At 33.7% G+C, this 72,089-nt stretch overlaps 1 protein-coding gene across 1 annotated transcript; it reads left to right on the top strand.

Moving 5' to 3' along the window:
* The first annotated feature begins 40,565 nt into the window (after window positions 1-40,565).
* LOC139854227 (uncharacterized) lies at window positions 40,566-41,072 on the top strand. The gene has a single exon (XM_071843543.1). It carries the CDS (start codon window positions 40,566-40,568, stop codon window positions 41,070-41,072), a length of 507 nt encoding a protein of 168 aa, XP_071699644.1.
* The last annotated feature ends 31,017 nt before the right edge of the window (window positions 41,073-72,089 follow it).

Genomic DNA, 72,089 nt, shown 5'->3' with positions numbered 1-72,089 from the left:
GCGCAATGCCAAGTTCAGGAGCATCAGCTTACATTCCTGTTCGCAGGAGGAGGACTTCTGTAGTTTACTCATCCGGAAGCAGTGCTGATCAGAAAAGGCCATCAACAGGGCAATTAGGACCAAGGAGATTAATATTAGAGAGCGTAGAGGAAGATATCGGCACAGCACCGCCAACTCCTCCCGTCCGATGATCTAGACGTCTAGCCAGGAGACCGGCCGAGCATATACAGTTGCCAGATACGCATGAGCCACAGATGGTGATCCATTAGGGAGCTACGTTGAGTGACCCTGATGTTGCATGGGTACTACTCAAAGATTAGCAGAGACTTTACAAGGCTCTGAGAGTATACCTCCAGCGTGAGGGGATGCCACGCAGCACTTTGGGCCCATCTTCATTTAGGCTAGCACGCCGTGTTCAGCTGACACGACGGTCTACGCCCGGGCATTCCACATCAGCTTCAGTTCACTCCGTTGCCTCCGCTGCTATGCCTACACACGCTATCCCTATCCCTATCACGCCACCTGCCCCAGTCACCGAGCCAGTTCCAGTTACTGAGTTGCCAGAGGGTTGTCACCTAGTCACTATTCCTATTTCAGTGGAGCCGCCAACGGCCCGGGCATTTGAGATTACTGGAGCATACCTGATGAGGAGCTCTTCCCAGACTTATCATCCCACCTGGAGATACCGACAGACTTATGTCTAGAATCTCTACTAGGCCCTGAGATGGATGTAGGGCAGCCTTTCGAGCACTTGCCGATCCTGGAGGATGATGATGTCTTCAGATACTTTGCAGAGCCGACACACATTGACCAGGATAGTATCCCATAGACTACTTTATCTTTATTTTATCTTTTAGTTTTTATTTTTGAAGCATTGTACTGAAAAATTATATATAGTGGAAATGCTGCCTCTCTCTTTTTGTTCTTCATGCAGAAATATTATTAAAAGAGACTGGTATGTAGGAGATTGAACGTAGGAGGGCCCAGCACTAGGAAAGTAACACGACCATAGGGAAGTAATCCTTCCTCAAACCTATTTTCAATTATAACGCACTAAAATCTCTAAGTGTGGGGTAACCCCCTCAACCAACTTATAATTTTAGAAGTCATGTCCTTAATTTATAAAGTATCAAAATATTCTTTCTAGAGAACATTAGGGACAATGTTCTTCTAAGTGTGGGGTAATGGGTAAGGTTTTTAAGGTCGGAGTTTTATAGTCAAGTAACAAAAAATGCCAAGTTTTGAAAAAATCTTTTGTTCAAAAGTGATTAAGCAATGGATATTGGGTAATTTTGAAAAATTCTTACTTTGTTTTTGCCCAAAAGATCTAATAAAATTGCTAGAAATCGGTTTTCGGAACATTTATTAGAACGGAACGATTAAGCTGAAACTAATGTTTTGTGTCAAAAGATTTCTTTTAAGAAAATATGTTAAAGGCTACGCATGATCAAGCACGACCTCTACTCTAAAAAGTGAGGAATCTTGGACCCAAAGTATCTGTACGACCCATCAAATCTACAGTACTTTGTTATTTCAATTGATGAGCGTGCCGGTGTGCGTTTCAAGTTAGAACTTGGTTCAGACATACGTTTCAAGGCCAATGGTTAGTAAGCGCCATATGTGGTGCAGGTGCAATACTCCTTCCAAAATTATTCTGAATAGAGAAGACAGAAAGCCATCTGTTTCCGTTTCCACTCCACGCAAATTTAAACCGACCAACTCACATAAAGAGTTGATGAATCAGAAATATTCACCCCAAATTCACTCCCAAAATACACCATTCACATTTCATTACCCTTTCCATTTCACCAAAAAGATCCAGAGGTTAATGAAGAGATAGATCGATCTAATTCGCTTCAAAAGCACTAGTCGAAAGATTCCAAACCCCTGATTGTTTTTGATAGGTCAAAGACCTATTTTCAGTGGATTATCACTTCCTCTCTGGGCACCAGGAATGAAAGACAAAAGTTATGAAGAAAGGTTATGCTAAAAAAAAAGTGTTTATGAAAGAGCAAAGTCTCTAATAAGGCAAAAAGAAACCCAAGAAGATACCCTGAAGAAGAATGCTGGAAGAGCAAAAGAAAATTCTAGACAAAGTCTTAGCAACATCCGCCTCTTCCGAAGAAAACCTTTACGGAATTCTCAGCCATTATCTATCCAAAATGGATACTCTGAAGAATCAAAGTCTATCAATTCTCTCAAATCAAAAGATCTGGATACCTTTCACCGAAACTCATAAATTTCCAGCCAAACCCTATAACCCGTCTTCCTCTTGAAAGAATGCTTAGGGAGAAGATCAGTGCCGTCCTTACTTAACCGGTGGAGATATCGATGCTTTACCAAGCCTATGATGAGAACTGTTACACGACTGGCTTCTGAGCGATAATACAACTAGAATAGGACACCCTAAACACTTGAGTGATATGAGTGATAAGTCAGTGAGGAGCCTGATCATGTATACTCTACATCTGAGAGTTGGAAAGTACTCCTTTTCCACTATGGACGCAATTGAAATCTAGCGGCCAAATCATCGAAGTTCGAAACTTTTTCTAATACTTTCGAAAGATGTACCGACTTCTGATAAAGGCATAATAAAAAGATTTACGGGTAGGGCAAGGAAGAATCTATTAGAAAGATCCCGATATTCCCGCTTTCTTGCTTGAGGACAAGCAAAGCTAAGTGTGGGGTATTTGATATCTGGCAAAAAGTCACGTTTTTACCCCCTAAATCAGGCCCTAAAACAATAAAGATTAAAAATTTGTCGGCAAAATTATCGCTTTTTCGGTTGATTTTGTAGATTAAGTAATTACAAAGGCGATGCAAAAAGAATCAAGTAAAACGGAGCTAAAACGAAGATTCTAGAGCGAAAACGGTGAAAGACAAGAAATCAAGTTACGATCCAGCGAATCAAGGCCTGACCAACACACCATACGGCCTGCCATACGCCCTGCCATACGGCCTGCCTGTATGGATACGGCCTGCCAGATATGCCCCACCAAGTGCCTTCACCATACGGCCTGCCTTGCATACGGCCTGCCAAATACGCCCTGCCATACGCCCTACCATACGGCCTGCCAGGCGTATTTAGCCAAATTCTGGTCTATTTAAGGGCTTTTCTCCATTCATTCCAAGACACACTCAACATACAATTTAATTTATATTTTCAATATTTAAGTTAGTTTTTAGAAGTAATTAGCTTAGCTTTTATTTTCCGGAGGATATCCCGGCGAGTCCCTGCGATCCCGGGCAGATTAGTTCGGCCTTTTCAGGTTTTTATCTGAAACGCTTGTCTTTTGTATTAAACATGTATTCTTATCTTTTATGTTTAATAATACGTTCTGATATTGCCATGATAGCTTAATTTATCTGTATGTTGCCATGATAGAAGTTTGGGTTAGCGTAATTATGTTAATATAGTACGGTTACTGTTATAATATTGAACTAGGGAGTCTGATAGATTTGTATGCTAGCATCTTAAGGATTGACCAACTTAGGTTATGATAAGGACTTGTCTGTAAAGACCCGTCCTAATCCATCCGGACGAAGTCCATATCGACTATAAACGATTCATAACAGTTGATTACATTGCGAGGTACTTGACCTCTATATGATACATTTTACAAACATTGCATTCGTTTTTGAAAAGGTTATATTTCATTACATCGAAAGTTGACGGCATGCATACCATTTTATAATATCTAACTATAATTGACTTAATAATAATCTTGATGAACTCAACGACTCGAATGCAACGTCTTTTGAAATATGCCATGAATGACTCCAAGTAATGTCCTTAAAATGAGCAAATGCACAGCGGAAGATTTATTGCATACCTGAGAATAAACATGCTTTCAAGTGTCAACCAAAAGGTTGGTGAGTTCATTAGTTTAACATAAATCATTTCATAATTTTAATAGACCACAAGATTTCATATTTCCATTTCTCATAAACATACGTCCCATGCATAGAGACAAAATATCATTCGTATGGATTGAACACCTGGTAATCGACATTCACGATATACATATAAGAATATCCCCATTATTCCGGGATCCTCCATCGGACATGATATAAATTTCGAAGTACTAAAGCATCCGGTACTTTGGATGGGGCTTGTTGGGCCCAATAGATCTATCTTTAGAGTTCGCGTCAATTAGGGTGTCTGTTCCCTAATTCTTAGATTACCAAACTAAATAGGGGCATATTCGGTTTAATAATCCAACCATAGAATGTAGTTTCGATTACTTGTGTCTATTTCGTAAAACAGTTCTAAAAGCAGCGCATGTATTCTCAGTCCCAAAATATATATTGTGAAAGCATTTAAAAAGGGATTAATGAAAACTCACATAATGTATTTTGTAGTAAAAATACATATAACGACATTAAACAACCGAACAATGCAGGGTTGGCCTCGGATTCACGAACCTATATCATTTGCATATTTATCAATACATATTCATAGTCAAATAAATTTATATATATATTATTATTAATAATCATACTTGTTATATTATGTGTTATATAGATACATTTAATATATTTACTTTATATATTTTATATCACTAATATTCATTTTAACATATTGGTAATACTAAGTTATATTAGGGTTTATGTATATATTTGTTTATATATTAATTGATATATTTTATATATAGCTTAGTTAATATCATTTAAAACAAATATAGTGATATTAATATTATTGTAATGTATTATTATAAAAAATATCTATTCGTAATAATACTAATATGATAAGAATGATAATACTAATGACAGTAATGTTAATAATAATAGTAGTTTTAATTTTAATAATGATTAAGATAATAACTTTACTAATTTTTTTGATAAAAACGATAGTTTTTAATAAAAATCATAACTTTGATAATTTTTAAATATAATGATCCTTTACTTTAATAATATAATGATAATAATAATAACAGCGTTAGTAATAATAAGTTTTAGCATAAACTTCGTGTTAAATTTGTAATCTATTTTTATAGTTCTTATCACTTAAGGTTATAACCATGTTCACGTTTGTAACTATAATCATAATAAAATTAGTAAACGATAATCTTTTCTCATGGTACTTATTTAAGTAGTAATAATAATACTAATTATAGTAACTATATTACTAATAAAGGATAATGGTAATAATAATAATAATGTTAATGATACTTAATAACAATACTAATAATACTACTGATAATTATAATACTTTTAGATATAATCCTAATGATAATAATTATAATCTTTATAACAACTATTACAATAAATGATCAATAATTTTGTATTAGTAGCAACAATAATAATAATAAGTATAATAATAATAATAATAATAATAATAACAATAACAATAACAATAATGATAATGATAATAATAATAATAAGAAATAAAAAGACTACCTTATAAGCTTAATTAAAAAGATTTGCACCCAGCAGGAATTGAACTCAAGACCTCTTGAATCCCGACACCATCACTTAACCATTGGGCTGTTGCCACAATTCTAAGAGTATCCCAACCCATAACTTTATAACCCTTTTACTTCATTCTGGTTCTATGTCTTCTTCATCCTCACCAACTCAGCCGACCTTAATCCATAACCACAATCAAAATAACGAAGTGTGATACCATTTAAAACTTGTAAGTGAATTAAAACTGACTGGTATGGATACATTTATAAAAAAATTAATAAAAAAAAAAATAATAAAAATACAATTACTGTCGCTGCAGCCTTACGGTTTAAAAAAAAATGATTTTGAGCTTGGTAATGTTTTGGCCAAAGGTTATAACATAATTTATGTTTCAAATGACTTATAGAAACTTTCCAACTTGTCAATTGACCTTGAATTATAACAGAAAATGCGAATTCAAGGAAGAACAATCGTTTGACTTATTAACACCCAAACTTTGACTCCAAAATTTTCACTTGATATAAAGAATTGAGATATAATATTTTGCAGAAAGTTTTTGTATACGATTACAAACACCACTGCATTTTTATTTTTTTAAAATTCAATCGATTTCGTGGTATTGGAAATTTTACCAAGAACAGTGCCGATTTTGCTTCCTTTATCTCTTTCTGTTTTAAAATCAAACAGACTAAGTTATATTGGGTTTTAATTTAATAATGACAATGGATAAAGAAAGGACTTAATCCGTAGCATTGTTTAATTCGTGTATTTTATATCCACTCGTGGTCGATAGCATCTTCAAAACAGACAAGGAAGAAAAATAAAAATAAAAAAGAAAAGCTTAGAATTGATCTGTACTGACATTTGTAATTTACTAATAATTTGATACAGACTTCTAACAGATTGGGGACAAAAACAAAACTTACACAAAGTTGGATGGAGATAGGAGACTGGATGTGTAATTTCTATGTTTATATAATATATATCTGTATTTTATATATTTATTTATATATATATATATCTAATTCTTAATTTTTTTTGATAATTAACTAGCATAATTATATTAATACTATTAATATTAATAATACTAATAATAATATTAATAATACTAATAATAATATTAATAATAATCATATTATTGATAATGAGGCTAGTAATAATAATTGATAAGTAATAATATGGTAATATTAATATTATTACTAATGAAATTTTAATAAGTTTGATAATAGTTAATATAAAAAAAAATGATAATAATAATTTAATAATATTAGTAATAAGAACATAACAATTTATGTATATCAAATTTCATATTTCTATCTTGAAAAAAAAAATAATCTTACTAATACTAGCATTATTATTAATATCAAAAGTAATAATAATATTACTACAACCACTATACTTTTAATTTGTTTTTATTAATATAACATATCAATTATCTTATTTACTAATTATATACAAAGTAACATATATTTAATATTTAATATTTATAGATATTTCAATATATATCATATTCCTTATGTATAGAATTTATATATATATATATTTATTTATTTTAATAACAACTAAATTATTCTATATATTATTTTACATTTAATTCCAATTGATTAAAGTGTATTTTGTTCAATATATTATATATACACTTATATTTATATATTTATATATATAATTATATATTTATTTACACACAATTGTTCGTGAATCGTCGGACATGGTCAAAAGGTAATTGATTACATGAATATAGATTTCAAACTTTCGAGACACAACATTACAGATTTTGCTTATCATGTCGAAATCACTTAAAGATTAAGTTTAAAATTTGATCGGAAATTCCCGGGTCATCACAGTACCTACCCGTTAAAAATATGTTTTTCTGACGAATATGAGCTGATGAAATAGAGTTTTATCATTATTAAACAATATAGATAAAATAATTTGATTATTCGAAGAGCACGAGTGAAGCTATCTTAAAATAGTGAAATGAGATAGACAAAATTTTATCATAACTTTTGACTAGTCATGGTTGAATTTAGAAAATAAGGTGCGTCTTAACTTTTGACAGAGTCAGGGTTAAATTTCCGGAATTCAAGGGATTTTAAGAAAATTTTCGAAATCTAAAAGATTTGATTCTTCGGCGAGTAAGGAAATTAAGATCTCTATAATTAGTGCGGAAATCTGCCTTGATTTCTTTGTCTGGTATTTTCAATATAAATGTGCTTCTTCCGTTCCATTACTTTCACCATTCCTATACTTTCTTCCTCTATTCCTACTTATAAAATATTGTAGAAATGCTCCATCCAGTTCTGATTCTTGATATTTTCCTATCTACGTATCTGCCATCCTTCTTTTCAATCTTCCACCAGAAGAATCTGTTTACTTCTACTATTACCTTGGGGTGATACTATTCTTAATTATACCGTGTTTTATATTGCTATTCGTATTAATATCCACGGTTTGTAATCTCTGTGTTGTTATTTGGCTTTATATTTTCTCTTATATTTCGAAATCCCTGCTTCCGTTTTCTATAATCATTGTCAACCACAGTTAATGCTCTATCCTATTTTGCTGCGATTTATACTTCAATTTTCTATTTCTTTTGGAGCTTTGTCCCTTCGTTTCTTCTTTTTACGATTGGACATCTCTGGTAATGGTCCAGAATTCGTAGATATGGAGTTTCGAATGAATTTAATGTTCTAAACAAGAAAGAACGTTATAGCACTATTTGATTTATCAGATTACCAGAATCACTGAGAATAGAACTATCAAGAATATATTTCTTTATATGTTCAGAAGTTAATTAGAATGAAAGAGTTATGTAACATGACACATGATAATATTAAAATCTGTGAATCATCATGTTCCATTTAGAAACTCAGCATGACCTAATGTAATATAATCACGTTGATCAAGTGTCATTATATTATACTAACTCATGCATCAGTTCCCAACATTACTTCAATACATTCATATTTTAGACTCGAAAGTTTACAGAATATAGAAACTAACAGTTTTTATATGATGTAACACTGATAGCACGAAGAGATTAATGATTTCAGATACGAATAATTATAAAAATATCTTCAGAAATATGGAGGATATTTATAATGAAAGATACGATAATATCTTTGAATATCTAAGATCAGAGAATGATAGAGACTATTTTCTGCGAGGGTTTAGAGTAAAGAGCAAGATATTCGCTAAAGACTTCAGCAGACATTGAATCATTTAGATTCTTTGAAGTCAAACTTATTCTTTGTGATTTATCCACGGCTTCCTTCATAGTTTCGCATATTCTGCTTTTTGGTATTAAATTTTTCTATTGAATGTTTCCAATATAATGATACACAGGAAGCACGAGGAGGTATATAATTTCGGACGAGAATATTTATGAAAATATCCTCAGAAATATCGAAGATATTGATGATGATATTTTAGAATTTCTAAGCTCGATGGTTGATGGAGAAAGATTTTTCCGCAAGATTTTAACAGGACTTCGGAGCAAGATATTCTATAAAGATTTCAACGAATCCAGAATTATCTGGATTCTTTGAATATAGGGTATGGTCCTTGTATTTGTCCTTGGTCCCCTTCGTGGTTAGCTCAATCCGTTTTCCAGTTCCAACTTTTCTAAGCTTTTCCAACATACTATTCTTTATCATCAAACTTTCGAAGATTAAGATCGTTTACGGTTGTCTATGGTTTCTGTTGCTTCATTCAGCTTTTTCAATTGATTTGTGACTGAGTGTTTTTCAGAATTTCAGAATTAGAGATCATAATTCTAAGAGATAAATGTCATATATATAACTGTTGTTGTAGATATGCTGTGAGTTTTCAAAGTACTGATTGCTGATTCCTGGTAATTGTTATGGCAGTTCTCGTTACAAGATGCGGATGAGTATATGATAGGGTTTCAATGGATAAATATAGTGATTTATCGGAGAGGTTTAAACCAAGGTACAATGAGGTTGCTGGTAAGTTTACTGCTAATGTGGTGGAATATAAACGGTTCCCCGATAACGATGATGAAAGGTAAACTTATATATCAAAGTTATAATAAGACTTATTCGAATGAAAGGTCGATGTACTAGATGGAGCTGTGACAAAATTTGCTACTTTGAAAAGGGATCGCAAAGTTATTTTTGCTAATAAATGTCAAAGGATCTGACGCGGCTGCGTGTTAAACTTTTACTCAGTTGCCGAGAGTTTCTCAGGTGCATAACTATATGTATCAATCTTTTCTTCCGTAGATGAAGTGCGGTTGGTTCATCCTATCGATGGAGGTGTTTTCAAGAATCATGAAAGGTTTGAACGCAGAATGTAATCGTGAAGATACAAATGAGGTTTAAGACGAAATCAAGTGGCAACTTGAAGAATTGTTTAGTTTCTTATGTTATAATCAATATTTTAATTCATTTTTAATTGTCCATTGTTGATAGTTCTTTGTTGATAGTCTACAGTCAGCAGTTCAATAATTTAATACATATTTTTCGAATTAATTAATACATATCTTGACCAGTGTACAGGTCTCAGACTCGATCACAACTCAAATTATATATATTATTGTAGAATCAACCTCAACCCTGTATAGAGAACTCGATCATTACTGCATATAGAGTGTCTATGGTGATTCCAAATAATATATATAGATGCGTCGATATGATATGTCAAAACCTTGTATACGTGTCCCGATATTTAAAGTGCGTAAAATAAATAACAGAAAATAAATGACGATAAATAAAGTGCGTAAAGTAAATAACAGAAATTAAATGACGTTAAATAAAATTGCGAGAATTAAAATTGCGATAAAATAAATTGCGATAATTAAATTGCGATAAATAAAATGTAATATGGAATTAACAGTTAACTAGGAATAGTTAGCTAGGATTTTGTTAGCGTGGTTTCTTAACAAAATTTCATATAGTCAATTAGTCTGTTTCTAATCAATTTTTATTGTGTCCATTATTTCTTCATTATGCCACTTGTTGGATTCAGATAAGTCAAAATCCAAATATGAAATTGAATAAAAATGGTTATTCAGTGGTGAACGGATTCGTATATATGTGGATGTATGTAGGATAGTATATGATTGTTGAATCAGATTTGAAGAATGTACAGTGTAACTTATTAATGCGAAATCTAAATATTCCTCGGGTATTACCTACCCGTTAAAATATTTTCACCATTAACAGTTTGTACAATAAAAATTTTAATTACAATCTTTATGAAAACATATATACATATATATTTTCGTCAGATGAAATTATGGATTTAATGAGTCAATGTGATATTAAACTCATTTGGTTTACCATTAGAACTAGAATACATAATCTCTAAAACATTTAAAGATTACTTAATCGTCATGAAGAACGAAGATAATTGATGTAGAACGATATGTAGAACGATGATTATACTCGAGGTACAGAATGAGATGTCGAAGCTGGTGATGCGGATGTTGTTGTTGGTGATACTAGTGCTGTTGGTGCTAAGGTTAGTGATGTGACTGGTGTTGGTGATATTGCTGGTGTTTGCAAACTATGTACCGTGCTCTCTAAAGTTAACACTCGAGCTCGGAGTTCTTTAACTTCTTCTACTAACCCTGGTTGGTTATCAGTGTGGGGTAGAGATTGGATATCTTCTCTAGTTCCGTTAATGGTAGTCTCAAGAAGAAAAATTCTGGCAAAAAGGGTATAAACGGTGTTACGAACAGGTTCGCCGGTGAGCGGGTCGAGTACTCCAAGGTTAGGTGGTAGATTCGGTTCATGATATGGAGTACCTTCTTCCCTTCTCCATAGGGTGAGTATGTCGCGAACCCAATCCCATTTTCTCCAGTAATCACGGTAGTTGATTGGTTGGTGTGCTCCTGTCACGCTGTCTTCGGAGTCAGAGGAACTTGGTCGATTCGTAGAGGCCATCTTACGCGATCTCAGGAAAGATTTTTGGTATGAAGAGTTTAGTGACAGAAATTGATAGTTGGATGGTATTCTCAATGCATAGTTTGCATAGATATATATAGTACCAGGATTCCTTAAATTAAGGAGAAATTTACGAGAGATATCAGGCAAGGTCTACAGTAACAGATACGCTAAGATATGAATTGTCAGATACGCTAAGATATGAATTTTATCTATACACTATTCATGCAGTCAATGCAGTAAACGTGTCTAGACTAAGAGTAATGAGTAAGTGATTTCCTAAGGATGATAAGCAGATGATTTTCGACAAAAATGATAAGCAAAACTTTTGACATGCAGACACGGTCGAAGTCCAGACTCACTAATGCGTCCTAACAACTATCAGTTAGACATACTAATGCAAGAACTGGTTCGCTAAGACCACCGCTCTGATACCAACTGTAAAGACCCGTCCTAATCCATCCGGACGAAGTCCATATCGACTATAAAAGATTCATAACAGTTGATTACATTGCGAGGTACTTGACCTCTATATGATACATTTTACAAACATTGCATTCGTTTTTGAAAAGGTTATATTTCATTACATCGAAAGTTGACGGCATGCATACCATTTTATAATATCTAACTATAATTGACTTAATAATAATCTTGATGAACTCAACGACTCGAATGCAACGTCTTTTGAAATATGCCATGAATGACTCCAAGTAATGTCCTTAAAATGAGCAAATGCACAGCAGAAGATTTATTGCATACCTGAGAATAAACATGCTTTCAAGTGTCAACCAAAAGGTTGGTGAGTTCATTAGTTTAACATAAATCATTTCATAATTTTAATAGACCACAAGATTTCATATTTCCATTTCTCATAAACATACGTCCCATGCATAGAGACAAAATATCATTCGTATGGATTGAACACCTGGTAATCGACATTCACGATATACATATAAGAATATCCCCATCATTCCGGGATCCTCCATCGGACATGATATAAATTTCGAAGTACTAAAGCATCCGGTACTTTGGATGGGGCTTGTTGGGCCCAATAGATCTATCTTTAGAGTTCGCGTCAATTAGGGTGTCTGTTCCCTAATTCTTAGATTACCAGACTAAATAGGGGCATATTCGGTTTAATAATCCAACCATAGAATGTAGTTTCGATTACTTGTGTCTATTTCATAAAACAGTTCTAAAAGCAGTGCATGTATTCTCAGTCCCAAAATATATATTGCGAAAGCATTTAAAAAGGGATTAATGAAAACTCACATAATGTATTTTGTAGTAAAAATACATATAACGACATTAAACAACCGAACAATGCAGGGTTAGCCTCGGATTCACGAACCTATATCATTTGCATATTTATCAATACATATTCATAGTCAAATAAATTTATATATATATTATTATTAATAATCATACTTGTTATATTATGTGTTATATAGATACATTTAATATATTTACTTTATATATTTTATATCACTAATATTCATTTTAACATATTGGTAATACTAAGTTATATTAGGGTTTATGTATATATTTGTTTATATATTAATTGATATATTTTATATATAGCTTAGTTAATATCATTTAAAACAAATATAGTGATATTAATATTATTGTAATGTATTATTATAAAAAATATCTATTCGTAATAACACTAATATGATAAGAATGATAATACTAATGACAGTAATGTTAATAATAATAGTAGTGTTAATTTTAATAATGATTAAGATAATAACTTTACTAATTTTTTTGATAAAAACGATAGTTTTTAATAAAAATCATAACTTTGATAATTTTTAAATATAATGATCCTTTACTTTAATAATATAATGATAATAATAATAACAGTGTTAGTAATAATAAGTTTTAGCATAAACTTCGTGTTAAATTTGTAATCTATTTTTATAGTTCTTATCACTTAAGGTTATAACCATGTTCACGTTTGTAACTATAATCATAATAATATTAGTAAATGATAATCTTTTCTCATGGTACTTATTTAAGTAGTAATAATAATACTAATTATAGTAACTATATTACTAATAAAGGATAATGGTAATAATAATAATAATGTTAATGATACTTAATAACAATACTAATAATACTACTGATAATTATAATACTTTTAGATATAATCCTAATGATAATAATTATAATCTTTATAACAACTATTACAATAAATGATCAATAATTTTGTATTAGTAGCAACAATAATAATAATAAGTATAATAATAATAATAATAATAATAATAATAATAATAATAATAATAATAATAATAATAATAATAATAATAATAATAATAATAATAACAATAACAATAACGATAATGATAATGATAATAATAATAATAAGAAATAAAAAGACTACCTTATAAGCTTAATTAAAAAGATTTGCACCCAGCAGGAATTGAACTCAAGACCTCTTGAATCCCGACACCATCACTTAACCATTGGGCTGTTGCCACAATTCTAAGAGTATCCCAACCCATAACTTTATAACCCTTTTACTTCATTCTGGTTCTATGTCTTCTTCATCCTCACCAACTCAGCCGACCCCAATCCATAACCACAATCAAAATAACGAAGTGTGATACCATTTAAAACTTGTAAGTGAATTAAAACTGACTGGTATGGATACATTTATAAAAAAATTAATAAAAATAAAATAATAAAAATACAATTACTGTCGCTGCAGCCTTACGGTTTAAAAAAAAAATGATTTTGAGCTTGGTAATGTTTTGGCCAAAGGTTATAACATAATTTATGTTTCAAATGACTTATAGAAACTTTCCAACTTGTCAATTGACCTTGAATTATAACAGAAAATGCGAATTCAAGGAAGAACAATCGTTTGACTTATTAACACCCAAACTTTGACTCCAAAATTTTCACTTGATATAAAGAATTGAGATATAATATTTTGCAGAAAGTTTTTGTATACGATTACAAACACCACTGCATTTTTATTTTTTTAAAATTCAATCGATTTCGTGGTATTGGAAATTTTACCAAGAACAGTGCCGATTTTGCTTCCTTTATCTCTTTCTGTTTTAAAATCAAACAGACTAAGTTATATTGGGTTTTAATTTTATAATGACAATGGATAAAGAAAGGACTTAATCCGTAGCATTGTTTAATTCGTGTATTTTATATCCACTCGTGGTCGATAGCATCTTCAAAACAGACAAGGAAGAAAAATAAAAATAAAAAATAAAAGCTTAGAATTGATCTGTACTGACATTTGTAATTTACTAATAATTTGATACAGACTTCTAACAGATTGGGGACAAAAACAAAACTTACACACAGTTGGATGGAGATAGGAGACTGGATGTGTAATTTCTATGTTTATATAATATATATCTGTATTTTATATATTTATATATATATATATATATATATCTAATTCTTAATTTTTTTGATAATTAACTAGCATAATTATATTAATACTATTAATATTAATAATACTAATAATAATAATAATAATACTAATAATAATATTAATAATAATCATATTATTGATAATGAGGCTAGTAATAATAATTGATAAGTAATAATATGGTAATATTAATATTATTACTAATGAAATTTTAATAAGTTTGATAATAGTTAATATAAAAAAAATGATAATAATAATGCTATTAATGATAATAATAATTTAATAATATTAGTAATAAGAACATAACAATTTATGTATATCAAATTTCATATTTCTATCTTGAAAAAAAAAATCTTACTAATACTAGCATTATTATTAATATCGAAAGTAATAATAATATTACTACAACCACTATACTTTTAATTTGTTTTTATTAATATAACATATCAATTATCTTATTTACTAATTATATACAAAGTAACATATATTTAATATTTAATATTTATAAATATTTCAATATATATCATATTCCTTATGTATACAATTTATATATATATATATTTATTTATTTTAATAACAACTAAATTATTCTATATATTATTTTACATTTAATTCCAATTGATTAAAGTGTATTTTGTTCAATATATTATATATACACTTATATTTATATATTTATATATATAATTATATATTTATTTACACACAATTGTTCGTGAATCGTCGGATATGGTCAAAAGGTAATTGATTACATGAATATAGATTTCAAACTTTCGAGACTCAACATTACAGATTTTGCTTATCATGTCGTAATCACTTAAAGATTAAGTTTAAAATTTGATCGGAAATTCCCGGGTCATCACATTGTCCACCTATATGAAATTAGCTACTTCATAGGATTAAGACCCCTGGTTATACTGTATCTGAAGATTCTATGAACTCGGTATGGCCGGAGTTCCCGAGAGGCATTTAATGTACTTTTAGGACACTGAACCTAGGAATTGAGACATGAATGACCTAGTATGCCTATTGACTGTTCCGAAGAGACCTCCTAGGAACTGTTAAGATCTAGTTAGTGCCTTTACTGTATGACCCAAGCCTATTGCATGTTCTTGTCTGATTGTTGCCCTAGGTCTTAGTCATATCTAATGTTTAGGTACTTATTAGGTTTCTATCTGCTTTACTATCAGTATATTAACAGTAATGCTGTATAATGTTTGATTTGTTGTGATCTCACTAGTATGATGAAATGGTTTTTAGTTTTCAATTAAGGTTTTGCCAACTTAAACTGGCGGACACCTTCCGTTTGTGATCAGTGTTCAATCAACATAGCACATTGTTATTCAGTTATCTAAACTGATAACGAGGGTTAGGATTAGAGCTTAACTTATTAATAGACCTAGTACTCTACTGAGGATAACCTCCGAGGTATTGTTACACTTCAGTTATACGACCAAGTGACATACTTCTCACTGCTCAAAGAGAACTCCGAGAGTTCAGAGATAAGTAGGTCTGTGTAATTGGCTCATCCAACCAGATCAACATCAATCCAAGCATAGTCTTAACATAAGCATAATTACCTTTACCTAACCCAATACTGATATTTTGGTCAACATTTCCCTGATCTGTAAACTCCGGATATCCTTCCACTTTATTTACTTTTCTGCATTTAGGACCTTTAGCTAAAATCAACTACTATCTTCTATCCAGGTAATTTAACTAAAAGACAATTATCCCCTTGATCTTCAATTCGTTAATCAGCATACAATTCGACACTAGGTTAACTTACAACTTCTACACCTTAGAAAGTAAAAGTAAATTTAGGCCCCGCAAAATATAAATAAAGGAAGACACTGTGTGCTACCGAATCGGGCACCCTACGACCTAACGACACCACAGAAATAAAACCGTCCGTTAGTGGCATATCAAACATGTATCTAATCTAAAAATATGAGATTTTTACGAATAATTTTATACATAACTGTTTAGCAATGGACACAATATGATACTCCGTGATCTGATAATAGGACAAGAGTCCGGCTGCTTCACTATGCAATTCATTCCAATCAGTGATTGATCATTGAGATATTATTATATTTTATTAATTATTAATTTTATATATATATATATATATATATATATATATATATATATATATATATATATATGATACTTATACATATGTACATCCATCACTCGTGACCATCACCGAGAACCATACCACCTTCGGACCACCACCATCTCCGTTGAACCGCCGGTTACCACCACCCTATGATCACTGTCTCCACCACTCCACCCTCACAAACTGCCACCACAAAACCACAACCCACCTTCGACAACCACCACCATTCATCACCTCACCTACATCCCGTCCCCATGACCATCGCAAACTACCCCAACACTACCACTTTTATTTTGTTGCTCGACTACCCCACAGCACCACTGCCACCTTTCACCTTTGAACTCACTATCGAAACCCACCACAACCCTTCTTATTTGAACCACCTAGTACGGCTTCCTCGTTATCAACTCACCACAACCATCACCTTCCATCGCCACCATGGCTGCAAACCGTCACCACTACCTTAGAACCACACCATCTCCACCATTCTTTCTCAATTCTTTCTCTCTTTATCTCTCTCATATTCTTCTTCGACAACCATCGTTGAACACCATTTACAACGCGACCACATCTACTACCTTTCTCCGACTGCTACTGCTAAACTAATCTATTCTGTTTCAAAAGTGAATTGGAAACCAAACACAATCATCATCAAACCTATTACTTTTTTTATTATTTTGTTTTCTATCCGGATGAGGACCACAACAAGCTTGCAGCAGTTTCGATCGGTTTACATTGCCATCGCTACAGTAACTATTGTTATGATTGATGTTTCATCGACTATTGCTGCTGCACATGTGGATAACGAGTCAGTGATGTGTGAGAAGGATGATTCATGATCGTGAATAATTACTCAGTGATAACGATTTATGATGATGATGATGATTATGTGATGGTGAAGGATATGATGATAAAGATACTGATTAATTGATGTTGATGATTAAATCGAATGGGGGTGATAACGATCAATGAGATGATGAGGATTAGAGGATGAAGAAGAAGACTTTAGACATATTTGGGTTAAAAGCTTTTACGGTACTAGTTTGATCAGAAAAACATAAACAACTCGATGGTTAAGTGAGGTTGCGGTTGAGTGAGAGGTCACGGGTTCGAGCCCAGGCTGCGACATTATTTTTTTAGCTATTTTCTTAAGGTAGTATACTTACAGTTTCTATTATTTTTATTATTATTATTATTATTATTATTATTATTATTATTATTATTATTATTATTATTATTATTATTAAAATAAGTATTATCATTAATAATATCAATATTATTATCATTATCATTATTATTTTTAATACTAATATCATTTTTATTATTATTACAACTATATTATTATTATTATTATTGTTATTATTATTTTTACTACTAATATCATTATTATTATTATTAACATTACTAACTATAATTTTAGTTTTAAATGTATTTTGTATATAAAATATAACTAATTTTTTTATGATCTTAAACTAAAAAGAGAGATACAAATATTAGATATATAAAAGTATATATAATAAGTATACTACTTTTACTAATAAAATACTTTTTGTTCATTTACGTTTTAATATAACTCGAATTTATCAAAAATGTTATCATATTAAAAATTATGAGTATTTAAAAATATTAATACTAAGTACTTATCCAAAATATTTTAATAAAGTATATAATAGATTATTATGATAATTTTATAGAATATATATAAAATAAATATATTTAAGTAATTATTAATATTAACTTTAATATCACAAGTATATTACTAATATCAAAATATATATTTATTTGAATATTATTATATGTGTTAATATACATACTTGGTTCAGGTTCGTGAATCCGAGGCCAACCCTGCATTGTTCAGTTTCGTTGTATGAATATTTTTACTACAAAATATCGTATCGTGAGTTTCATTTGCTCCCTTTTACTCTTTACATTTTTGGGACTGAGAATACATGCGCTGTTTTTATAACTGCTTTATTAAATGCTTTTGAAATATATTTTGAACTGAGAATACATGAAATGCTTTTATAAATGTTTGACGAGATAGACACAAGCAAAACATTCCTCGAATGAATTATTATGCAGACAGAAGTTCTGTGGATTATTATTGAATTAGTTGGACGTGATAATTGCCACTAATTGTTGTGAATATTTTCCCCTAATTATTATTGCTTGGTAACCTAAGAATTAGAAATGGGTATGGCCCTAATTCACATGAATCCTAAAGGTAGCTACCGGGTTTAACACCCCCACACAGAATGTTCACTAGACGGAAGAGCTAGTGGGCATGGTGTTTAGTACTTCGAAGTTTTTATATTATACAGACGAGATGTTCTGTTTTGGGGATATTATTAATGCGCATTATACGTTAAGGTCGGTTACCATGTTGAGCAATGAAATCGAAATGAATGTTATGTATCGAGAGAATGATTTTTATACACAGGTTATGTGTATTATATTTTGTACACGAGATATGTGTACGGTTATTTAAAAATAGCGAGGCAACCTACGGGGGAGAAAAGGATACGAACCTACTCTGCTAAGCATTATGAAAAATGGTTTCGTACATTAGATAGGTGTACTGTATTTGAATCTTGTGGTCTATCAAAATGATTCATTTTATTGTTTACGTTAAACTTATGAACTCACCAACCTTTTGGTTGACACTTTAAAGCATGTTTATTCTCAGGTACGAAATAAATCTTTCGTTGTGCATTTGCTCATTTTAGAGATATTACTTGGAGTCATTTATGGCATATTTCAAAAGACGTTGCATTCGAATCATTGAGTTCATCAAGATTATTATTAAGTCAACTATAGTCGGATATATTATCAAATGGTATGCATGCCATCAACTTTCGATGTAAAGAGAGTTTGTCTTTTAAAAACGAATGCAATGTTTGTAAAATGTATCATATAGAGGTCAAAAACCCCGCGATGTAACCAAATGTAATGTATTCGTCCAGATGGATTAGGACGGGTCGTTATAGTTGGTATCAGAGCGGTGGTCTTAGCGAACCAGGTCTTGCATTAGTGTGTCTAACTGATAGTTGCTTAGATGCATTAGTGAGTCTGAACTTCGACCGTGTCTGCATGTCAAACGTTTTGCTTATCATTTCGTGTCGAAAATTACCTGCTTATCATTTTTAGGGAATCACTTGCTTATCATTCTTAATCTAGACATATCTTACTGCCTGGAATGCATGAATAGTGTATAGACAAAAATTCATATCTTAGCGTATCTGGTACTGTAAGCTTTGCCTGACATATTCCGTAAATTCCTCCGTGATCTATGAAATCTTTTGTTCTATATAAATAGATATTCTATGTAATTAGAATACCATCCGATAGCCAAAAATCATTTCATATTGAAAAATCCTTTATTCGAAAGTACGAAATGGAACTCGTTACTAGTTCAAATTCTTCGGGATTCCGACAGCTATTCCGACATGGATGTTCACCTAAGCTCCGAAAGTAGCGTCACTAGAATGAATCAACCAATCATCCATCCCCAATTCATCTGATGGATTCGTAGTCAACTAAATCCATAGAGATGAGAAGAAGGTTATCCCTTCCACCAACCGAATTCACCTCTTGGCGAAGAACCGGAAGCACTTACCGAAGAACCAGTTCGAAACACCATATTTACCCTCATATCTAGCAACGATTACGTAATATCTACTATTCTAAAACTTATTCATCCGCATGTTCCAACCGCCAATCAGTCCGGAGTAATCGAAGAAGTCAACGAGCTTCGCGCTCGAGTTGTAGCCTTGGAAAATATGGTGCAAAATTTACCAGCTTCAGCAACATCACCGGCACTAACAGTACCATCAATAATAGCACCAGTACCATCAACAATCCATGCCTCAACATCTCATTCTGTACCTCGAGTATAATCATCATTCTATGTATCGTTCTACATCATTTATCTTCGTTCTACATGACGATTATATAATTTCTAATGTTTTAGAGATTTTGTATTCTGGTTATAACGATAAACCAGATGAGTTTAATATTATATTAACTCATTAAATCCATGATTACATCTGAAGAAAATATATATGCAAGTATATTTTCATAAAGATTGTAATTAAAAATTCTTTTGTATAAACTGTTAATGGTGAAAATATTTTAACGGGTAGGTAATACCCAAGAAATATTTAGATTTCATATTAATAAGTTACACTGTACATTCTTCGAATCTGATTCAACAGTCATTCACTATTATACTTACATCCACAGATATACGTATCCGTTCACCGCAGAATAACCATTTTCATTCAATTTCATATTTGGATTTTGACTTATCAGAATCCAACATGTGGCATAATGAAGAAAACATTGGACAAAAATAAAATTTGTTAGAAACAAACAAATTAACTATGAGAAATTTTGTTAAGAAACCACGCTAACAAAATCCTAGCTAACTGTTAATTCCTTATTACATTTATTTATCGCAATGTATATATCGCAATTTTAATTCTCGCAATTTTATTTATCGTCATTTAATTTCTGTTATTTACTTTACGCACTTTAAATATCGTCGGATAAATCAGGACACATATACAATGTTTTGACATATCATATCGACGTCATATATATATATATATATATATATATATATATATATATATATATATATATATATATATATATATATATATTATTTGGAATAACCATAGACACTCTATATGCGGTAATTATCGAGTTAGCTATACAGGGTTGAGGTTGATTCTAAAATAATATATATACTTTGAGTTGTGATCGAGTCTGAGACATGTATACAATGGGTCACGATACGTATTAATTAATTCGAATATTATATATTAAACTATATATGAATTATTGAATTACTAACTGTGGACTACTAACATTGGACAATTAAAATGAATTAAAATATTGATTATAACATATGAAACTAAACATTTCTTCAAGTTTGTCACTTGATTTCATCTTAAACCTCATTTGTATTTTGACGATTACAATCTGCGTTCAAACCTTTCATGATTCTTGAAAACACCTCAATCAAGAGGATGAACCAACCGCACTTCTTCTACGGAAGAAAAGATTGATGCATATAGTTATGCACCTGAAAACACTCGGAACCTGAGTAAACGTTTAACACGTATCTGTGCTAGCTCCTTTGGCATTGTTATTACCAAAAATAACTTTTCAACCCCTGTTCGAGATAGCTAGTTTTATCACAGCTCCAGCAAGTCAACTTCAATTATTCGTTCGAATAAACCTTATTATAATCTTGATATCTGTGCTTGCTCTTTTATTGTTACCGGGAAACCTTTTATATTCCACCATATTACCAGCAGACATACCAGCAACTTCGTTGCTCCTTGGCTTAAATCTCTCCGATAAATCACTATATTTATCTATTGAAGTCTTATCATGAACTTATCTGCATCTTGTAACCATAATTGCCATACCAATTACCGAGAATCAGCAATCAGTATTTCGAATCTCGCAACATTTATACATCAATAGTTATATGTATACATATACCATTTACCACTTAGAATTATGATCTTCTATTCTGAAATTCTAAAAAGCACCCAGTCTGCGAAGCGATACTTGGAATGTTGAAAAAGCTGAATGAAGCAACAAAAACTGTAAACGACCTTAACAGTTTGATGATAAAGATTAGCGTGTTGGCAAAGCTCAGAAAAAGAGAAAATTTGATACTGAAAAACGGATTGAGTAAACCATGAAGGAGACTCTGAACAAATCACAAGGACTAAACTTATACATAAAGAATCCAGATGATTATGTTTCTGATGAAATCTTTAGCGAATACCTTGTTCCGTAATTGTTCTAAATCATTGTGAATGAATTTCTTCATCACATTTTGATTGTAGAATTATAAGATATCATCATATCTTTCATTATAAATATACTCAATATTTCTGAAGTTATCTTCATAAATATTCTTGTCCGAAATTATATATCTCTTCGTGCTATCTGTACTACATCATATTGGAAACTGTTTTAGTTTCCAATATTCTGTAAAAATTTAAGTATAAATTATGAATGAATTTTGGAGAAGTGTTGGGAGTTGAAGCATGAGTTAGTATAATATAATGACGCTTGGCCAGCGTACTTATATTACAATAAGTCATGCTGAATTTCTAATGGAACGTGATGATGGTTCACAGATCATACCCTCATCATGAACCATGTTACATCTCTTTCATTCTACTTCATCTCTAAGCATATCACGGAAATATTTTCCTTGATATTTATGTTCTTCTGTAATTTCGACAGTTTGCTAATAAATCGTGCGATTACATTTTCTTTCTGATTAGAAGATCCCTTTAAATTCCTTGAATTCACTGCGATTACGTCAAAATCTAAGGCGAATTTTTATTTCTTCATCTTACTCATTTGTGATAGCTTCACTCATACGCTTCGAGTAATCGAATTATTTTATCCATATTCCTCTAAGGTAATGAAACTCTATTTTTCAACTCATATTCGTCATGAAAACATTTTTTATTGTTAGCCATGACATCTCGAACAAATTTCGGGACGAAATTTCTTTAACGGGTAGGTACTGTGACGACCCGAAAATTTCTGACAAAATTTAAACTTAATCTTAATATGATTTCGACACGATAAACAGAGTCTGTAATGTTGAGTCTAAAAAAAAATTGAACTGTTTCATAAATTCATTTGACCTTTGACTATTTCCGATGATTCACGAATGATTAATTATAAACAGATACATATATATATATATATATATATATATATATATATATATATATATATATATATATATATATATATATATAATAATAATAATAATAATTTGAAATATTATAATATGATTTAATTGTTGGAAATAAATATGTAAAATAATATGCGATGTAATGAAAACTATTATTATAAATAAATATATATATATGTATATATATATATATATATATATAATTATGTATATAAATATTACTACTAAATATATAAAATTATATTAAATCTAATGGTTTAAAAATATATAACATATTTATTTTAGCAGTTAAACTTGCTATTTAAAAACCGTTTCTATATAGAAAGAAAATATATTAAAAATAAATGATTTCGAGCATAAATAGTGAACGATTGTAATACTCGGTTGGCGTTTCGCTAGTGTTCATGAAGATTTAAAATAAAAATTGAACTGTAAATCGATTACGAAGATCTTAGATTTGATAAAAATATTTTTACCTTTCTATATTAAATTTTAGTACTCCGTACATATTATTTGGAACAGCAAATAAATAATTAACAAACCTTTCTGATCAGGTTTCAAATAGGTAATGCCCAGAATAAATAAATGTATCTAATCTAAAAATATGAGATTTTTCTAAATAATTTTATACATAACTGTTTAGCAATGGACACAATATGATACTCCGTGATCTGATAATAGGACAAGAGTTCGGCTGCTTCACTATGCAATTCATTCCAATTAGTGATTGATCATTGAGATATTATTATATTTTATTAATTATTAATTATATATATATAAATATATATAGCTATATCTATTATATATATATGTATATGTATAATACTTATACATATGTACATCCATCACTCGTGACCATCACCGAGAACCATACCACCTTCGGACCACCACCATCTCCGTTGAACCGCCGGTTACCACCACCCTATGATCACCGTCTCTACCACTCCACCCTCACAAACTGCCACCACAAAACCACAACCCACCTTCGACAACCACCACCTTTCATCACCTCACCTACATCCCGTCACCTTGACCATCGCAAAGTACCCCAACACCAGCACTATTGTTTTGTTGCTCGACTGTCCCACAACACCACCGCCACCTTTCACCTTTGAACTCACTATCGAAACCCACCACAACCCTTCTTATTCGAACCACCTAGTACGGCTTCCTCATTATCAACTCACCACAACCATCACCTTCCATCGCCACCATGGCTGCAAACTGTCACCACTACCTTAGAACCACACCATATCCACCATTCTTTCTCAATTCTTTCTCTCTTTATCTCTCATATTCTTCTTCGACAACCATTATTGAACACCATTTACAACGCGACCACATCTACTACCTTTCTCCGACTGCTACTGCTAAACTAATCTATATCTGTTTCAAAAGTGAATTGGAAACCAAACACAATCATCATCAAACCTATTACTATTTTTTTTATTTTTTATTTTTTTTCTATCTAGACGAGGACCACAACAAGCTTGCAGCAGTTTCGATCGGTTTGCTTTGCCATCGCTATAGTAACTATTGTTCTGATTGATGTTTCGTCGACTGTTGCTGAGACACATGTGGATAACGAGTCAGTGATGTGTGAGAAGGATGATTCATGATCGTGAATAATTACTCAGTGATAACGAATTATGATGATGATGATTATGTGATGGTGAAGGATAAGATGATAAAGATACTGATTAATTGATGTTGATGATTAAATCGAATGAGGGTGATAACGATCAATGAAATGATGAGGGTTAGAGGATGAAGAAGAAGACTTTAGACATATTTGGGTTAAAAGCTATTACGGTACTAGTTTGATCAGAAAAACATAAACAGCTCGATGGTTAAGTGAGGTTGCGGTTGAGCGAGAGGTCACAGGTTCGAGCCCAGGCTGCGACATTATTTTTTTTAGCTATTTTCTTAAGGTAGTATACTTATTGTTTCTATTATTTTTATTATTATTATTATTATTATTATTATTATTATTATTATTATTATTATTATTATTATTATTATTATTAATATTAATATTAATATTAATATTATTATTAATATTATTATTATTATTATTATTATTATTATTAAAATAAGTATTATCATTAATAATATCAATATTATTATCATTATAATTATTATTTTTAATACTAATATATTTTTTATTATTATTACAACTATATTATTATTATTATTGTTATTATTATTTTTACTACTAATATCATTATTATTATTATTATTAACATTACTAACTATAATTTTAGTTTTAAATGTATTTTGTATATAAAATATAACTAATTTTTTTAATGATCTTAAACTAAAAAGATAGATATCATAAGATAGATACAAACATTAGATATATATAAAAGTATATATAATAAGTATACTACTTTTACTAATAAAATACTTTTTGTTCATTTACGTTTTAATATAACTCGAATTTATCAAAAATGTTATCATATAAAATTATGAGTATTTAAAAATATTAATACTAAGTACTTATCCAAAATATTTTAATAAAGTATATAATAGATTATTATGATAATTTTATAGAATATATATAAAATAAATATATTTAAGTAATTATTAATATTAAATTTAATATCACATGTATATTACTAATATCAAAATATATATTTATTTGAATATTATTATATGTGTTAATATACATACTTGGTTCAGGTTCGTGAATCCGAGGCCAACCCTGCATTGTTCAGTTTCGTCGTATGAATATTTTTACTACAAATATCGTATCGTGAGTTTCATTTGCTCCATTTTACTCTTTACATTTTTGGGACTGAGAATACATGCGTTGTTTTTATAACTGCTTTATTAAATGCTTTTGAAATATATTTTGAACTGAGAATACATGAAATGCTTTTATAAATGTTTGACGAGATAGACACAAGCAAAACATTCCTCGAATGAATTATTATGCAGACAGAAGTTCTGTGGATTATTATTGAATTAGTTAGACGTGATAATTGCCACTAATTGTTGTGAATATTTTTCCCCTGATTATTATTGCTTGGTAACCTAAGAATTAGAAATGGGTATGGCCCTAATTCACGCGAATCCTAAAGGTAGCTACCGGGTTTAATACCCTAACCCATAATGTTCACTAGACGGAAGAGCTAGTGGGCATGGTGTTTAGTACTTAGAAGTTTATATATTATACAGACGAGATGTTCTGTTTTGGGGATATTATTGATGCGCATTATACGTTAAGGTTGGTTACCATGTTGAGCAATGAAATCGAAATGAATGTTATGTATCGAGAGAATGATTTTTATACACAGGTTATGTGTATTATATTTTGTACACGAGATATGTGTACGGTTATTTAAAAATCGTGAGGCAACCTACAGGGGAGAAAAGGATACGAACCTACTCTGCTAAGCATTATGAAAAATGGATTCGTACACAAGATAGGTGTACTGTATTTGAATCTTGTGGTCTATCAAAATGATGCATTTTATTGTTTACGATAAACTTATGAACTCACCAACCTTTTGGTTGACACTTTAAAGCATGTTTACTCTCAGGTACGAAAGAAATCTTTCGCTGTGCATTTGCTCATTTTAGAGATATTACTTGGAGTCATTTATGGCATATTTCAAAAGACGTTGCATTCGAGTCGTTGAGTTCATCAAGATTATTATTAAGTCAACTATAGTCGGATATATTATGAAATGGTATGCATGCCGTCAACTTTCGATGTAAAGAGAGTTTGTCTTTTAAAAACAAATGCAATGTTTGTAAAATGTATCATATAGAGGTCAAATACCTCACGATGTAACCAAATGTAATGTATTCATCCAGATGGATTAGGGCTGGTCGTTATAGTTGGTATCAGAGAAGTGGTCTTAGCGAACCAGGTGTTGCATTAGTGTGTCTAACTGATAGTTGCTTAGATGCATTAGTGAGTCTGGACTTCGACCGTGTCTGCATGTAAAAAGTTTTGCTTATCATTTCGTGTCGAAAATTACCTGTTTATCATTCTTAGGGAATCACTTGCTTATCATTCTTAATCTAGACATATCTTACTGCCTGGATTGCATGAATAGTGTACAGACAAAAATTCATATCTTAGCGTATCTGTTACTGTAAGCTTTGCCTGACATATTCCGTAAATTCCTCCGTAATCTACGAAATCTTTTGTTCTATATAAATAGATATTCTATGTAATTAGAATACCATCCGATAGCCGGAAATCATTTCATATTGAAAAATCCTTTATTCGAAAGTAAGGAATGGAACTCGTTACTAGTTCAATTAAGGCCCTAGCAAAGTTAGGCCTTTCCTAGGCTTCAACACACATCGTACTTGTATATGAATCAAGCATTTTTGGGGATCCAACTTTAGAAGCAATTAAACTAATACCATCGGTCGTATATCCAACTAATGGGACATCATGTAATTTAACCGAAATAGGTACCATAGATAAGTCTTCCTTAGTTAGAGAAACATTAGGGGACCACTTATTAAGAATAATAGGGTTTGTACGTATCATCCATGGCCCTTGCTCTAACACGTCCAACAATCCCTTTTCCATTAAAAACTTAAAAATGAAAAAACCCATTGCATTCACCATTACCTTATCAATACCAAATTTTCTCCAAACATTAAGAGCGTAATTTTGAACCACCGGAAAAGCAACCCTATTATCAATAAAATTTCCATAAAGAGTATTTGAGTATCTATCCATAACTTCTCGAACCGATGCTATAGGAAGAACAACATCAATGTCAGCTCCTAAATCACATGACTGCTCCAGCAATCGAAAATTCACCTTCTGCTTATTTATTGAACCTACAGCAGCCTGAAGGTATGAACCCTTTGGATTAGAGTTATCATCCTGAACCTCAACAGGAGCAGGTTTAGGGTTGTCTCCTGGCACATCAGGAGCAGGAGTTTTAACATTTACTTGTTCGGCACTTTTATAAACCTAGTCTGCATTCATATCCTTCATTTGCGCTGAAATTTTATTCGCTGGGTCATGCTTATCAGGTTCCATATAACTTCTCACTTCATCACCAACCTTACGTGACCCATCATCTACCGAAGTTTTGTCCTGTAGCCCGAACAATGGATCAAGGATCGAAAAAATGTATGTATCTTTTTTCGACTCTGCATGATCATAATCGAACGATTCAGACTTCTCAGTTGAACCACGGTGGCCTTGATAGATGTCAACACTACAGTTTCTTAGAACTCTAGTCGCTGTATCTTGTGATTTTTTCTTCGTTCCTCCACCTGGTTTCTTACCCATCGTTCCACAGACTAGACCAAGTCCACTTAAGATTGATAGATTCGTTGATAAATTCGTTGATAATAGCCGGAAAAACTTAAGTAAGAAAAAAATCGCCGCCGTACATGCAATATTATCAGAGCACTAGGGTTCTTTTTTACATACATTGATATTGATTAATAGTGTCTTCTCTATATGTCATAAGTTTTGTCATCATCAAATAGGGAGATATTGTTGAGTCCCCATAATAATTAAGGATTTAATTATGACAAAACATCATTTATGTACACTAGAATGTTATGTGCAGCCAGCGTAGGTTTATTTATGTATAAACAGTAAATGTTGTTTTGTCGAGTGTTTTAGTATGCTGCATAGTCTACCAGCACAAGGTAGACAGTATTCTTCAATTAGCACATGATGAGTGCCCTGCAAATCATGAAGATTAAGTGACTTAACATAGAAGAACCAGCATAACTGGTAAGCAGCATACTACACGAAGACAGCTATGCTCCATTACAAGCATAGTGGTTTTATGAGTGGTCTACATCAATTGTACTATTCAACAGAAGTCGAAGAAAAAGTTGAACAGAAAAGGACACATGTCGGCGGCTGACAAGTGACCTTACAAGACCACGTGGGAATGCAGAAGTTTAACGCATGTGCAGACATGTGTAATACTTTGTCAACGCCTAGGGAACCCAACATTCTATTTGTTTAATCAAATAGTGGTGCCAAACCGGATTGGGGTATTCCTGCAAATAGCTACCAAAAAGGAAAAAAAAGAGCACGATCTCTTATGCAGTTGTGCCCACAAAGTACAGACATCCTATGTACCAATGGACAATAGAACAATTACATGGATATTAAGACTACTATAAATAGAAGTATCCACTATTGTAATATTTAGTGGTGTGGGTTTATTTAAATAGAGTCCAAAACGTGTAATAGCTTAAGATAACCTCTATAGCTATAATCTAGGTGTAATCTGTATTCAACCAACTGTTATTCTGCCAAGAACAGTTGTGATTCTTTGTGATTCTTATCAATAAAGAATAACCGTTGAAAATTACCTTTGACTCTTATTTAAAGTGCATGCTTGAATACTAAACTGTGATAACACTTAAGTTAATCAAAAGAATTATATTCACCCCCCTCTACAATACTCTTGTTGTTAATGTTGGAAGCTTTGACGAGCCCTGCACACCCACTATAGAGGATCTAGACTATACTAGACTCACTACACCAACACTTTGACGTTGGTTAGCCTTTAATTTTATAAATCCTTAGTGCACAATGTACTTAGGCAACAGTGTCGACCATATATCTTTAGGCGGTATAACCGACCATGTATTACTTAGGTGGCAGAGCCGACCATATAATAAGAACAACAAAAGTGCACTAAGAACTTAAACACAAACTAAGGCTTGATCGGGAAACTTAACAAAAACACTTATATTAAATTACAATTACAATATTACTTACAAGCTTTCTCTTCTCTACTTTCGCTAACTCACACTCTTCTTCTCTTCTTCATAACTCACTTCTTATTTCACTCTCACAACTTCACACACCACAAATGAAATCTCCTCCCATATTTATACTACTCCATGAAACATTCTAGAACCTAGATATTTCCATGGATATATAAATATCTAGATATTTCTACAACCTACAAATATCTAGATTTTTCTTTTACATTTCAATTTCTAGATTTTTCTCTCATATTCTAATATCTAGATATTTTCTTATACATATTAATATCTAGATATTTTACACATATACATTTACTAATTCCATATTATTCTAAATTTGCATTGTATTTTAACACTCCCCCTCAATGCAAATTTTCTTCCAACAATGTCTTGCAGACCATTCCAAGTGCTTCTCTGAATTTTTCAAACTTTGATTTACTTAGGCTCTTGGTGAATATAACATAGTGATAGTGCACTTCTATATGTTTTGTTCTTGCATCAAAGACTGGATTTTCTGCTAGTCGTATAGCTGATAGGTTATCGCAAAGAAGATTTACTTGATAATCTGTTGATTGATGAAGATCTTCCATTACTTGTTTCAACCATGTAATTTCTTGTGTTGCTGATGATGCCGATCGATATTCTGCTTCAGTGCTTGATAAGGATACAATTGGTTGTCTCTTGCTGCACCATGATATTACTCCCGATCCAAGACTAAACATGTATCCAGTTGTTGACCGTCGTGTATCATAGTCTCCAGCGTAATCGGCATCACAATATCTAGTCACGTGACATTCTTTTGTTTTCTTGTATAAAATACCAAAGTTGATAGTGCCTTTAACATACCTTAAGATGTGTCGTACAACATCAAGGTGAGGCTTCTTCGGATTGCTCATGTATCGACTAACTACTCCAACTGCATAAGATATGTCTGGCCGGCTTAGTGTGAGATAAATAAGACTTCCGACCATCTTTCGATACATGGTAACATCTTGAAGACTTTTTCCTTCATCTGCTCGTAGTTTTGTATTCGGATCCATTGGGGTTGAGATAGGTTTGCAATTAAGCATTCCGTACTTTTGTAAAAGATCTCGCGCATATTTCTGTTGTCCCAGAAATAATCCTTCTCTTTTCTGCTCTATTTCGAGTCCAAGAAAATGTTTGAGTTCTCCAAGCTCCTTCATATGAAATCTGATAGACAGATTCTCTCTTGTTCTTTGGATCTCCTCATAGTGATCTCCCGTGATGATTAAGTCATCCACATATACTAGCACTATGGCTAGTTTCCTTGATCTTGTTTCACAAATAAACTAGAATCTGAAGGAGCAACTGTGAAACCACTTTGTACTAAGAACTCACCAATTTTCCCGTACCAAACTCTTGGAGCCTGCTTCAAGCCGTATAGTGCTTTCTTTAATTTGCAGACATGGTCAGGATGGAACTTGTTCTCAAAGCCTCTTGGTTGCTCCATATAAATTTCTTTGTCAAGTTCTCCATGTAAGAAAGCGTTTTTGACATCCATCTGCCACAGCTTCCAAGATTTGCTAGCGGCTAAAGCTAGTAGAACTCGAATTGTTGTGATCTTCGCCACTGGAATAAACGTTTCTTCATAATCCAGCCCATATTGTTGAGAAAAACCTCTAGTAACAAGTCGAGCTTTATACATTTCAATGGAGCCATCTGATCGAGTCTTCACCTTGTAAACCCATTTACAAGATATTGGTTTTACATCTTTTGGCTTTAGAACTAAACTCCATGTCTAGTTTTCTTTTAGTGCATTAATTTCTTCTTCCATTGCTTTCTGCCACTCTCGACTTTGTGCTGCTTCTTCATAAGTAGAAGGCTCAATAGGTATTGATTCATCCACATGAGCAGCATTGGCATACCTTGGATTAGGTTACCTCGGTCTTGTTGATCTCCGTAATTCTTGTACATGCTCCTCGACATCAATTTGGCTTGGACGAACCTCCTCGGATACAGATTGATGCACACCAGTTTTCCATGGAGTCTTTTCCTTAGAGTACGACCCTTCTCCTTCTTTTATTGGATCCAATATCTGCTCTTTAGGTTCTTCTTTTTCTTCTGGACCTTCTTCTAATCCATGAGATTCTGGAAGCTCTATCTTTTGAGGTGACCACCATGAAGACGCTTCATCAAATACCACATTTCTTGAAGTATGACACTTTCCAGTATTTGGATCACAACATCTCCATCCTTTTCTTGATTCATCATAACCGACAAAAATGCACCGAATTGCCTTCTTATCAAATTTGCTTCGGAGATGATCTGGCACGAAGACGTAGCATACACATCCAAAAACCTTGAGATGGTTGACGGTTGGCTTGATCTTCCATAATCTTTCATATGGTGAAATATATCCCAACTTTGTTTGTGGGAGTCTGTTAATCACGTATGAAGCCGTCCTCATACATTCGGCCCAAAATCTTCCTGGTACATTCTTACCATAAAGCATACTTCGACAAGTTTCAGCAAGATGACGATTCTTACATTCTGCCACTCCATTCTGTTGTGGAGTATTAGGGCAAGTTAATTGCCTTCTGATCTTGTGCTTCTCAAGATACATATTGAACTCAGTCGATAAATATTCTCCTCCATTATCTGTGCGTAAGCACCTAATCTTATTATTGAGCTCACTTTCTATCTTCTTCTTGAACTCTTTAAACTTCTGAAAAGTCTCCGACTTTTCCTTCATGAAGTAAACCCACACATACCTTGAGAAGTCATCAATGAATGTCACCATATACTTCATTCCTCCAAGTGATGTTTGTTTCACTGGGCCAAAGACGTCTGAGTGTATGAGCTCTAGTGGTGTCTTGGACTGATGTTGTGACTCCTTGAATGGCAATTGGTGAGCTTTTCCAAATTGACATCCATCACATATTGTATCTGTTCGGATATCAATTTGAGGAAGCCCATTTACTATGTGTTTCACCATCATCTCCTTTAACTTGTTGTAGCCCACATGTCCAAGACGTTCATGCCAAAGATCAGCCGTCTCATTCTTTCGAGTCTTATCCACATATGCTGTTTCAGCAGATAGTACATAGACCGACTTTATTCTTCTTCCTTGCATAATTGGATTGCCAACCACCTTCACTCTCTTGAATATGGACACATCTTCTGGTCCAAAGAGCACATAGTTCCCTTCTGCTGTCAATTGTGGTACTGACAGTAAATTCTTCTTTAGGCCAGGGACAAGATACACCTTCTCGAGTTGGAGCTTATGAGAGTCGCCTTCATTTGGAATTATTGTCTTTCCAATGTGAGAAATAGACAACCTTGAATTGTCGGCTGTCAACACGACTCTCTTTCCTTTGTAATCCTCCATTTCTTGCAGCTTCGTCTCATCATTGGTCATATGATTTGAGCACCCAGAATCAATGATCCAATCATCTTTGTAGTTTATTTTTGACTTTAAGGTTGCTGCAAGAGCTTGATCATCCATGTCAGCTTCAACGGAGAGTCCTGCTTCTGCATCCCATGTTTCCTCATTAATGGTTGCTTTGAATGTGACCTCTTTCTTCTCATCTCTTGCGGCGGCCACATTTCCTTCAAAAGTTCGCCTTCTGGGGAATCTACATTCTCGAGCAAAATGACCCTTCTTGCCACAATTGAAGTATTCACCATTCTTTCTCTTATCATTTTCCCCGTATTGTTGGCGATGATCTCTTCTTCCTTGTTGAGCTCCCCCTGAAGCGTTGCCTTTTGATTTTGGATGACCCTTCCACCCATACGTCTTACTTTCTTTCATCGCCTCTTGTCTTCGAGATGTTGCTTTCTTTTTATTGGTGAAGAGTGCATCTTCTCCGTCTTTTATGGTTACTTCATTCATCTACTTGGCTAATGCCTCTTGATTAGCCAACAAATTCTCCAGCTCTATTAATGATGGTTGAGTAGGCCATCCTCTCACAGCGGCTATAAATCCATTATACTCGGATCTTAAGCCATGGATGATAATTCTCTTCATCCTTGCATCACTCACTTTCTCTTCAGGAGCAAGTTGAGATATCTCACGACAAATAGATTTCACCTTGGTGAAATACTGAGAAATAGATAGACTTCCTTGTGAGATACCTGCGAGCTCATTTTCCAAGAGCTGGAGGCGTGCTTCATTCTTCTTTGAAAATAATTTTTTAAAAGTTTCCCAAGCTGCCTTTGGTGTTTTCTCGTCACGGATGTGCTCCAATAGATCCTCCTCGATTGTAGTCTTCAATATAAATAAAGCCTTCCCGGCCTTGATGTTCCATTTTCTCAAGGCTTCGGCATTTTCTTTCGGTGGAGGCGTTGTGTCACTGCCAGCAACTATTTTCCATAAATCCTGTCCTTGTAGGTAGGATTCTATGCAAGTCCGCCAATAACCATAGTTGTTGTTATTGAGACTCTTGATTCCACTGCTCGTACTTGCAAGATCTGCCATCATGACGTCCAATGTCCAATAAGCTTGGTCCCTGACCGATGAGCTTTCACAGTTCCTAACTGTGCTCCGACAGAATCTCCCTTAGAGCCTTGGTGAAAACAAGTCGATGTAAACTTCCAACGTTTACCGATTTCCTCCACTAGAAATGGTCCCGAACGACCTGCTCTGATACCAATTGTTGGAAGCTTTGACGAGCCCTGCACACCCACTATAGAGGATCTAGACTATACTAGACTCACTACACCAACACTTTGACGTTGGTTAGCCTTTAATTTTATAAATCCTTAGTGCACAATGTACTTAGGCGACAGTGTCGACCATATATCTTTAGACGGTATAACCGACCATGTATTACTTAGGCGGCAGAGCCGACCATATAATAAGAACAACAAAAGTGCACTAAGAACTTAAACACAAACTAAGGCTTGATCGGGAAACTTAACAAAAACACTTATATTAAATTACAATTACAATATTACTTACAAGCTTTCTCTTCTCTACTTTCGCTAACTCACACTCTTCTTCTCTTCTTCACAACTCACTTCTTATTTCACTCTCACAACTTCACACACCACAAATGAAATCTCCTCCCATATTTATACTACTCCATGGAACATTCTAGAACCTAGATATTTCCATGGATATATAAATATCTAGATATTTCTACAACCTACAAATATCTAGATTTTTCTTTTACATTTTAATTTCTAGATCTTTCTCTCATATTCTAATATCTAGATATTTTCTTATACATATTAATATCTAGATATTTTACACATATACATTTACTAATTCCATATTATTCTAAATTTGCATTGTATTTTAACAGTTAATCAAGGGACCAACAGTTAATATGATGCGTAACCTAACAAATGAAGCTAAAACCTGTTTATATACTGTCTGCAGAGACAATCGCTCGACTGAATCCGTTAGTCGGTCGCTTGTTTGTTGAGTCGATCGATAATCAACTTACACCGACCTGGACTGTCGATCGACTGACTTACTCATTCGGTCGACTGTTAGATCAGTTTAACTATTGATTTGAACATTTATGTACATTTAACATATATTCAATAGTCACATTATTAATTATTACATACCGAGTTATACGTTAACAAATATAGAACTAGTGCACGAATATGCAGTAACAATTTTCATTGAGATGGCCGTTTTGTTCTCCAAGAGATAACATTAGAGGTGATAATTATCGAAGAGATAATGATCATTCATTTAAAACCTCCTTTAATTATACTCAATCTGATTTACTCTTGATTACATCCCAAAAAACATCTCTTCAACTTTACGTTTTTGTATTCTCTATACTAAATTGAACAAAAAATGTGCTTATACATAAAAAAGCCGGTTTGTAATTCACTTTTCAAAAATTAAGAAGATACAAAAGCAGACCGACTATAAAGAGTTATTTTGCATATATATCTTTATATGTGGATCGTGAAGCATATATCCGCTACGTACGTTTAGTTGCATTAATTTTTCTATTGCATATTTTATTTATAATTCGTAATTATCACTTTATGCTTTATTTGAAAGTAAATCAAGAGCATCTGATTTGATCTATTGACTTACTCTTAATAAATTAGAAGCTGGATGAAGAAGAAGACCAACACATGATGAAATTAAGGTGAAACCCCCACATGCATGTTAACTAAATAAAGAAAAGGTATAAATAAATTATGGGCAAATGTCCTGAAAAGATAACATAAGTTACCAAATTTAACAATCAAGGTAACCTTCAAATCGCGTAAGTCCGAAAAGAATTTCAATTTTATTTTTGCTCAAGAAAAGAATTGCGTGTTCAAAAAATTTAAAATTGCGGGTTGCATTGATTTTTAAATTAGGTAACTTATGTTACCTTTTCGGGCCATTTGCCCATAAATTATTAGTGAATTGTATGTGAAACATGTTGTTGCATGCTACGAAAATCAACATATGATCATGGTCCTTTTTTGGCTGCTGATCTCAAATCGAGACATGCACACGATTAAAGTTTGTTATGCATTTTATTTTAAGTTAAATATTTCCCACGAATTTATGCTCGAATCCTATATCCCTTTTTGGGTGTCTTAATTAAAAGTTATGTTACTCCATTCAAAGTATATCATAATATAAGATAAATAGTTATAGTTATATATTCATTTGTTATATATACTTTATAATAACATATAACTTATTATATTATATATATTATCAGGGTTTTTTTGCCCGTGCGATCACGATCGTTGAAAATTAAATTAAAAGATCAGTTATAATAAATTACGTTCATTATATCATTAAACCCGTATGATACATGGTGAAAAGAAATAGTTAAACACTTAGTTATTATTTATTTTAAAATAATAACTATGTGACGATAAAAATATATTTATTTTTAGAATTTAATGTATAATATATATATATATATATATATATATATATATATATATATATATATATATATATATATATATATATATATATATATGGGCATGATCAATGTGGAAGTAACCAATCGGAGGGAAGCAAATTTTTTTTTTCTTCGTTTTTTTGGAATTTTTTTCAGGCATCAAGATCACACGAAAGTATGAACATTTAAAAAAGACACTTCGTAATGAATATTATTATTTAGGCGGAAAAACGATCGACAAAAATAACATTAAACATAATATTGATCGTGAAGAATGTTAACGTTTTTTTTTCATGTTTTGTGAAGTAAAATTTACTCCGATTTAGAGTTTAGGGTTTAGGGTTTACTGTTTTGGGTTTAGTCCCTAAACTCAAACCATAAACCTTAAACCCTAAACACTAAACTCTAAACTGTTCGTGTTAAAAACTCAATCTAAACCTTAAATCTAAACCCTAAATCTAAACTCTAAATTTCTAAACCCTAATATCTAACCCTATAAACCCTAATATCTAAACCCTAATATCTAAAACCTCAACATACGCTCAAAAAGCACGATAATTGTTATAAATTAATTCTTCAAGCATTTTTCCTCCAAAATAAAAAACATTTATCACAAAGTGTCTTTATTAAATGTTCATATTTTCATTCAATTTACAATGTTCGTGAACAAAGTTTTTTCAAAAAAACGAAAAACAAAATTTGCTTCCCCTCACTTCCCCCCGATTGGTTACTTCTCCCTTGATCCTACCACTATATATATATATATATATATATATATATATATATATATATATATATATATATATATATATATATATATATATTTCAGAATTTGAAGTGTTAAAGTTTTGATAAAATTGTGGTCTATTTAACAATAAAATTTTGAACAAAAACGTTTTAGATCACCCAACACCATAACAAATTTAACATTTAATCACACATATTTTTACACATTTCTTGAAAGTGTAAGCTTTTTTGTTAAATTCTACATGATAATATATGTGTTTAATTGTATTACAGTTATAAGCCTGGAATATCATATTTTTTCGAAATACTAATTTTACATTCAAATCATGCAAAAATATAGAAATGCTGGTAATCGAATTACAAGTCTAGTAAACCAGAGTTTAGAACTCCGGTTTGTAAGTTTTCAGTGAAACCCGGAGTTTGGAAGTCCGGTTTGTGTCCTCTATCCTGAGATTCCTGACCGTTTGCCTATCAAACCCTAACCGGAGTTCAGAAGTCCGATTTGGCAGGTTTTTCTGACACTTTATGAAATCAGAGTTTGAAACTTCGGTTTCAGTAAACCCTATCTGAATTCCCGGATTTTCAAGGCTGAAAACCCATCTTCTCAGTATCATATTTCGTATCTTTTTACTGTTATTTATACCTCTTATAACTTAACTTCATTTACATCATCACAAAGAACATAAACATATTTCCAAAACATGAAAGTGAATCTCAGAAATGTCTAAAATCATCACTTGAAAACCTCAAAAAACACTAAACTTACATAATCAAATGACTACAATTCGTCCATTTATGGTTAATTTTGTTTGGGGTGGCAGAATTATTTTTCAAAATGGTTGGCTTACTGGTGATGAGACAACATTTACAAGGAGTTTTGTCATGTCTCAGCGGATTAATTGTATGCAGTTAAATAACATGGCATACAATTATTTAGGTGTCGATCAAAGAACACATTCGTTGAAAATGATATTATGGTATGTTTTCAATGATCATAATTGCAGAAATGAACTTGTCGACGATCAAACTCTAGAAACCATGTATTATTTCTCTCAGCGTGATGAAGACTATCAGGCTTATATTGAAATTCAGTATGAGCAAGTGTTACCAAACCCACAAGTACCAAGTTTTATGAATCTCATTCAATCTTTTGAAGCTGATCCATCTACCTCTCTCAACCACTCAACATTTTTTGAGGAAGAAGATCAACATGACGAACAACGTGAAGAACATGAAGAACAAAATGAAGAACAACATGTAGATTCTGGTGATGATGATGGTATGTCAACTGCTAGTGACTGTACAGGCGATCACTATAGAGTCGAAGAAAATCTTTCAGATGACTCTAGTAGAGAAGATCCATTGCCATAAGATGCCCCTGTTTCACGTTTCGGTATTCTTAGTAGAGTTAGTGAGGCAAGTTCTTGTGTATTTGATGAACGACGAAACATCATGGGTTGTTTGGGATATAGATTCAAATGTTATTACACAAGGAATGGTTTTCCAGAACAAATCCGAACTTTTATATGCTGTTCGGAGATGCAATATACAAATAATAGAGGAATCATCGTTGATGACAGTAGACCGGGTTGTAGTGGGGTTGTAGTGGTTCAGTTTAAAATAGATCCAAGGTATGGAAACTTGTTAAATGACACGATTTCCACAATTGTTATGGAAATTTTGCTTTAAACAACAATCGTTGTTTAACATCAAGCTTGATTGCTAGCGACATTGACCATTTAGTGAAGGTAGACCTTAGCATTCCAGTGGCAAACATCCAAGCAATCATAAAACGAACATGCAAGTGGATGTTAAGTATTCTAAGGCCTGGAATGCTATGCGTATTGCAATTGAACGGATGTATGGAACTTGAGAAAGTAATTTTGCTGAGCTACCAAGGTATTTAAATGAATTACCCTATACCAATCCGGATACAATTGTACGATTCTTAAATGATGGCCCTTCAAATGAGAACGGTTAGATATATTCAAGTATGTCTTTTGGGCTTTTGGTCCAGCTATTAGAGCATATACAATGCGTGTACCGATAATTTGCATCGAAGGTACCCATTTTAAAGGTAGTTACAATGGTAAGTTGCTTCTTGCTGTTGCGAAAAATGCTAACAATCAAGTTCTTCCAATTGCTTTCTCAATAGTAGACAACGAAACCAACGCTAGTTGAACTTGGTTTTTGGAAATGTTCCAACAACATGTCGTTCAAAATAGAAAGGTTTGTGTCATATCAGATCGAAACCCTGATATCCTACATGCGATGGGGATTTGTACAAGTCAATATGGGTGGGAACATAGGTATTGTTTGTGTCACGTTATTGAAGCACTGTCCAAGGATCCAACAGCTCAAACAGTTGTGTTGGACAATCGGTGAGACAACGAATCAGATACTCTACTAGAATGCCATCCAACCAATCAAACGCGCTAGTCCAGAGGCTTGGGCGTATTTAAAAGAAGCAAACGTTCGAATGTGGACCGATTATAAGAACACGGAAAGGAGTCGTTGGGGTAACACAACTACAAACATTGCTGAATGCGTCAACAATGTAATGAATCATGCATGTATGATGCCGATAAAAGCATGAATTGAATACACTTTTGATTACACCATAAAACACTTCGTCGATCAATATTGACAAGCTTATCATTGGAATTCACCACTGACCAAGAAAATGTGGAAGATATATCACGAATGGGAACTGAAATCCCAAACATACAGAACAACATGCTATGAAATCCAGAGAGGTTTGTTCAAGGTCCAATCAACCTATCAAAGAAGCGGTGAAGGTGGCACTGATTACACTGTGGAGTTTGAAGCTAAAAAGTGTACATATGGAAGATGGAAACACCAAGGTTTGCCTTGCTCTCATGCCATTTCCGTGTGTAGCCATCTACAACAAAATGCACAGGGAATGGCTAGTAAGTTGTACACAACTACCGTATGGAGAGAGAAATATAACAAATATAACAAGTCATTCAACCCACTCAGAGACATGACTTACTGGGCACCGGGACAATGGCATATTAGGGATGATGCAACAAGAATTATCGAACACAGGGGCATGAAGAAATCAAAACGAATTCATAATCAGATGGATGAACGAGAAAGGCAGAAACCAAAGTGTGATATTTGCATAGCTGAAGGACACAACAAGAATACATGTCCTTTAAGAAATTAGTTTCAAACGGTTATTTGTTCTACTCCAATTGTATTGTGTTGTAATATACTTCAACTTGCCTAATGTGTGTTGTATTGTATTGTAATATATTAGTTCTGTTCCAATTGTATTGTGTTGTAATATATTTCAACTTTCCTAATGGTGTTGTAATATATTAGTTCTGTTCGAATATGTTCATTCTTCAAATGTATTGTGTTGTAAATAAATGAAAATGATAAAAATGTTTAAATGAAAATAATAAAAATATTTAAATGGAAATAATAAAAATGTTTAAATGGAAATAATAAAAATGTTTAAATATAAATAATAAATAAAAAATAAAAATGCAAATAATAGAAATTGAAAAAATAATATTTCATTACAGCTATATTTTTGACCTACTTGGAGACTGCTTGACACGTGTCCAAATCGGAGTTCGAAACACTGGTTTCAACTTAACTTTTGACCTACCCCCGTGACCTTCAGGCTCACCGTTTGACCAACCATTATGACTGTGACATGTGTACACACCGGCCTTCTAAACTCCGGTTTCAGCTGTTACATAAACCGATGTTTCATTATTCGGGTTCACCCACAAACACACAAACTCAATCTCTAAACTACAACACTCGATATTTTCTGCTACTTTCTATCAAAATAATGGCACATATTCAAGCTAGATCGATCCCGCTAGATGACAGTCTATTGTTTTTGCAAGCTCAACATGTACATAGGTCTTATTTGATTTTTACGAATACGATTGGGATGAATGAGCTTATCAAACCAAGAAGATGTGATCAGACTTTCTGGACTCATATCAAAGGTCTTCAAGGTGAAAGAATAGATGATCGGGTATTACAGTATTTAATTTAAAGGGTTTAGGCCTCGTGCATAAACTCGGACAATAAAGGGCGGATCACGTCCTCATTACAGCTTTGCTTGAACGGTGGCGTCCGAAACACATACATATCCGGGAAACGTTGATCCCGCCAACACATATCCTAATTAGGCAGGAGCTAGTAGTGTCCTTGTAAGTAACAATATTGTAATATTTTTATTATAACATGTAGCATATAATTGAAGAAAATTCTTTTGTTCTTTTATTTATTTACTTTTAACTAATATGCAGCAGGAGGGGTTTCATATGATGCGTGAGGTGGCTGCAACTCAAATGCGGTCGAACACTCAACCGAACCCGCACCCATTTTATGATATACCGAGTTAAGTGATGGGCTACGCATGTCATATGCCAGATGATAAATTTCACTACTATCATATACAATCGTTCATTTTCCAGTAGAATAATTACTATGATCAGTCTCAGTTTACCCGTACACAAACTCAGTATACCCCGCGACCTCAGTATACCACTCAGCAAACAGACCGGGGTCAATCATCTAGGAACGCAGACGTGTCTACAGACAATTACAATGTGAGTAAGATTGACATGCGTACCCCTCATAAAAACCCTCATCAAAGTCCGTACCATATGAATACCTCTTATCATAGTCCGTACCATATGATGAACCCTCATCAAAATCAATACGTAGTAAACAATCCTATACGTATGCAAGATCTGGGAAGTACGTCACAAGCACATGTTAATGAGGATTTAGATGATGAGGATATACCTGGTGTTCAACAAGTTGGGAGGAGTGAGAGGGATAGACGAGATGTGGATTGTGGAACCGGTGGTCACAGAGTTTACCAACAACGTCCAAGACTTTGTGGTGGGCGTTGATTGGTTGTATTCCATTTGTTGTAACAGTTTTTTATGTTTTTCAATACAAGTCTTTTTAAGAAATTGAGTTCGCACTTTGCTATTAATAATAATAATAATGACAATGATAATAATAAAAATGATGATAATAATAATAATAATAATAATAACAATAATAAAACTAACACAACCACTACTAATCTATTACAACTAACATTATGCATTATAGTATTCACCATGGATATCATATATCCTACCGAATTCAAGTGTGTCTTCAAAAGCTCCAAATAAAACATACAACTCAATTTTTTCAGAAAGTATACATGCTTTCCCTACTAATGTATACCATTCTTCATTAAAGCACAGTTGTTCAGGTTCAGCAATTCCTTGTTTGTAATAATATATGTCCATTGAATCTGGATTTTACGGTAAATTTTCTCGAAGGAAGTCATTCAACTTTCGCATATCAAACCCGCGAACATCAAGATTATCAAATGTAGTCTTCACGCCTCCTGAGAATTTTCTTTCATCTTTAAAATTGCAGTCATGATATACGTCAATTGAAACGTACTTCAGATCCATGTTTGACATGTGTTTATGCAACAAACAACATGCACCATTATATAACGATAACATAAACCGGCATTATAAACGCCGGTTTCAGCTTTTACTGTATGTTAGCTTACCTATTACTGTTTGACAGCTCATCTATTACTGTTCTAGCAGCTCTTACTATTTTTCATCTTTTACTGTCTAACAGCTTTTACTGAAACCGGCTATACGAATGCCGACTATAAAGCTTTCTAGCTTTTACTGTTTGACAGCTTTTACTAAAATCGGCTATACGAATGCCGGTTTATGAAACCATACTTGTCAGATATTATTGAAACCGGCTATTAGAATGACGGTTTATCAAACCATGCTAGTCTATATAAACACACGTCTACTTGCTATTTTATTGTATCACTCTTTTACTTCACACATATCACTCTTTTACTCCACAACATTGGATCCTTGGATTGATGTTTACTACAAGGGTTGGTATTCTGCCGACATGACGCGGTACACACTCGGGGGAAAAAAATCGTTCCCCCGATGGATGTTAAAAGTATGAGTATTTCAAACTTGTTTGAGTGGATCAAAGAAAAATGTCCCATCGAACACTCGGGCTTGATGTATTATAACGTTCAAAAAGAAAAATTTGTGTTTCTAAATGACGAAGATGATGGGAGGAACTAAGATCAAAAGCGTGGACCAGACGACATCCTATAGGCTTGCATCTGGTTTAATTATGTGTTTAGTTTTACTATATGTAATGTTTTTATTTTAAGTAATGTTTTTATTTATGTAACGTTTAATTATGTATTTTCTTACCACAAAAAAATGTAACCGCGTTTATGTTTATTAATAAAAGTGTTGTCTAATAATAATAATAATATTGATAATATTTGAAACACAAACTAATACAACATTTGAAACTTAAAATCACAGCCATAACATACAATAAACTAGACGATTTCTATATGGAATGGAATACGATAGTCACCTAATATTGATATGCCAGGGTGTCGGAATAACTTGGTAATCATCATCCCAAATTTTCAAAGGTGCATTTAAGCTTTCACTAGCTTCTTTGCATCCGATTTAACCATGATGTATCCGACATCAATAATATGACAATTTCAAACGCCAGTTTATGTGTTTCTAGGACACGGATGACTAAACCCTAGTACAGATTTCAAATGTAATTTCAAACGCCAGTGTTTGGTCATTTCACTTCAATAAGTGCAGCAAACAAAACCGGAGTTCGAAAGTCCGGTGTCAGAATGGCGTCAGAAAAGCCTGCAGACCGGAGTTCCAAACTCCAGTTAGGGTTTCAAAGGGCAAAGGTAAGCATTCGGTCAGGCATAAGAGGAGAGAGGACCCAAACTGCACTTCCAAACTCCAGTTTGGACTGAAAAATGACAAACCGGATTTCGAAACTCCGATTATACTAGGATTGTAAACTCGTTTACCAGCATTTCTATTTTTGTATGATTTGAATCAATTATTACTATCCCAAAAAAAAAAAATCGGAATATCATCATAGTTTCACACATAATTTTTGTAAAGAAAAAAAGTCCACGCCTATATGTATAATCGTAAATATAGTTACACTTAAGAATATTAAGTTAAATTTGGCGCACTAGATTTGTTCACACGTTCCCTTTTGTAAAGAAATGAGATGTAACAAATTTATTCACACTTTTAAATGTAATCTAATTTGTCTTTGTACACAACTAGTTGTGGAGCCCTCGCTTCGCTTCGGGGGCTCCGTTTTGAATGCGAGTTAAAAAAAGAAGTCTTGATCTATTTTGTAAAAAAGAATTTTTTTCGACATCTAACATTGAAGGGTTGTTCCTTTTGTGAAAGATGCTTCTTTTAGCGTTCGTTTTTTTTTTTAAAGTTAGTTGATATATTTTGTAAAAAATAATGACTTTAACAATCCTTCAATGTTAGTTGTCGAAAAAAAATTCTTTTTTACAAAATAGATCAACTAACTTAAAAAAAAGTTAATTGTTTTTTTTTTTGTAAAAGAGAATTTTTTTGACATCTTTTGGCAACATTGAAGGGTTGGTTCTTTTACGAAAGTTGCTTATTTTATCGTTGGGGACAAAAAAAAGGTAAAATGACGAAAATACCCCTGGTTACTATTGGTGAATAGTGAAATAGTGTTTTGTCTATTAGTATATACTAGTTGTGGAGCCCTCGCTTCGCTTCGGGGGCTCCGTTTTGAATGCGAGTTAAAAAAAGAAGTCTTGATCTATTTTGTAAAAAAGAATTTTTTTCGACATCTAACATTGAAGGGTTGTTCCTTTTGTGAAAGTTGCTTCTTTTAGCGTTCGTTTTTTTTTTTTTAAGTTAGTTGATATATTTTGTAAAAAAGAATGACTTTAACAACCCTTCAATGTTAGTTGTCGAAAAAAATTCTTTTTTTACAAAATAGATCAACTAACTTAAAAAAAAAGTTAATTGTTTTTTTTGTAAAAAAGCATTTTTTTTCCGACATCTTTTGGTAACATTGAAGGGTTGATTCTTTTACGAAAGTTGCTTATTTTATCGTTGGGGAAGGTGAAATGACAAAAATACCCCTGGTTACCATTGGTGAATAGTGAAATAGTGTTTTGTCTGTTAGTATATATATAAATATAAATATAAATAATACCTGTGAACATTTTTTTTCTTACAATTTTATGTATGAACTATGAATTTATTCAACACTTATACATGTAACAAACTTACGCACATTTAGGTGTGATGAGTTTAATTAAAAGTGTCACTTTTTTTATAAGTGTGTAAAAATATGTGTAAACAAACGGTCAATTTGTTGTAGACTTGTAGTGCAACTTGATCCAACATGTTTTGATCAGACTTGTTTTAACCCGGACCCTATTAACCCAGTCATAATCGGGGGCGGACTTAAGTGTATCCGTAGAGTGGTATCCGTCACATCTGGATTTGAAAAAAAAATATTTACACTAAAAAAATAATGTTTTTTAAAAAAAATAAATAGATTTTTTAGTATTTACCCCATTTGTCATTAGTTTTACCCCTTTTGAAGTAGAGTTTAAGTTCTGCCACTGGTCATAATATATATGTTTACTTGTATTGTCTTTATAGATAATAGAAAAATAAGTTTGTAAACAATTTTTTTTAAAAAACTAAGAATTGTAAAAAATAAAGGAAACTAAAAATACAAGGAACTCTGAACGTATACGAATATTTGTTGAACACTTATACTTTATTGTTTTTTATTGCAAATTAAAATATTAATATAAAGTTTATTTTTATTAAATTTCAAGAAAAATAAATGAATCCAACTTTTAAGTTGAGATCTATGAGACCAATCAAAGTGCGACATGTGGCGCGACAATCACATGTGATTGGAAAAAAAAATTATCTTTAAAAAAAAAAGAAAATTTTCAAATTTTTTTTTCAATTACATGTGATTGGATTTAACATGCAGTAAAACACATGTGATTCTGCATGCCAATCACATGTGATTGTAAACCCAATCACATGTGATTTTACATGTTAAATCCAACATGTGATTGGAAAAAAAAAATTGAAAGAAAATATTGAATTTTTTTTTTCAATTACATGTAATTATCGCACCACATATCACACTCTGATTAGTCCCTTAGATTTTAAAGAAATCATGATTACAACTCTAAATTTCAAACACTACCCATGTGGTTAATTAATATATAAAGATGAGAAAAACATTACTCATACTAGTTAAAAGACCCGTGAATTCACGGGTTTTTTAAAACGAATATATAAAATTTAGAGTGAAAATGACATTTTAATTTGGTTAATTTGAATTTGAGTATATATGTATAGGTGACAAAAACCAAATTGAAGTTAAATAGTGAATATCAAGATGTAAGAAATAGACAATATTTGAAGATAAATTAATTCATATGAGTCGTCATATACCTCCTTAATACATCATTAGAAATGTCCTTAATACGTTATTAGAAATGTCTATAGTAACATCAACATTGATGTAAAAATACAAATAATGTACTCCCTCCGTCCCATCTTAAGTGTCCACATTTCCATTTTAGCATGTCCCATATCAAATGTCCACTTGAAATTTCAACCAATCAAAATGGGTTATTCAGGAGAGAGAAGATTTCTTATTGGTGGAGAATGGAGATAGTGAAATTTTCTAAAACTGTGTGCAAAAAGTAAGTGGACACTTATAGTGGGACGGAGGGAGTATAAATAAGTGAATTCTTCATAAACATGATAGAATGATTCTTTTCCATAAACATGCTTATAGATGGTTCAAATGTACCTTCTAAATAAAAGACTAAAACCTTTGCAAGTTTAACCCATTTAGTAATTAGTAATACTATAAAAAATTAAGCCCATATTATACCTTAATAAGTATTACTCCGTATCACACATATGAGGATATGCCAATGTGACACATGTACCTGGTGGAAGTTACATCTTGCAAAATAACAGTAAACTCAAGCTTGTTTCTTACAAGTAAACTAAAAGTAACTCATCATAGTATGTTTCATGAACTTCCATGCCTACATTTTGAGAAGAAAATTTTACTACTAACCTATAAAAATTAACAATAATTAACTAAATAAATAGATCAAGCATTTACATCAGTACACCTGGCTTAAATAACATAGAAAACCCAAAATCTATAACTTTCAAAGCAGAATTCTCTTTTATATTAGTAAAAAAAATTCACAGGTTTCAATCTCCATGCATTACACCATTATCATGAAACATTGCATTTCAAACAGCTGCAAGTTTACTATAATGACCTCTAGCTACTATTCAATCAAACAGCTCACCTCATTTACATAACTTGAATGCTAAATAAATAGCTTCATGATCTTTATAAGTCACATGAAGTTTAACAAAATTTGGATATTCAGGTAACGTTGACATAATCACATAATTGATATTTCATGTTGAACGTCTTCAACATCTTCAAACCTTAGTTTCTCTTCCGATATTGATCAACTTGCAAACACTTCTTTTGCTTTTGATAAAACACGACGAGTGTCTTCATAACAGGTAGCTTTTTAAATTTGTCAACTGCAATTTGCAGTACTCATTCATTCTTATCACCAGTGCCACCATATGAGGTTTTGCCACTCACTCGCCATTCTTAAAATCAATTTAGAAGTGGTACTTCTAAAGAGACCAACATTAAGAGAATAACACAATGACCTTCCGTTAAAATAACCAAATAAAACTAAAATTCATAATCTAATAAAATCAAAAAAAAAAAAAAAAATTCTAAAATAACCAAATCAAAAGAAGACATCTATGATTAATGTCAAAATTTACCTCATTTGATTTTTTAACGTTGTAGCAAAGAATACTTTGAAATCTGAAGGTAAAAATCTTTCATCGGCCTCTTGCTTCCAAATGAAATGGCTGCTAACACTCATAATCCAAAACAATAAAAAAATGTACAAAATTTACCTCTAAGAACTTCTTTCATCAGCTTCTTGATTCCGATTAGAACTACTGCAAAATTAAAAACAACCTTCTTCCATACAATAAAAAGTCCAAGGCTGCAAAGCATTACTTTCAAAGTTTCTTTGGTTAAATTTTAATGAAGATGAACAATCACATTCTAAAAGGTACATATCTATTTTGAAATAAAAATCCCAAAGGGCTGGGATGCATCCATCAAGACCAAAGATCTCTGCAGTCCTTTTTGTGTTTCCCTTTTCTCAATTCCTAGACAGCAAAGACATGATTCAAATACAGGTTCATACATATACAGTATTATTTAAATACAAACTATATCAAGTTCCACGAGACATAAACACAAACACTTGGTGTGCAATACATATTTAATAAAATTTAAAGCTCCTGCCACAATCACCATAAGCATCACTTTACATATTTAAACCATTTCCATCTTCGAGATACTTAAATCTGAAAATATTTCTTAAATCATACAATCATCGGTTACATTCAGAGTAAAGAAATTTGGAAATATGACAATAATAAACAAATTTAATCGAAAACGAAATCAGAAAATACGAAATGAGAACCAGGAAGTTTAAATCAAAACCTCTTCTAAATGAGTTTATTATGGCTACAGCAAGAAGAGTGATGGAACTTCGTCTGATTGTTGTATAGATGATTTGGGTTAAGGTTTCTATCCAATTTAGATGAATATGAGAAAAAAATGGGGAAGATGAAAATTTTAAAAGTTGAAAACTGAAAAGATGATTACAGATACCGATTACAATTTGAAGATCCGATTTTCTTCTCTGATTTTTCTGAATCGGATTCAACTTCTTTGATCTTTTTTCTTGTAACATCCCGTTTTCCTCGAAAATGACTTAAGGTGTGTAATTAACCTCGTGTACGTTTGTTATTGCATCTATGATCGTTTATTTTAGTTTAAGGTGTGAAAATATTGGAAAAATGGTTTGACCAGGTCATCTGTCGTGTTTGAGTAGGTTTCATCGCGTCCTGGTGCGTCGCGAAACGCGACAGAGTGGGCTGGAACGCGACAGCTCCAGAACCCCCGTTCTGTCAAGGTTATCGCGTTTGAAACTTGTTTATCGCGTTTGAGTGTCGCGAAACGCGACTGAGGTCGCTGTTTTACTTTTTTGTCCATTTTAAATGGAATCTTTTGAGGGTATTGATGTCTTTTCACATAGGGCCAGTTTTGGGGGAGTAAATGCTGATCCAACCTTATCTCTTTCTCATTTAATTCATTTCCAATTAAATAAAAACAAAGTTAGAGAGAGAGTGATACTTTAAGAGTGAGAAAGCTTGTTTTAGTGAAGAGGAAGGTTGAATCTTGCCCGAACCCGAGTTGTAAAGTTGTTCCTTGTGTCTCTATCTACATTTTGGTGGTCTTGGTAAGTCTTAACCTTATGTTTTGGGGTTTAATTGGTTTATGGCTAGGGTTTTGGGTTACTAGAGACTTGTATGACCCATTTGGGGTTGAAATGGGTGGACTTGGGTTATGTGATGAAAGGAAACCCTAAATAGATGTAATCTAGGGTTTGGTCTTGCAAAATGAGAATTTTAAGTGTCAATGGGTGTTGTTGGTCACTAATGCACTTTAAAATTTATGAAAGAAGTGTTAATGGGTAGGTTTGACTTGATTGTAAGTTTAAGTAAAATAAAATGGGTCAAAATGTACTAGTTGACCTAATTAGATGAAATGGGTATGGATTACCCTAAGTTTTGCGTTAATTGAAGTTAATAGACTTTAATTCACTAGTCTTAGTGATTAAAGTCGAGTCTTGGCTATTTATGGGCGGTTGTGTGTAGTTGAGTCATTTAATGCAAATTGGGTCATTAAATGCTCAAGTGGGTGTATTGTGGTTAATCCCACTAGTGGTGAAATTGAATGTGCACTTAATGATTTAGGTACATTGCGTTGAAGCTCGGAAGTGCTAAATCATCCTTGTGACAAAGTGAGTGGAATAATTATGCGTTCATGTATATGGCGTGTTTATTTGTGAATGTTATGGTATGAACCACGTGCCGGTAGTGCCATAACATGTGTGGGACGGGATGTGAACCACGAGCCGGTAGCATCAAGTGTGAACCACGAGCCGGTAGCACTATAAACTAAGATGTGAACCACGAGCCGGTAGCATCAAGTGTGAACCACGAGCCGGTAGCACTATAAACTAAGATGTGGACCACGAGCCGGTAGCATCGAGTGTGAACCACGAGCCGGTAGCACTATAAACGAGTATGACTCAAATGCGTATGGTGTGAACCACGAGCCGGTAGCACCATAGCATTATTGGTTAACCATATTGAGATTGTTGATTTGTTTAGCATATAATATATATTTGAGTTGAGTATATGCTAATGATGTGGTGTGATGATGTACGACTTGTTAGAGTTACTGGTATGTTGACATGCTATTTGAGTTACAAGTTCGTATAAGGTATTTGGTATGGTGATTGCGAATGGATAGGTTATATATATGTATGTATAATTGTTGCACTCACTAAGCATTGCTTATCCTCTCGTTATTTACCATTTTATAGGTTCCGGCTTGGACAAGGGTAAGGGCATACGGTTGGATTAGTTGTCTCCCGTTAGTGTTGACAGGGGATGCTTTTGGGATAGCTTTTGAAGTGGCTGAACGTTTTGGGTAGTTTAGCCCCAAACCATGCTCGAGTGTCGTTTGGATTATAAACTATCATTTGTTGTTGGTCAAACTAGTATCACATTCGTTAATGGCCTTTGTGCCTTTTTGTAGACATTAAACTCGTAGTGTGTTTTGACGAATCGTGTGGAATGGTTACATATTTAATTGGCGCGTAAATGTGTATTATATATAAAAAGAAAAAAATTTATCGTACGGAGTACGGGTTGGGTTGTTACAAGTGGTATCAGAGCATGGTCTAAGGGATTTAGGCGACTTGAGATAGGTGCCTAGACTTGGACTTTATTGTGTGAGCGCTTTATGCGGGACTTGTAGGACTTTGGGTCTAATCGGGAATTGTTAGTGCTTTGGTTTATGTGAGCTAACCTTGTGCTAATTGTTTTGTGTTGTGTTTAGCAATCATCAAGCAAGACGGACGTTGTACTAGCGAGTTAATGCGACGTGCTCGCGTAACAACGATTAGCTACCGTTGTTACGGGTGCAAATCGTGTCAAACAAGTAATGTACGATGATTGTCGAGCGAGATGGAGTAGTGTGGTGTACATGTATATGCTTACATGTTAAGTCTTTTCGTTCTTTGTTTAATCCTTTCCGTTTTATAGAATGAAGACGAGAAACGGGCACGATAATGATAACGGTGGTACGAGTGAGGATGTTGAACTCACGGCCAAGGTTGAGGCCATCTTTAAAAAGTTAAAGAAGGGTTTTCTTGACGATGTCCGGAAGGTCTTCCAAGAGTCGGTCGATGGACAAGTAACCGAAATGATCAACGATCGAATGAAAGCCATAATAGAGGAGGCTTTAGAGGCTAGAAACATTTATCCTCGAGGCGAAGGGGGTGAAGGTAATGGTGGGGGTGGAAGGCGGGACTTCCACTACAAGAATTTCAAGGATACTCAACCTTCGATGTTTAATGGGGTGAGGGATCCATTGAAAAGCACTTGTTGGATTTCTGATATCGAGGGAGCTTTCCGTACCGCGGAATGTCCTCCCGAGAAGAAGACGAGATATGGGTCTAGCATGTTACGTGAAGAAGGCAAGTTGTGGTGGGACGATAAAATCAATTTATATGGTGAAGAGCAATGCATGAGCTTGACATGGGAGGAGTTTAAGAAGGAATTCTTCCAAGAATACCGAACTTCTTCCGACCTTGATAGAATCCGGGACGAGTTGCATCATTTGCAACAAGGTTCGATAGACTTGGTTACTCTCAAGTCTACCTTTTTGGCAAAGACTCGTTTTTGCCCGGAATATGTTGGTGACGACCACAAGCTAATGAAAGATTTCTACCGTACCTTGAACGATGAGTTAAAGGGTAAGATTAGTAGGGGAATGGCTAAGACTTTTGAAGAGCTATTCGAGTTGGCTCGGGGTTTTGAGCTGGAGGTTCCAAGGAAGAGTGATTTCACTTTTTCTAAAAGAAAGTTTGAAGGTTCGAGTTATTCGAACTTTTCCAATAAAAAGAACAAGAAAGGCTTCGAAAGCGTTAATAGTGTGAAGAAGGGTGCTTCCGGGGGTTTCGGGCCCACGTGTTATAATTTTAATCAAAGAGGACACATGGCCCGTGATTGCACCAAGGCGTCGACCAAAGTCACTTGCTTTAATTGTGGTAAAGAGGGGCACAAGAGGCCGGAATGCCCCGACTTGAATAATGATAACGTTAAGCGGTTAGAGAAAGCGGCGGGCACGGCTAGGGGTCGCAACTATTTGATGACCAATGACGAAGCAAAACAATCAAACGAAGTAGTCTCAGGTACTTTTATGGTTAACTCTAATCCGGCAAGGATTTTATTTGATAGCGGTGCTAATTTGTCGTTCGTGTCACCAAAATTTGTGCCTAAACTTAATAAACCATTAGCTAAGTTGAGTCGCCCAGTAGAAGTTGAAATAGCGGACGGCAAGACGGTGTTAGTGGTTGATGTGTGTAATAATTGTAATATTGTTTTTGGTGCCGAAAACTTTAAAATTGATCTCATCCCTATGACTTTGGGCGATTTTGATATCGTTGTTGGTATGGATTGGCTCGATCAAAATAGAGCCGATATTGCATGCCATGAAAAGTTTATACGTGTGAAGACCCCGAGTGGGGAAGAGTTGATTATTCATGGCGATAGACGAAGAAGACTTGTGCCGATATGTTCTTTTGCACGGGCACGTCGTTTTCTTGTTAGTGGTGGCTTGGCTTTTCTTGGCCATGTTGTTGATACTCGTGACGAGCCACCACCTATTCGTGAAATTCCGGTGGTTAGTGATTTCGAAGATGTTTTTCCGGATGAGTTACCGGGCGTTCCGGCGGAAAGACAAGTTGAATTTCGAATTGAGTTGGTTCCGGGAGCTACTCCCATTGCTAAAACTCCTTATCGTTTAGCACCAACGGAAATGCAAGAGTTGTTAAATCAAACCCAAGAGTTGCTTGAGAAGAGTTTTATTCGACCGAGTGCTTCGCCGTGGGGCGCTCCGGTTTTATTCGTGAAAAAGAAGGATGGTAGTATGCGGATGTGCATCGATTACCGGGAGTTGAATAAAGTGACGATCAAGAATCGTTATCCATTGCCTCGGATTGACGATTTGTTCGACCAACTCCAAGGTGCGATGTATTTCTCTAAGATCGACCTACGGTCCGGCTATCACCAAATGCGGGTCCGTGAAGAAGATATTGAGAAAACGGCTTTTCGAACGCGTTATGGGCATTTTGAGTTCGTAGTTATGCCTTTTGGTCTTACGAATGCACCGGCGGCATTCATGGATCTTATGAACCGAGTGTGCCAACCTATGTTGGACAAGTCGGTAATTGTGTTCATCGACGACATACTTGTCTACTCGAAAAGTATGAACGAGCATGAACGTCATTTGCGTGAAGTATTGAAGACGTTACGAAAGGAGAAGTTGTATGCTAAGTTCTCCAAATGTGAATTTTGGCTAAGGGAGGTTCAATTCCTTGGCCACATTGTGAACAAAGATGGTATTCAAGTGGATCCGGGGAAGATAGAGACGGTGAAGAGTTGGAGACAACCGATGATGTGGGAGCAGAGTAGTATATAAAATAGCTATATTTTTGCTAGGAAATACTATTAAATACGATACAATTTTACACAAGATATTTATTTATTTATAGAATGGATATACTTAAACCTTGCTACAACACTTATAGGCAGTGTACCTAATCGTACAGTAGTGTAGTTTTTAGTAAGTCCGGTTCGTTCCACAGGGAATCTTTTTAAACAAAGCTTAACGCTATATTAGTTTTCTTTTATAAAAATACAAATATATATAAGTAATATTATTATTATAAAGGGGGGTTTTTACCGTTTAATGACCGGTTTGTCGATTTTAAAACTTTAGTCGCAGTTAAAACCAAATGTAAAATATTAAAAATAAATACAAGACTTAAATTAAAGCATAAAGTAAATAACGATAATGAAATTGCGAATAATAAAAGTGCGAAAAAATAAACTTGCGATAATTAAAAAGTACGATAATTAAAAGTGCAATTAAATACAATAACAATAAAAATGCGATAATTAGAAGTGCAATTAAATATAAAATAAAGGAAATTAAATATGAAATAAAAGAATTATGCTTATTTAAACTTCCGTAATCATGATGTTTGACGTGTTGATTTTAGTTTTATGCCCATGGGTTAATTGTCCTTTGTCCTGGATTATTTAATATGTCCATACGGATTTGTCCATAATAGTCCATCAGTCATAAATATAAAGAGCGAAAGCCTTCGTCAAATTATTCTTATTCCCGAAGTCAAATATTCCAACTAATTGGGGATTCGAATTGTAACAAGGTTTTAATACTTTGTTTAATGAATACATCAGGTTATCGACTGCGTGTAAACCAAGGTTTTACTACTTTGTTAACAATTACACCAATTACCCTTGAATGTAATTCACCCCTGTTTCAATAAGTCTATTAACTATTAATCCAGTTCCATGTCCGGTAAAAAGAATAATTATTGGTATTTATAGATATCCCGCCCACCGTACCCAGTCAAGCGTATGTGGTTATATATAAATACGTCAAATTATAAGTTTGTATATTAAATTAACAAGGTATTGTTTAGTTAATATAAAACCCATTAATAGCCCATAGTCTAATTTCCACAAGTGTCGTTCTTTTATCCAAACCCCAATTATGGTACAAAGCCCAATTACCCAATTTTAGTATTTAGCCCAACATCATGATTACTTCGGATTAAATAAGCATAATAATAACTTAGCTACGAGACATTAAATTAAAAAGGTTGAACATAACTTACAATGATTAAAAATAGCGTAGCGTTACACGGACAGAATATCGACTTATACCCTTACAACATTCGCTAACATACCCTTATTATTAGGATTTAAAATTAAAATTAAAATTAAAATATAAATTATATATATATTTTTACGTATATATTGAAAGAGAGATAGATTAAGAGTGTTAAAAATGATCAGAATTCGGTTGGCTTTATAGGGACTTTCAGAATTTGGGCCTCCGCGACTAGCGGCCCTTTTGGCTTTCAAACTCCGCGAGTCGCGGAGTTTGTAAATACAGCACACCAGCTTTTAGCTCTTTGTTTGACGACGGTTTTATAAATAAATATAATATATTAAATAATTATAAGAATTATTTAAATATTATATTATATTTATGTGCATAGTTGACTTGTAATTTTTAGTCCGTTGCGTCGAGCGTTGAGAGTTGACTCTGGTCCCGGTTCCGGATTTTCGAACGTCCTTGCGTATAATTTAATATCTTGTACTTTGCGTTTTGAATCTTGTACTCTTGTAATTTCGAGACGTTTCTTATCAATAATTGGAACCTTTTTGATTGTATTTTGTACTTTTGAGCTTTTTGGTCGTTTGCGTCTTCAATTCGTCGAATCTGTCTTTTGTCTTCACCTTTTATTATTTAAACGAATATCACTTGTAAATAGAACAATTGCAACTAAAAGCTTGTCTTTCTTGAGGAATAATGCTATGAAATATATGTTCGTTTTTAGCATTATCAAATATTCCCACACTTGAGCGTTGCTTGTCCTCAAGCAATATCGTCTTGAAATACTAGCATCACTTCTCTATTCTTCACACTTTGTACATAAGTGATTTCTATACGGTGGTATAAACAATGGTAGTAACGATATGGTTTACAGTCCCACATGACTATAAAAATTTAGATCCATTAAGGAAATTGGATCTTTATGAAAACATTTGATCTTTTGAAAATTAAATCTAGTTTTTACCCTAGATAAGTTTTCCGGAATAACCCTTTACCGGTGTTTGCAAAATATTTTTGTGGGTTTGGTGGGTTTCAGATTTGAAAATTTTAGCTCAAAACTTATGGTTTTGTGTCACCCACTTGCTAACCTTGTATTTGGAAAGCAACACGTCCAGTTTACTTGTCCCGTATATTACCTTTCGGTAAACTACCGTCCGGTTGTAAAGGAAAGCGTTGAACAAGCAACTGTTAAGGCAATGTCCCCTGATATGCTTTTAATTATGGTATATAACGTGTCGGACGCAATTACTATCCTTGGTAGGAGCAATAGTAAAGCTCACCCTTATAATTTTTCGTTCTGGCACAAGGTCCTGTCTTTGACCATGCTATGCAACCACCGTTCTTACGGTTGACACCCGATTTAGTTCAGGTGACCTAATGAATTCCAGGTGAATTCCTAGGATTTTACGTTCAATGGTAATGAACGCATTGAAAATAGGGTTTTCAGAAAACAAATCGGTTTTATTTTTGATCAAAATATTTTCTCGTTCAAGCTCGAGTTTAGATATCATTGAATTCCATGAGTTTGTAATTCTCAATCTTTAAGGTCAATCTCAAGGATTGAGTAATATCAGGCTTAAAAGCTGATTTTTGATCTTTTAAGGAGATTATCCTTTCTGGGGATCTGATTTATTAGTCTTATCCAGCTAATTTGCATGGTGCCCCCCCATTGTACGAGATAAATCCTTCTCATGGTTAGGATAAATCTGACCACTTGGCGACCTTGTTTAATGCTGAGGTCCGTGGATTTCCTGCTGATTTTAGTGATGACTTTTCTAGATTTTTCGTCAACCTACAGCTGGTCTGGACGACAACTTCATGACCTAAATCAAGAAGCGCGTGTCTTTTTCGGAAGACTTCACTTCCTTTTAATGATGGAATTGATTCATCGTGTAGATTTATATTTCTTACAGTAAATCAGGTAAAACAGTTTAGTTTAGTCCAAAGCAAAAGTATTTTCAGTTATTTGTTACAGATATATGTGATATATGTTTTGAATAACTTGGAGAATTTTCCCACACTTGGCTTTTATTTTCCTTTTTATCGTCTTCTATTCCATTTTAAATGAATTTTAACATTTTGATTTGTTTCTCAATTTATGTCCTTTCCGAGGTTACAATAATTTCGGTGTTAAAACCTAGTTTTATCGTTCATAAATATGTATAAACATGATTTTGAGTTCATTTAATTGAAAATTTTACTAGAATTGGGTAGTCAGTATATAAGACTAGGGCTGTTCTTTATTATCAGAGAGCACTAGATTCTAATACAACTACTGCTTTACTAGTATTTTTAATGGTAACCAAGTGTTTAAGATAAAAATTTTAAAATCCGAAAGAATTTAACCCCTTCCCACACTTAAGATCTTGCAATGCCCTCATTTGCAAGAAATCAGTAACAATTTAAATTATTGAGGGTGATTTGTGTGAAAATGATTAAATTTTTACCAAAGTTTCCAAATATATTGGCCTTTTTTTGCTGAATGATAAATGGTGTACATCATTTGTTCATTCCGTCTTGTTGTTATTTCACATATATTTTGCATCTGGTCGTCAAAATTAGTTGCTTTTGCTGAATTTAATGCCAGTCTTTGAAAATGCGTTGTTTTACCCTGTTGTGTACATAAGATAAACTGCAAACATATATACATATTTTTGAAGTTTGGTATATTACCCCACATTCAAAAATTATTAAAATCTAAGAATAAAAGTTAGAAAATTATAAAAACTATTACAATATTAACATAAGTATTAAACGTATTAACATTACAAATTACAAAATAAATAAAACTAAGTAGACTAGGGATGATATTGATACCAATAGGGGTTCCAAGCATAACCATAGGTGCTATAGAATGCTTCGGCAGGGTTATACGTAGGATACGGTGGTTGCATCTCTATAGACCAGGGAGGGAATATGGGTTTTGGTGTAGGAATATAGTTTCTACCTATATGTTGGCAATGAGCTATGATTTGGTTTTGATGAACTTGCCAATCTTCAAATGCTCTCTGTCTAGCATTTTCGTACTCCTGTGAAGCTATAAACCTTTGCATTTCTTGCATTTCATTTCCCCCTCCTACATTACCTTGCTGTTGGTTTCTCTCAACCTGTGGATGTCTACCATGGTATTGTACTGCGGCGTTATTTCGCCTCTTCAAAACTTTCACACCATGGTATACATTTAAACCTATAATATCGCGGGGTTCTGGTTCTTCGACTAATAATCCCCCCCGACTTATATCCACACCGAGATATTCAGCAATCAAAGTAATAAAAATACCACCTCCTATTATGCTATGCGGTCTCATCCCCCTAACCATAGCTGATAAATAATAACCCACACAATAAGGTATACTTACAGCGCTTTGTGGGTCTCGAATACACATATGGTAAAACAAATCCTGTTCATTTACCTTTTCCTTGTTCTTACCTCTTTGTGTAATCGAATTAGCTAAAAACCTATGAATTACTCTTAATTCAGCTCTATCTATATCCAAATAAGAGTAATTCCCCCCTTTGAATCGGTGATGGCTTGTCATTTGACTCCATACACCATGTGTATCAAAATTTTCATCTATCTTTCTACCATTTAGTATCAATCCTCTACAATCGGCAGATGCTAACTCCTCAGGCGTATATATACGTAAAGCCTGAGCCATGTCTAGTAAAGACATGTGGCGCATCGAACCTCCTAACAAAAATCTAATAAAAGATCGATCGGTTAAACTAGCTACCCGATCATTTAATTCTATACTACACAACAATTCTTCACACCATACTTTATATACAGGTCTACGCATGGTGAATAAACGTACCCAGTCATTAAAAGTAGAATTACCATACCTCTGTGCAAGTAATTCCCTAATTGGCCCGGCCAATTCTACAGCTTCAAATGGTCCCCATTCTATGACCCTAGGTACCTCAACAACCTTAGAATGAAGAGTATGCAAACCCCTTTGGTATTTTGGATAATCTATCCAAAGTCTGTCAAATCTCGGGTTCGGGTGCAAATCTTCCAAGTGCATATCAGAAAATGTCATGACTGGATGAGGTATATCTTGCTTGTAGTAGTTATCCACCTCCTGTTGTTCCGCATTCTCAGTAGGAGCATTGCGAGCTTGGGATGAAGATTCACCCCTTTCAGTCTGCAAAACACATCAAACACAATTTTTGTGCATCCAAATATGCATTAGTGTCAGCAAAATCATCAATCAAAATAATTACAATGACATGATCAATTTATATCAAACTTAAGCTCATTTTCATATTTTCATCAAATCTACACTTTTTCAAATAAGCATATACGAAAATGTTCGCCAAGTTCATAAGCATTCAACTCAAATAACATGTCAAAATATTCATTACTAGCAATTAAACAAGTTTCAAATGGCATTATCTTTCAAAAATCAAGTTCATGAATTTTAGACTTGAAAAAGTCCACTTTAATTCTCAAAATCATGTTTAGGCTCAAAGTTTGGGTCATTTAACTACCTAAACATGTTACACTACTTAATTTAGCAACAATTCATGACAAAAATCGGCCATAACCTGTTTATATCAAAAAGCCCCAAATTTGCTCAAGAACACAAACCCTAGATTACTCAAAATTTGAAGTTTAAGGCTTCTAATCATGTTAAATAGCAACAATCTAGGTTATACAAGCATAATACATAAACAATTTAAGCATAATTACACTAAAAAGCATCAAAATCAAATTGGGGAAAAAATTGCTCAAGAACACTAATTTTCGGATTAAATGGTGTTTAGGTGTAGAAATTTACCGTTTTTCTTGAGTAATTCCTTGATAGCATCCTTCTCAACATGATTTTAGTAAAAGATTTGATGATTAATGGTTAAAAATTGTGATTTTGGGGGTGTATTTTTGACTTTTTTCGCAGTATTTTCGCTGTATTTTTGAGTTTTGTGGTGTGCAACTGATCAGTTCTGCGTTTTATTTTTTTCTGATTTTTTTTCCTCCCGCGACTCGCGGTGTTTAAAGTTTCAAACTCCGCGAGTCGCGGAGTTTGTTTTTTTTGTTTTTTTTTTAACATCTTATACTAATTAAAACAATTAATTAATTAATTTAAAATTTTGTTTCCCTTGTTAATTAGGACGAGGTCGTTTCGGATCGATGTCCTAGTCCGTCCCTCGACAAAATTTTAAAATTTGTCTTTTTGTAGCGATTGTTTTAAAAGCTAAGATTTTTGGGTTTTTTAATGTTTTTGGCATACTTTAATTCAGTAAGATTAAAAATAATGATAATAAAAGTTCTCGTCCCTCCCTTGGGTAAATCAATTTCGGTTCAACGACCTAGTCTTCAACTTACGACGAATTTTAAAAATCATATTTTTAACTTAATGAGATAAAGTAAATTTTTGTTTTTAAATTCACACAATTTAAATATAAAATTCAAAATTAATATTAAAAATTCACACCAAACTTAAAATTTAAAATGCATAAAATTAAAAATTCATATTTAAAAATAAAAAAATTCACACCAAACTTAATTTAAAAATTCATATTATAAATTCACACCAAACTTATATTAATTTTTCAAATATTAACAATTTTAAATATATTGTTTTTACAAAGTTTACAATATTAATTTAAAATTTATATATTAATTTTAAAAACATGGTAAAAATAAAATTAAAAATTTTTTTGGCTTTTATCCCACTTTAATCAATCAAATATTATCAAAAATATGCGCCCCTCTTTTCGGTAAAGTAATTTCGGTTCCAAGACCTAATTTAACTCATGACGAATTTTTGAAATATTTTGGGTTGATTGATTAAAGATATTTATACCTTAAGAATAATCGTTAAATTTCGCAGTGATGTAATAAATTTTTGAATGATATCAATAATTTCGGTCGCCAAACCTAATTTTATTCAATACCAATTTAATACTTTATAGCGAACAAATTAGCGTTTATTATCAAAAGGTTAAAAATAAAAAAAATAAAATAAAAACTGTACAAACATACCTGTGAAATAGATTTCTTAGTTATATGATCTATCCCATTCATAAGATAGTCGGTTTAATTTGTTTTCCATAGCTACATAGGCGTAACCTCGAGCATTCAGTGTCTTTTCTTCTAAACATATGAACGGTCCGTCTCTGCATAAAGTAACAAATTCGGTATTTGAATAGGTTTGATTATTTGAACATTTACCTCCATGTGACCATTTTCCGCATTTGTGACATCTTTCTAGGTGTCGTGCTCTTCTTTTCACTGCGGATTTTGATTTTCCTTTACCAAATTGTAACTTATTATCTTCGCATCTGGATTCTTTTCTAACTCCGTCCATTCTTTCTCTGATTACTGATACTATTTCACTCGGAAGTATGTCATTATTACGTTTAGTGATCAAAGCGTGTAGCATTAGACCATGGTTTAGTTCACAGGCAGTCTTCATTTCCTAAAAAAAGAAAAATTCAGAATGGGGGGAGAAGACTAGTTCTTTAGGGTCTGCTAGGGAAAGACCATTCGGGTTCCATTTTCGAGAACTACACGAAAACAGACAATCTAACTCTGACAGAAATACATAAACCCCTTGATTCTCCCCACACTTAGTTAGCTGTGGTGTCGAAATTGTGATTAACTTCATTGTCAATTGAATCATCAACAACTTGTATATCTTTGACTTTTACTTCAATCCATTTGTTGATTTCCTCCGTAACTTTCACAAATTCAACTAACATTGCCTTTTCTTTTGACGATAAATTGGATATTAATCGGTTATATAACTTAAAGTTTCCTTTAATCTTAGCATCGTGAATCCATTTATAAAGTTTCTTCGTTGAACTGTTAAAAATGGGTTCATCTAATTTCGTATCATCAACGGCATTCTTTGTGATTGGATCATCATTAAGTGTTTCTTCATCTTCCCCACACTTATGCGTTTTTATTGGTCTAACAGTTTTGGTTTGTGGAGATCTAAACTTTCGGTTCACAAAGGTGATCGATGTATCACCATCCCTAAGTGTTATTCTACCTTCTCTTACATCAATGAATGCCTTGGTGGTTGCTAAAAATGGGCGACCTAGAATTAGAGGAATATCAAGGTTTTCCTCCATATTAATCACTATGAAGTTTGCAACAAAGGTCAAACTTCCCACGTTAACAAGTAAATTATCTGCTATTCCAACCGGGTGTTTAATGATTTGGTCAAATGATTGAACACCTATTTTGGTTGGTTTTAATTTACCCATGCCTAATCTTTTGTATAAAGAAAGAGGCATAATATTTGCACTTGCTCCTAAATCTGCGAGTCCATTATATACAGCACCATCATTAAGTAAGCAAGAAATGATAAATTCACCCGGGTCTCCTGCTTTAGTAAGTAGAGTTGGTTTGTAAACCTTTTTCGGGTGTTCTTTCCTTGGTTCTTTCATTTCTATTTGAATTTCTTGTTCACATTTTTCTTCGTTTTTTGGAATGGGAGGTTTGTATAGGAATTCTTCTTCATCACTCAAATTTGAATCCTCCCTATATTCCAGTTTTGATTTTTCATATGTTGTTGATAACATATTTATGTTTTCATTTTGAAGGTTTTCTTGGGTGGTGAAATTATGATTAACTTCATTGTCAACTTCCATCGGACCATGTATGTAATTTTTAACTCTGTGACCATTAACTTTAAATTCAATCCCATTTGAATTTATCAATTCTACTGTTCCGTATGGGAAAACTCTTTTGACTATGAATGGTCCAGACCATCTTGATTTCAATTTTCCAAGAAATAGCTTGAATCGTGAATTGAAAAGAAGAACTCTGTCTCCTTCCTTAAATTCTTTTGAACTTCTGATTCTTTTATCATGCCATTTCTTCGTTCTTTCTTTATAGATTAACGAATTTTCGTATGCTTCATGTCTTAATTCTTCTAATTAGTTTAGTTGACTTAATCGTAGACGTCCGACTTCATGTAAATCAAGATTACATGTCTTTAAAGCCCAAAATGCTTTGTGTTCAATTTCTACTGGAAGATGACATGCTTTTCCATAAACAAGTCTAAAAGGTGTGGTTCCAATTGGAGTTTTGTAGGCTGTTCTAAAAGCCCAGAGTGCATCCTCCAATTTAATGGACCATTCTTTCGGATTTGATCCTACGGTTTTCTCTAGAATACGTTTTAAAGCTCGGTTGGTATTTTCAACTTGTCCACTTGTTTGTGGATGATATGCGGTGGAGATTTTATGAGTTACTCCATATCTTTTAAGAACTTTCTCAAGTTGATTATTACAGAAATGAGTACCCCGATCACTTATTAAAGCTTTCGGTGTTCCAAACCTTGCAAAAAGACGTTTTAAAAAGTTGACTACAACTCGTGCATCGTTAGTTGGGAGAGCTTGTGCTTCCGCCCATTTAGATACATAATCAATGGCTACTAGTATATATAGATTATTATGAGATTTTGGAAATGGACCCATAAAGTCAATACCCCAAATGTCAAATACTTCACATACTTGGATGACATTTTGTGGCATTTCATCACGTTGACTTATTTTTCCGGCCCTTTGACAAGCATCACAGGATTTGCAAAGAAGGTGTGCGTCTTTGTAAATTGTAGGCCAATAGAATCCAGCATCATAAACTTTTCTTGCTGTTAGTTGAGGCCCATAATGCCCTCCTGTTGGTCCTGTGTGACAATGGTTTAATATTTTACTAGCTTCATCTCCAAATACACATCGGCGTATTATTCCATCGGGACAACTTTTAAACAGGTGTGGATCTTCCCAAAAATAGTGTTTTATATCACTGAAGAATTTCTTTCGTCTTTGGTACGATAATCCTTTTTCAAGGAATCCACATACTAAATAGTTTGCATAGTCTGCAAACCATGGAATTTCTTTATAATCTATCTTCAATAGATATTCATCAGGAAAGTTGTCTTGTATGGCCGATTCATTTAGAACTTCTAATTCGGGATTTTCAAGACGAGAAAGATGATCAGCGGCGAGATTTTCTGCTCCTCTTTTATATCGGATTTCAATATCAAACTCTTGTAAGAGTAATATCCAACGGATTAATCTTGGTTTAGCATCTTGTTTCGAAAATAGGTATCTAAGAGCAGAATGGTCGGTATAGACCACCGTTTTTGCTAGAACGAGATATGATCGAAATTTGTCAAAAGCAAAGACAATAGCAAGGAGTTCTTTTTCAGTAGTTGTATAGTTCGTTAGTGCTCCTTGTAACGTCTTACTAGCATAATATATAGGTTGAAATCGTTTTTCAATCCTTTGTCCTAAAACGGCTCCCATTGCAAAATCACTTGCATCGCACATTAGTTCAAATGGTAGATTCCAATTTGGTGTTATCATGATCGGCGCATTAGTTAGTTTCTCTTTAAGAATATTAAAAGATTTGATACACTCATCTGAAAAGATGAATGGAGCATCCTTTTCTAGGAGTTTATTCATAGGAGTGGCAATTTTAGAAAAATCTTTTATGAAACGTCGGTAAAAACCGGCATGCCCTAGAAAACTCCTAACTCCTCTAACATTGGTGGGATGTGGAAGTTTAGCAATTACATCTACTTTAGCTCTATCCACTTCAATTCCTTCTTTTGAAATTTTATGACCAAGAACGATGCCTTCTTTAACCATGAAATGGCATTTCTCCCAATTAAGTACTAGATTTGATTGTTCGCATCTAATGAGCATTCGTTCAAGATTAACTATACATGATTCAAATGTATCACCGAAGACTGAAAAGTCATCCATGAAAACTTCCATGCATTCTTCTATCATGTCGTGAAAAATCGCCATCATACACCTTTGAAAGGTTGCAGGGGCGTTGCAAAGTCCAAATGGCATGCGTTTGTAAGCAAAAGTACCATAAGGGCACGTGAATGTGGTTTTCTCTTGGTCCTCGGGTGCTATTGGAATTTGAAAATATCCGGAAAATCCATCTAGAAAACAATAGTAACTATTTTCGGCTAATCTTTCCAACATTTGATCTATGAAAGGTAAGGGAAAGTGATCTTTGTAGTGACCCGTCCTAATCCATCTGGACGAAGTCTTCAACAGTTGGTCCCATTGCGAGGTTCTGACCTCTATATGCCATGAACGACTCCATGTAATATGAGCAAATGCACAGCGGAAGATTTCTTTCATACCTGAGAATAAACATGCTTTCAAGTGTCAACCAAAAGGTTGGTGAGTTCATAGGTTTATCATAAAACAATAAAATTCATCATTTTGATAGACCACAAGATTTAAATTCTGCATGGTACAAATGGGTCCGAATCCTATACTCACCTGTAATGTACATGCGATATCTTTTAAATACAGTACACCTTTCTCGTGTACGAAATCATCTTTCATAAATCTTAGTAACCGTACACATATCTCGTGCACAAAAATAACATACACATAACCTGTATATAAAATCATTCTCTCAATACATAACATTCACTTTTCATTACTTTCATAGCTTGGCTTGGTAACTGATGTGTGAAATCTAGTATATAAATTATCTCTGGAAATATGCCTGGTTAAAGATTACTACACACTAACGGGCAGTGTACCCGATCGTGCAATAGTATAAAAATGGTAATTCCAAGTATCGTTCCAAGGACAGTATTAACGTGAGAATTAAGTTTGTAAATAAAAGTAAACTAAGTTAAACTATGAAAATCGAAAGTACGAGATAGTTTGTTTTGCGGCTATTTAACGATTAGCCAAATCAAGATAGCTTTGAAAATAAAAGACAATATTTTTGGTTTTTAAGTTTAAATAAAGGAAATGCAGACTCGACAGAAAAATAAAGATATTTGAATTCAATGGATAAAAGAATGTTCGCCTAGATATCCTATTCGCAGTGTTGGATGATTTGTTTTTAAGCACTAGTTATATTAATCAATGCACGCAATTACAGAGTCGGTTTACCCAGAGTTCTCTTTTAGCAAACACGTCAAACTAGGATTAATTGGCTTAGGGTTCCCTTTTACCAAATACCATCTTTCGTTTGTGACTTAGTAACTAGCTAATTATAAGATTAAGATTCAATTGGTTACGCGTTCGCTCCACACAATTCACCCCTATTTTGGTTAATTACGTTACCCGGTTTACCCCCTTGGTCCAGTAAGCACCCAATCGGTTAAGACAAATCAATTGGGAATTAGATCACTAAATTGAAACAGGGTTCCCTTTGTTCAAACAAGATTCACTAATCAACCTAGTAACAATAATTAACACCCACAAGAATGGTTCTTTAATCAAAACTCATAATTAATCATGCATCAATTAATAAAACATTAAAGTATCATCCAAACACTTGCAAATATTCAATCTAGACAAACATTAAAGGTTTAGCCTACAATCATGGCTGAAATCAAAATAACAATCAAAGACATAGAATAATTCATTGTTGATAACAAAAGAATAAAACTAATTAAAGATTGAAATCTGAAAGATACACGAATCGAGACTTGTTCCCGGAATGATTAATACCTTAGAATGACCTTGAAGATCTCCAAAAATCACCTAAGTTCGTCAAAAAGTGGCTGGAATTCGTCAGGATACGATTATGAATAATTAGGGTTAAATTCGGGCTTAAATACTTGCCAAAATAGCTGAACCGACAGACCTGTCGCGCCGCGACCTTATTTGTCGCGCCGCGACAACACAAAGGAAATTCTGGCCTTGTAAACTCTCTTTCTGATCTGGAATATAGTGCAATGTCGCGCCGCGGAGGGCGTTGTCGCGCCGCGACAGTATACATAAAAGTTTGATCTTCTTAACTCAAGTTCTGATTTGAAAACACGTGTGCGGCCGCGCCGCGGAGGCCTTTCTCGCGCCGCGGCAATTAACTGTTTCTGGTTCCTTCGACTTTTACACACTTTCTTATCTTGAATCATCTAAAAACCCAATATACCTGCTAATTACTTAACGTTTCCATCCTCGGTGCACCATTAGTAATAACAATCCAACAAAATGCCTCATAAACTTCATAAAACACCACTTTCTAATAACTAGCTCGTCAAACTTCGAACAACTCAATATTATCAATATAACCGCCAAATCGTATCCAAATGGACCAAAATGTAACCGATATCGCCAATGAAAATGTGTATAAAATACGCGATATCAAACCACCCCACACTAGAGTTTTGCTTGCCCTCAAGCAATAGAACTCGAAAATTATCTTCTACAATATAATAACGTCTTCAAATATGATTGTAGAACCAATGAAAAAGAAACCAAACAAGCATCTAGCGTGGGCACGATTTGGCAAAAATAACAACCATGGTTCCCACTTGCATTCCCCCGTTGTAACTTCCCAAACCGCAATCAATATAAATCAATATAGTAACCAAAAATAATCTCGATAACGTACCATAATGATGAAGTAAAGAATCTCGAATATAATCTTCAATGGAACCGGGAATCAAGTGGGAACCTAGCACCAAAGAATAAGCAATCGGACACATGTGCCAAGAGAACGCACGGGCTACCCCGCAATTGGTCAAGCCAAGCCTCCCACAGTACCTAACATCGCGAGATGTCGGTAGAAAATAATGTGCTTAGGAGGATACACATTACGTCCGGATATCATCGATGGTTATGAGGTAACCGTCTAATCCGTTAAGTCAACCATAAAGATTGAAGTTCATCAGGCTTAAAAGCTGATATCTTACCTTTCCGGAGGTTATCCACTGGGAATCTGATCAATCACTGACATTTTGTGTATCATGGTGCGCTTCCCATTTGGCTAGCAAATCTCCCTCATTGAGATAAGCTTTGACTACCAGTTTCCCTGTTTGATGTTGAGGCCTGGTAGATTTCCAGTCGATTTTAGCAATGACTTTTCAAGACTTTTCGTCACCCTACAACTGGTCTGGACTACAACTTCTGAAATAAATCAGCAAGTGTGTCGTTCGGGAGACTTGACTCCCTTAAGGATGGAATGGATACATCCTGTATGGTCATAAAAGGTGGTCGAGCGCATACATTGTCCTTGTTAGGAGAAACAATGAAGACCGCCCTAAAAAGTTTTCGATCTAGCGTATGGTCCGGCTTCGACCACACGATCCAATCACCGTTCATACGGTTGACACCCGTTTTTGTACAAGTGACCTACGTATGAACTGAATGTTCATGTAGGATTTCACATTCAAAATAATGAACGTGTTTTGAAAGTTCAAGACTTTCTCCTCTAACAGTACCTCATCGTGAAATGATGGGTAATGAAATGGCACGCTTAAGAGGTATACGAACCAAGTAGGACGATCGGAAGACTTTACTTCCTTATGAGTGGATCTGAATCACTCGGAAGTGCCAATCTGTTTCAATTGACACCGGTTTTGAAAAATCCCGAAAACCTTCGGGTTCCATAGCTTTTGGCTATGGGTTGTGTTGTCTAAGCAAACACAAGCACGTAGCTATTGCTCCTGAAAAGGACAGCACTGGTGAAGCTCAAGGCTCCTCTTCCCACAGTATCACATCATTAAATGATGCAATAATAAAATGATATAGTTTCGGAAGTATGCTATACCAAGTAACCAAAAGTTTTTGATCTGGCACGTGATTCGGTCACAATCACGCTATGCAATCACCGCTCTCTCACGGTTTACACCCGTTTTGGTACAGGTGACCTACTATTGAGTTCTTCGAACTAGTAGGATTTCATGTTCAATGGTAATGAACATGTGGAACAACTTTGGCTTCTTTAAACATAATGAAATAAATATACCAAGCCATACTCTTAAACAAAGGTTTTGGTCGAATTTTTAACTACATTTTATATATTTTTTTTTTTTTTTTTTTTTTTTAACTAACTAATTTTTCCAATTTTTATATTTTCCCCTAATTTTTCAATTTTTTTTTTTACGACCAAAACCCCGTGAAACGTGAAGTCTTTTAGATGTCAAAACCAAAATAATGATGATTCTATTAATAACCAACCCGAGAGATTTTACATCCCCCACCCCACACTTGAGATCAAGTAATGTCCCCATCACTTGAGATCAAAAATGGATTAAAATCAAAAGGGTAAGAAAAATAAAAACTTATCGAGCTTAACCACAGATCGTGGAATGACAGTGACAGATGGCGCTGAACTGACTGCCAGCATAAGAACATCGTCCATTCCCGATTCTCACACAAATATCATCACTCAAGTAGTTTTGCTGAACTTAATGCCAGACTTGAAAAACCGTTTCACCAACACACCTAACAAAAAGAAAAACACACCAAATACATAAATGGGCAAGGTGGTACCACGCGGTACCAAAACGCCTTGCCCCAAATAGGTCTCAAAGTACATCATACGAAAAATAAAAATAGTCAAGTACAACCAAATCGAAATAGAAAAAGTCTAAAACCAATACAACAAGATCAACGGGCACGCAGGCCCTCATCACTGAAACCCGTCATACGGCCAGCTGCCGTACGGGTACTGCTGCTCATATCTGCGCTGGGCATCCTGAAATCTCTCACTCTCATCATAAATCGGGGCCTGAACTCGAGGCCTAACCTCACTCCGATAGTAGACTGGTTGCTGAGCGATGGTACCAAAATAATTCTCTGGATCGTGGTAATAGAGGCGATCGTTGTGGCGCTGCCAGTCATGACCATAGGCAATCCACTGCTGATCATGGTTTATTTCATCCAACCTTTCCTCCTGCCTAACATTACTCGCCTCAACTCTTTGTTGGCTCGCCCACATTCTGTTATCATGTTTCCGCTGATCACTACGGAAATCACGAAACCCACTCGACATACCAACCTGTATATTACCCACCGATGAAACCAAACCATCCCAAATTTCTTGGGAAATTCCCCATTGCTGCTCACCCCCAGCTTGCACATTTGGAGCAACCTGCTCCGGCTCATTCATACCCTGATTAGCACCCCCAACCTCGGGTGCTTGTGGCTCAACAAACGGCACCGCTGTATCTCTACTCTCATTCCACATAACGAAATTGGCATTAAAATAAAACCTTAGATTAAAAGGTTTCATAATCTGCAGCTGATCAGTCAATCTGGTGCATCTACTAAAATCAATATCGAACCATTTTGCAATTCGTGTAACAAAATGGCCACCAAGAATTGGCCGTGTGGATCGAGTCTCTCGTGAATGATTAGACAAATATGTGCCAATAAGATTGCACAAATCCACATGTGCACCTCGTGTATACCTAAACAAAATCCACAGCTCGGTGGAATTAACTTTATCATTCCCATTCCGTCGGGCACAAAAAGTACTTGATAAAAGCTTTTGAAACAACCGTAAGTCTTTTCGTTGAATATCAGAGCCCTTGGATTCATTTGACACAAAAGGCACCAAACCCGATATTTCCTCCCAAAAATCACGCTCAAGATAGCCTTCCTGATTACCAATAAACTCTGTCTCCTGTAAATACCGTTTCAAAAGATTATCGGTCCACCCTTCAAACAAATTCAACGCTCGCGCTAAATCAAATCGACTCATCGCTCTTCTCTCGCCCCCCAATCGAAAAGTTAAGAACCCTTTATCTTCCCCATTTCGTCTAGTACGAAAGCTTAGAGAGGAGAAAAATTCAACAATTAATTCCCTATAAAGATGCTCTCGTAGGGACATAGCGCGTTCCCATGCATCTATTTCGAACCCACAATAAGACAACGACAATATGGAAGCAATTTCCTCTTTAACCTCATCAGATGCTCTGTCTAACTCATCCCAGCTGAAGAACCAAGTAGCTTGGATGTTTCGAACCGAAATAAATGCATAGTATTGAGAAAATTCTTCCTGAACTGTTTCCAACCACACTTCCGGGTCGGTTCGTCGTTCTTCCTCCATACGGGCCTGAGCCGTGGAGGATGATGGTGCACTAGCTCTGCTTCTCTGCACAAATTAAACAAAAACAAATCCAAACACAAACATTGAAGAGTTAGCGTTAAGCGAAATCAACATGTTCCACATACTTGCATCAATTGTCATCAAACTCGTTTCAACTTCAATTAAACATTTAAACAATAGCAAGTATCCAAAACATATGTTTGTGTTTCATGTATCACATTCAAACTAATTCCAAAACTCTTATAGCATAAATGTGTTTCTTTAAACAACTAACTTTAAACTCCATATAACAAACTTCATCATATCAACCATCCAATTACATCAAGATTAAACAACTCCACATTCAAATAGTCATCTCATTAATCACAAAAACTCAACAAACTTAACCAATTCCAAATTCTCACATGAAACCCGCCCAAATTACCCCACACTATCTTAAAACATACCATCATTAACAATCAACACCCTTTCAAACAAAATCCCCAAATATTTAATCATGAAATTCGAATTTAATCACCACCATAATTTCAAGAATCAATATCATGCATAATCAACACAATAAATCATGAAGAAACACAATAA

This window comes from Rutidosis leptorrhynchoides, chromosome 6, assembly GCF_046630445.1.
Source record: "Rutidosis leptorrhynchoides isolate AG116_Rl617_1_P2 chromosome 6, CSIRO_AGI_Rlap_v1, whole genome shotgun sequence".
Classification (NCBI taxonomy): domain Eukaryota; kingdom Viridiplantae; phylum Streptophyta; class Magnoliopsida; order Asterales; family Asteraceae; genus Rutidosis; species Rutidosis leptorrhynchoides.
The sequence above is the reverse complement of the archived record's forward strand: the minus strand, read 5'-3'. Positions and strand labels throughout refer to the sequence as shown.

What these genes read in the sequence shown, in the direction of transcription:
- LOC139854227 (XM_071843543.1), top strand. Translation starts at nt 40,566, where the DNA reads ATGTGGAAGATATATCACGAATGGGAACTGAAATCCCAAACATACAGA.